Source organism: Ranitomeya variabilis, chromosome 4 (genome assembly GCF_051348905.1).
Source record: "Ranitomeya variabilis isolate aRanVar5 chromosome 4, aRanVar5.hap1, whole genome shotgun sequence".
In the NCBI taxonomy this organism is placed as follows: domain Eukaryota; kingdom Metazoa; phylum Chordata; class Amphibia; order Anura; family Dendrobatidae; genus Ranitomeya; species Ranitomeya variabilis.
This window is the reverse complement of record NC_135235.1, coordinates 733,576,588-733,648,676: the sequence shown is the minus strand read 5'-3', so window position 1 is coordinate 733,648,676 and position 72,089 is coordinate 733,576,588. Positions and strand designations below refer to the sequence as shown.

At 43.6% G+C, this 72,089-nt stretch overlaps 1 protein-coding gene across 1 annotated transcript; it reads right to left on the bottom strand.

The window, feature by feature from the left end:
* Positions 1–30,646: 30,646 nt before the first annotated feature.
* LOC143767952 (uncharacterized) lies at positions 30,647–70,367 on the bottom strand. The gene is made up of 7 exons (XM_077256513.1): positions 70,288–70,367; positions 68,955–69,103; positions 68,649–68,825; positions 68,442–68,565; positions 68,261–68,358; positions 67,971–68,061; positions 30,647–32,933 (listed from the first exon to the last, which is right to left on the bottom strand). The coding sequence occupies exons 2-7, from the start codon at positions 69,024–69,026 to the stop codon at positions 31,414–31,416; spliced, it is 2,082 nt and encodes a 693-aa protein (XP_077112628.1). The 5' UTR covers positions 69,027–69,103; positions 70,288–70,367; the 3' UTR covers positions 30,647–31,413.
* Between the last annotated feature and the right edge of the window lie 1,722 nt (positions 70,368–72,089).

Genomic DNA, 72,089 nt, shown 5'->3' with positions numbered 1-72,089 from the left:
TATACACAGGAGAGCTCAGCGGTGTTAATTACCATAAATCAAATACCACAAAATCACAGTTTTATAGGACACCGCATCCACATCACCTGATAAAGCTGGTAGATACCGCAGGGACACCCGTCACCCCGACGCGCGTTTCGGTGTGATACCTTCCTCAGGGGGCGCTTGAGAGCACATGGGCCATGGCAGATTATATAGGAGTCCGTGAGTGATGGAATTTAATGCCGCAGTATTGTACTTCCGCCTGGTCTCACCGCGCCGAGCAGTCAGCGACCGGAAACACATGGGGCCCCACGTGATCCGGAGGTGCATGCCGGACCGCGAGAACACAGGCAGAGAGCAGAAAAAAACAGGGCATACGCACATTAACTGGAGTGTGCCGCCGCCATATTGGCTATGGGCAGACCGCCACTATACCGCGAACGGTAAGACCAATAGCTACATACATAACCAGAAGTTCTATATGGGCCGGACGGTAAAAGAATTTGACCATAAGGGTCGGGACTGGCCTAGATTTAGCTCAAAAAATATATACATAGCTACATACAATATAACAACGATGACATATTGCCCCACACCCAATGGTGAGTACCTATATATAGCAAGAATATGAAGGACATAAACCATAAATAGCACAATAAGCCTATAAAATAATATCTCAAAGCAACAGTGCACAAGGCTATAAGACTTAATCAACATTATATGCATATACTGAATTTTAATATATAGTCCTATACAGGGACAGCTAGCAAGAATGTCCAACAATGTAGTACATCTAAACCCTCCCCCACCCAATGAATAGAATAACTGGCATGTACAACATATATCCCACATAGATGGCGGCAGTCTTTTGTTACTTCCAGTGATCTTCCAAGGTTTCAGAGCAAAGACCAGCACTCACTATACTCTATTCACACAAATATCCTAGGTAAAAAGAAACAAGAATTAAAACCATAAAAACATATATGATATCGATGTACACTAAACACAGCAATATGGTGACTAGAGAAATGGCGCATAGCTGATATTCTCATTTAATCCCCTTGGGTGGACCGTGTCAAGGGACCATATCCACCGTGTCTCCAACTGTCCCAACCGTTTAAACAGGTTACCCCCCCCCCGAATGCTAATATTGAGCGTATCGATGCCCCGTACTCTAAAGAGCTAACTATCACTATGATGGAAAGACTTAAAATGTCTCGGAATGGTTTAAGTAGGGTTACATCTGTTTGAGTAGCTGCCGCCTCAATGCCTAGAACATGTTCCCTAATCCTCACCTTAAATTGCCTAGTCGTCATCCCAATATAAATTAATCCGCAAGGACAGGTAGCGTAGTAGATGATATAACGGGATGTACATGTAATTCGTCTCTTAATAGTATAATTTTTGGTACCATCTGAGTTGGTAAATGTACCACATCTGTCCACATTTGGGCACGCAACACAGCGTCCACATGGGGTACACCCATTAATGCGTGGGATGTCATCAAGAAACGACCTAGGTCCCTGACCCGCATAATGACTCCTTACCAGGACGTCTCTCAGATATTTTGCTCGTCTGAAGGTCAGCAATGGTTTCTTAGGAAGGAATTTATTGATAGTGGGGTCAACCTGTAGGATAGGCCAAGCCCTAGAGAGTGCTGCTCTAACTCTATCTGCCTGTGGGTGATAGGTAGTGATGAACCTAAGTTGGTTCCCTGCCGACATGGCCTTATCCTCCCTAGGTTTATATAATAGATGGTTACGGGAAGAATATTTGGCCCTATGATATGCCTTTTTGACAACCCGTCTGCTATAGCCCCGTTCAATTAATCTTGCTGTCAATTCAACAGCCCTCTTCTCAAAGTCGACATCCGTGGAGCAGATCCTCCGTAAACGGAGGAACTGCCCCACAGGTATCGACGAAACCATATGGCGGGGGTGGCACGAAGAGGCATGCAATACCATGTTGGTTGATGTTGCTTTGCGGAAAATGTCCGTATGGACATTCCCCGCTTCATCCTTACCAACCAGCACGTCCAGGAAGCTGATCCTTGCACCATCCCACTCACAGGTAAGTCTGATATTAAGGTCATTGCTGTTGAGACATACGATGAGCTGCTCCAGGTCGGTGGCCTCACCCTGCCAGACAAAAAGGATGTCATCGATGTAACGCATCCAAAAAGGGATGCGCTCCATCGATGACAGCCTGTCCGACAGGAAGAGGTCCCTCTCCCACAGCCCCAGGAACAGATTGGCATAGGCCGGCGCAAAGGCTGCGCCCATGGCTGTTCCCTGGAGCTGCAGGTAGAAGGACCCCTTAAAAATAAAAAAGTTATGTGTGAGGGTGAACTCTAATAGTTCCAGCAGGAGTCCTTGAAGACCCGCGGACAATATAGATGTATCAAGAAAAAATTTGACCGCGGCAATCCCATCTTTGTGTCTAATACTCGTATATAAGTACTCTACATCTGCTGAAACTAGAAGAGATTCACCCTCAAAATTAAGGCCATCGATCCTACGGAGCAGCTCACAAGTGTCTTTGAGATATGAAGGAAGAGCGGCCACAAGGGGCTGGAGGTGGAAGTCTATCCAGCAATTAACATGTTCCAAAAAGTTTCCCCTCCCTGACACAATAGGTCAGCCGGGCGGCGACTCCAGGTCTTTGTGTATCTTGGGGAGGAGGTAGAACGTGGATATCGTGGGATCATCCACAAGGAGGGCCGAAGCCAACTCCTTAGTGATGATATCACTAGATAATGCTCTTTTTATAATAGTCACTAACTGGCCAGCATAGGCACTCAAAGGATTGTATGTCAGCTTCTTATAACAAACCGAATTATTAAGCTGCCGGAAGGCCTCTCCGATTGGATGGCGTCACCGAAGAGGAGTGACCGGAATGATGCTGGATGGACTTATGGAGACCGGACGGACCCACACCACGCGAACGTTCAGCATTCCCAGTGAAGCAGGAGGCTCAGGATGAAAACCTGTTGGTGAGACCAAGATGAATAATGCTGCATAGAGCCATCTGGTAGCGATCAGTCAGGTAAAGTGATAGTGAGGGGTGGCAGGAGACACAACAATGCATGTGAAAAGTGCCAGATGTGAGACCACCAAGTGACCAGTGACAGTGCAACGGGTGAGAAATGCAGAATAAAGTGATATGCTAAAGTTATAAAGATAAAAGAAGCTTAAAAGACACTGATTGATAATAAAATATATGGAAAAGTGTTTGTGGCCCGGGGAAGTGTATACACTCATAACAATGTTTTCTGTAAAATATAGAAATATAAATCAGTATTAGGATGTGTAAAAAAGAGAAATATGTTATTTGATTAAGAAAATGTAATAACAATAAATTTAGTGAATAATCGTGAATGAAATTGTTATTAAAAATATACTGAAATCACAGACCCTGATCTCCTTCCCGGTATATATGGGTTATATTAGAATCCCTTATAACTAACTGGAAAGATAAAAACAAAGGAAAAAGGGCAGAACAAAAAAACAAGCACCAACAACTAACAACCCACAATGTAAAGTCAGAAAAAATACTGAAAAATCTAAGTTTATATTCACACTGCAATATTAGTCACATGTGATCTGTGTCTGTCCCAGAAAAAGTCATCATAGTGTCATTCCCTGTAATCAGTGTATAGAGGAGGAGATGATTGCGGAGAGACCGTCCATTGTTAGAATAGTGGGTAGACCCAGATGGCATCCAATGTTCCCGACTATACGGATGTCTGAGGATCTTCACCATAGGAGAGTAAAGTGCAGGTAGGCTATCTTCTGACCATTGGAAACCTCTTGCAGTTTAGGCTTCACAGAGTTTCCACGCTGATTTCTCTCCATTCTATTTTCAAGTGTGGAGATAGGCCGTCCTTCCTGCAGGAATCATTATTGGATCTATTCTTCTTTCGTGAAGGAATGTCTTCATTTCTTTAGCGCGGGGTGTGACGGCTGCATCCCAGACTAGCAGACTCTTTGGCTAGACCCACTTCCTTATAACTGCTTGTGTGGCCCAGGCTTTATCAGTTTCAAGAATAAAAATGCCTGAAACACGTTCAATCTTTTCTTTCTTGCCCTTAGAAATTGTTAAAGGTGGGACTTTAGGGCCATCGAGAGGAATTGCCAGAATCCAGGTAACACGCGCACTTCCATAACCAGTGGAGGGAACGTACACCGAGGAGGCACCCGCTGCTCAATTGTTGGTTGAGACGCTTGGCCCATAAACACTGCAGCTTCATCCATAGCAATCATATTGGAAAGATTGTATTTAGAGGAGTCAGCGTCATCAATAAAGGACTTGAATGCAAATGCACGTTTCAGAATTCCAACATCTTCCAGTCTAAACAGTGTTGTGGATCTTCTTAAAGACAGTTCACTTCCTGAAGGAAACGGTCCGGCCAGGGTTGTGATGCTTTGAATTCGAACTGTGGTGCCATTGCAAGGGCAAATTCTAGAACCTGAGCCCTATTCACAACCAAAGCCTTTGATCTCCTGCCAACAACCCATTCACAGATCATGTCTTCCAGCTCCGAGGAGTAGTAAGGGGGGTGGATGTCTCCTCAAAAAGAAATCTGACAGGTGCCTCGCCCACTATCAAATTGATATCAAAGTGATATCTAATTGTATCAAACTGAACTTATAGGGAATTAAATAGATATCGTACGGCTATCGTAGTGTATTAAAGGGAATAAAATAGATTTTATATGGCGATCGTAGTGTATGAAAGTGTATTAAATTGATTACTGGCACTATTCCTACAAATTGATAACAAAGTGCCCTGTTTTATAAGCCGATTGATACGTTAATCACAATTGTTTCCTTGTGCCTATTATTTTATAGGGCCAATAATTATTCCAAAGTGAAACAAAGTGCGATTGATCCGATAATCATAATTTGATTGTGCCTATTATTTTATAGGGACAATAATTATATAGGTTTTTGCTGCAGCTATTATTTATATAGGTTCTATTATGTATAGCGTCAATATTATGCTTGTATTGTCAATTTGATACGCTAAAAAGGAGTAAAATAAAGAACGAGAGACGCGATTTTCAGATAAGTTATGTTTATTGAACAAAATCAACGACATTTTATAAAGACGTATGAATAAATTTCATTGTTCAATTAGAATCAGTTACAACACGTTTCTTGAAATCCACAATACAGAGCAATTAAACAAATCTTTTTTCAGATAAAAGTTATTTTTATTTTAACCAAATCAATTATCACTCAACACTCGCTATTACAATCGTATAGATTAAAACCTAATATTTCTTACATAATAATTTATAGCAATACAATTGATAAATGCTACATAGTGAGCCACGTGGATTTGTCATTCCACGATGTAATATTTTGGTTCTGTAACAGTCTGCTTAGTAAAAATTCTGTATTCTTTTTATATCGAGGATTTACAAGACTTACAATTTCAAAAACATCTGTATTTTTATCAGCTTCAGAATTCAACAATTGTTGGTGATCAGATTCAGGAGTGCTCATGAGCTTTAAAGTTGATAGTTCCTCTGCATCATGTTTAACATGAGTCAAGTATCTCTGTAGTACATCACTATATTTTTTAATTTTCACATCGTATATCACGCCGTTGTAAAATCTCAGCAATTTCTCCATCAAAACGTTGGATAACACTCTGGCTTATGTTGGTTGTAATAGGGGGTCTTAGTTTAATTAGTTCCTGCTTGGGAACAAGACACATTTTCTCGGCGTGTTCCATTAATTACCACTGAGTAGACTTGTTAATATCGGAATCGCAAAACCTAAAAGAGGCCCTATAAATCCTCTCGTCTGCTTTAGTAGACACTTCTTTTTCTTTATGCTGTTTGATTTATTACTCATGGTTCTTATAGCTTTACTCCACATTTTTAGTATTTTTTTTGTCGCTCTTTCGGAGGAATTTGACCTTTTAAGATATTTAAAGCGATTTCCCCTATCGCTGTAATTAAATCATGACTGGCATTGCACAAAATAGATTTTCTGACAGAAGGAGATGCCTTCACCAGCGTTTTCAAGTGATCCCAGTTACGACTAGTGTTGAGCATTCCGATACCGCAAGTATCGGCTGCGACGTCATCGAAGGCCCTTCACGCGCTCATTCTTAGGAACGGAGGCTCCCGGTTACATCGGTAAGGTCCAGGGGCCGCCGGAGAGGTGAGTATATCCATATTTTTTATTTTAATTCTTTATTTTTTACATGAATATGGATCCCAGGGCCTGAAGGAGAGTTTCCTCTCCTTCAGACCCTGGGAACCATCCTGGATACCTTCCGATACTTGTGTCCCATTGACTTGTATTGGTATCGGGTATCGGTATCGGCGATATCCGATACTTTTCGGGTATCGGCCAATACTATCCGATACCGATACTTTCAAGTATCGGATGGTATCGCTCAACACTAGTTATGACGTATTCTCTCAGACATCTTTGCAACACTATGGCTACAGTGTAGAATGTCTGATTTTGTGTAAATTCACTTTTTAGAGGGATTTTTCTTTTGAGCATACACACCTGGAAAAGCTGGAGGAAACAGACCCGTCCTCAAGCGAAGTTCCTCAGGGGTATCGGCTCTTAAGTCAAGCATCAAATACCCATAAGGTTCACGTGTGGCATCCTCAAAAGCTTCTAAGAAAAAGCGAGTTTTTCCCAAGTACATTTGTCGCGCTAGTGTTACAATTTGTAATTTATCTCAGGGGTTATTAAAAAGGACCATGCATTTTGTGTTTAAATTTATCGTGCGACTTTGCTTTCCTTGACAAAATGTGTTTTGCACCAGGTAGAAAATGCTGAGATTTCTGTTTGCACATACTTGGTAAAGGCTTTTTCTATTTCACTATTATCACTAGCACTCTCCATGAGATCATCAACAATAGCCAAATTCACCTTTTCAGGAGGGAATAATTCATCATCTACAAAAGTATGAGGCAGACAATCCACAAATCTGGTGCTGGGAAAAGAAAGTAATTTCGTCATATAGCTTTTGCCAACATGAATAAAACCAAACAATATTATTGGGTTTGTGAGAAAAATGAGTATCAATACTATATAACAGTTGTTTCACAAAATAACTTTTTCCAGAATTAGACGGACCTGCTAGAATGCATGAGAATGGGTGTTGTAGATGGGGATCCATCACGACGCGTATCTAATAACCAAAAGGGACGGTGGTAAAATCGTCTATCAGTATTCGTTTAGTGTAAACACACTTTTTTGTTTTGCGTAATGCTCTTGTTTCAATGTCCCAATATTTTTTGTTTCATAATGTCGGGCTGTTCCACGATAATACACTTTTGTGTTTCAGAATCGGAATTACGCAGATAGTCCAGAACTAGATCTTTGTCGAAATTAATAAATCGCATGTCACCAACAGATAACAATGTTATCTCCTTCACTTTTACCAGTGTTGAGTTTGTAGCTGTAAGTTTTTGGCAATGCAGATACAAATTCAGTGATGTAAGTATCTTCAGGTATCTCACTGGTTAATTCCCCCAGGTAATCACCTAAAGGAGGACTCGACTCACCTTCTCTATGCACAAAAATAACGGAATCTGTGTCGTGATAAAGACACCTTTCCTGCAGCTTGTCCAGTAGAGAGTAAAGCTCTAGTCTGGCATACACTGTTGTAAAGCAGGCTATAAAAATGTTTGTGTTTCTGTTGACGGTGTCCTTCTGTATATTTCCAATCAATTGTTGCAGTTTCATCATCAATAAAATGCAACATTGAAATGTCATAGTATGGTAAAAAAACATGTTGAAAAAGCTCATCGGGATTGCTAATAATGCTGGTACATGATAAATTAGATCTCTGGGCAAACTTTCCCCATAAAGAATTTAAGAAAAGTTTAGAGATCTGCCTCTTTGCAGGATTCAATCCTGTATTTTCAGGTCGTAATTGTACACCTTCTTTTTCAAGAAAGGCGTCAATGTACTGTTGTTTCTTGTTGTCATCAGTGCACCAGCTAGAATAACCCGAGGCCACCTGCTTATCCCTAAGATGTAATTTAATGTACGGCGCAAACAGATTATCACTGGTACTAGGAAAATTCCATATTTCATAGATGTTTGCTATCCTGTACCCTTTTTCTACAGCCATCTCAAGCTCTATAGTACACCATGTTCCTGTCAGAGATCGCTCTTCATCACTATGACTGCATTCCTCTGTCTGTGAATTTACAGTGCATGTATAGCAATGGGGGAACATTAATTTTTTGTTGAGCTTTATCGGAAGAACTGGAAAAAATAAATCCCTCGGTGGGTAGACCTTGACTTCGGCAATGCCAAAATAATTTTTAATGAAATCAAATCCCTCATAGATAATATGAGGATGACCTATAGGATATGTTTTAGTTTTGTTTACAAAGGGATACAGACTGATGAAATCGTAGTAATCTAGGGTCTCTCCAGATTTCAGGCTGTGATAGAGTTTAATGGCATTAGTACGACCTCCGTAAAGTGCATCGCAGGGGTCTAACGGCTTGGGGAATTCCATTTGGAGGAGAAATGTTTGAAGATTAGAGTCTTTTTCAACCATTTCATTCCACTCATGTTCCCACATAACTCTCACTGTGTAACCGCACCACTGCAAGTAACGCTTTTTAGCTAAAAAGAGGTAATATACAGTAACTGTCCGTAAGTAGTGCTTGTGACCTTATTTGCGTCATTCTCATTATAACATGCAGGGCATCCATGGTAAAAAAAAATCCCTGAAATTCAAAGGCAATGTGTCTGTTGTTAACATAGGCATAACATCTAAAAAATATTTCCCGACTTGTTTTTCACCACCTCTCAAAGCGTGTTGAATGACTATGTTCTCTGTGTGGGCTACATACATGAGCCACTGTATAGAGGGTGATGAGAAGCGTTTTTTTGTCTTGTGATAATTCTCACCCGATAAAAAAGTGATGGTCATTTTTGGCAGAAATTTAAACCTATACATCGTCATGCAAACAGATGCCAGGGTAACGGGTTGAAAAGGATCAATGCATCTGGACACTTTAATTTTTTTCTTTTCTCGCTTACAGTATATTTTAACATTTTTCCGCGTCATCTCCATTACACACTCCCTTTAGAGTACACATGAGCATCTCAGAATCTCAACATCTTGTTTACAATAAGCTTTTAGTTCAGACTTAAAGTCAAAAGTTGTACTTACCTGGGTCTCCTACCACTCCATGAATTCTCCTTGCTCACTAGGCGACTTGTACTCCACCCCATAATATTTTACAGCTGGTAGAGGACCCACATAGTTTTGATTTTCTTCAGTGTTAAAAAAGTGTGGAAAATGCCCTTTTGAATCTGAAAAGCTCATAGCCTGCGGCAATTTACTAAGTTTCATGGGTATGAAATTTAGCGAGTCTATAAATCTTATTTCCAAATCAGGCAATGTCACACACAACAGACGCCCACCTCGGGAAACCAATTTGACGCTGAGTTTTTCAGAAATCAGCTCCTTAACAATAAAGTATGAGTCGTATCTTCCACCATTGTGGGCAATAAATGTATGACCTGAAAAGTTACCGCTTGTAAAGAACTGTACAAAGTCATGTGTACATGATTCACCTTCAAATTCCCAGGAAGGCATACCATACAGTGTTGTAGCATAAATGTAATTTGGGATGTGCGTACCTGTCTCCTGCATATATTCAAGGTCGTAAAATATATATTGATCAGTTTCCTCCTTTGGTACATACCGCTGCATGTAACAAAGATGCCCATCAAATTAATTTAGGTGCATGTGACAAACAGGACAACACATCCCTTTACATTTATGTTCTGTTTCACCGTCTACGGTCACAAAATGATGACATTTATCACAAAACATTTTATGTCTGCAGAATGATGGATTATCTGCAGCTAAATGTGTGTGGTGAACTAAGCACTCGCTCGAACGGCAAAACATCCTGCAAATAGGACAGCGAGGTATTTGCTGTACGTCAGTGCTCTCCACACAACTCTCTCTTTTACAAGCTTTACAAAAATATTGACAGGAATGATTAAATTTGTGATGGAGCGTGGAATTGCACCTTTCACAAAAGTAATCAGCCCCGATAAATCCATTCATATTTTTGATACCGTAGTAGTGACTAGTGTTGAGCATTCCGATGCTGCAAGTATCGGGTATCGGCCGATACTTGCTGTATCGGAATTTCCGATACCGAGATCCGATATTTTTGTGATATCGGGTATCGGTATCGAAACAACATTAATGTAAAAATGTGTAAAAGAAAGAATTAAAATAAAAAATATCGCTATACTCACCTGTCCGACGCAGCCGGGACTTCAGCGAGGGAACCGGCAGCGTTGTTTGTTTAAAATTCGCGCTTTTACTTGGTTACGTGAATTCCCGGCTTGTGATTGGTCAGGGCGGCCATGTTGCCGGGACGCGGACCAATCACAGCAAGCCGTGACGAAATTACGTCACGGCTTACTGTGATTGGTCCGCGTCCCGGCAACATGGCCGCCATTAACCAATCACAAGCCGTGACGTCACGGGAGGCTGGACTTGCGCACTTTTTTAAAAAGCGCGCGTGTCCAGCCTCCAGTGACGTCCCGGCTTATGATTGGTCACGGCGCCATGTTGCCGGGACGCGGACCAATCACAGTAAGCCGTGACGAAATTACGTCACGGCTTGCTGTGATTGGTCCGCGTCCCGGCAACATGGCCGCCCTGACCAATCACAAGCCGGGAATTCACGTAACCAAGTAAAAGCGCGAATTTTAAACAAACAACGCTGCCGGTTCCCTCGCTGAAGTCCCGGCTGCGTCGGACAGGTGAGTATAGCGATATTTTTTATTTTAATTCTTTCTTTTACACATTTATATGGTTCCCAGGGCCTGAAGGAGAGTTTCCTCTCCTTCAGACCCTGGGAACCATCAGGGATACCGTCCGATTCATGAGTCCCATTGACTTGTATTGGTATCGGGTATCGGTATCGGATTGGATCCGATATTTTGCCGGTATCGGCCGATACTTTCCGATACCGATACTTTCAAGTATCGGACGGTATCGCTCAACACTAGTAGTGACAATCATGATGCAAAATGAAAATGGTTTTAGAGCCCGCTGTATTACCTGTTTGAAAGTATCGCCAGTCACCCTGACTGTAGTACAGCACTTTAATGTTGACATCAAGATGTTTCTCAAAAGCCTCAACATCACTAAAGCTTATTAGCTGATCCTCAGGGATGCCCAGGGATGTGTGTATGACTTTAGCATGACTCAGTAAAACTGTATCACCGACATCAGTATCGGTCATCAGGGCGCACACACTAGCTGCAAAGCACAAATTTGTACCGTAATTGTTATAGTCATACAACCACTTTCTCTTTCGTTTAATGATCTGACTACTCGCTATAGATTTCAAGCGTCTTTTCAAACCTCTGCGTCTATTTTCAATAATTGTTACTACTAGTTTCATAGGAATTGCTTGCTATGCATTCAGCATTACTTTGAAGTGTATGAGCAGCAGCGTTTAAAAATGATTCAGAACTAAAATCAGACCTTGTTTGTTTCGTAGTGAAAATGGGATCTAATGTACCCCCCGCCTTCAAGCCTTAACTGAACAAAGTCACCAGGTTCAATGTCTCTGATGATTCTGTCCAGTAAGGATTGAATGGAGTCATGTACCACATTTAAAGCTTCTACAAATGAATGTATCCTTTCTAAATTCACAAATCTGTAATGATCAGTGTACATGCGGGCATTGAAATTGCGTACATCTCTTTGATGATGATAAAAATGTTGTAAAAAGTCTGAATGATCTACGAGCATTTCATTATCACAAACACACTAGTAAAAGGAGAAAAAACAGAAAGAGCAGGTGGTGGGATGATTTGTATGAACGTTTTGAGTGCTGCATGGAGGTATTGGATGGTTTGGAGTGGGTAAGAAATGTCAGTAGAGCCTCAAGAGTTATACATGGGAGACGGGAGAAGGGAGGGGTGGATATAGAGAGAGTGCCCAGAATGTGTTAAAGGGCGGGCGAGTTGTGACAGAGAAGAAGTAAAAACAAATAAGAACCAGACAGATATGATAAATGCATAATGTAGTATGACTGACCAAGAAGCATGATTGTTTCAAAAACTTATGTACCTTACCTGTCTCCTGTCCTGTCCAACTGCCATTTTCTAACTGCCAAGCACTTTATACTGTTGCACGCGTGACCCTGCGCGCGTGCTATCCCAGCCACCCTATATATATATATATATGAAATGAAATGCTTGCATCAGGCACCAAATGGCTACAATCGGCAATTAACCAATTAGCATAAAGCCAGGGCAGGCATTACTATGCAGGGTAAACAACCAATGCTGAATAAGACCATAAAACAGTGGGAAAAAATAGCTTTGAACACTTTAAAGCAAAAACCAAAAAGAGAAAAGAGAAAAAAAAACACCACAGGAGTGATGGATTAAATACCATGAAAAAAGCTTGCTAGATATGGTTCTGTTCACACTTGTCAGGACAGAGCACACAGATGGATGATGTATTAAATACCATGAAAAATGCTTGCTAGATATGGTTCTGTTCACACTTGTCAGACAGAGCACACAAACAGATGATGGATTAAATACCTGTGTGAAGAAGAGAAGAGAGGAACATCCGCTTCACTGCCATTGTCTAACTGCCAAGCACTTTATACTGTTGCACTTAATATTATTATTATTATTTATTGTTATAGCGCCATTTATTCGTTGGCGCTTTACATGTGAGGAGGGGTATACATAATAAAGACAAGTACAATAATCTTAAACAATACAAGTCATAACTGGTACAGGAGGAGAGAGGACCCTGCCTGCGAAGGCTCACAATCTACAAGGGATTGGTGAGGATACAGTAGGTGAGGATAGAGCTGGTCATGCAGCGGTTTGGTCGATCGGTGGTTACTGCAGGTTAGGCTATCTGTTGCACACGTGACCCCGCGCGCATGCTATCCCAGCCAGACTGGGATACACATGTTTTATTTAGTAGATGGTTATGATCTAGATTAAAAATATCTGTTTTCTACTGTAGAAACTTTCAAAGGTCATTCAAGGCATATTAAATTGGACCAAGTAATTTTTTTTTATTCATTTGATGAAGGGGTGAAGAAACAAGCCACCAGGACTGTGAATATATTATGGACTGAGTTATCATGGACCAAGTTAATACATCTTGGATTGTTGCTTTGGACTGAGTTTATATCTGCCAGGATTTTGGAACTTTTTTCAAGTGTGGCTTTGAATTTAATTTCCCCACAGTGCAGGCTGTATCTGTGCATATGATGCAAATGTCCAATTGAGCGCTGAGACCGAGCCCAGATGCTGCTAAACCGTCACCAGGGTGAACCTCAGAACTACCAGCTGATGACAAGCGAGGGGAGAACTAACCCTAGAAGCTTCTGCCTGAATCTAAATGGCGTATAAAGTGAGGCCCTGACCTGCTGCCGCAATAGAAGATGAAGGGACTCTTATGTTCAGCCATGGACACCTGCACCCTCCCACCCATTGCTATTAACGAGGGGTTAATTTCATTAGGGCAGACACAGATGACATTTATGAGTCTGTTCTTTTGCTAACCAGGGAGAGTAGTGATGTCATCTTGGCAATTAAGATGATGAGGGCATAATAATCCTCTTGCTTTACCTGCACAAGAGACCAATTTAGATTTGTGGTCTAAGAAGATACGAAGAAAAGAAGACTTTCTACAAAGACATTTCATATTCCAGTACCTTTTGGTCCATTGTTTGGGTTTTTGATTTTTGGATTTACATGTCAAATATTTTTGTACTAAAGTGGTTTTCTATTGGTAGTAAACAAATAAATATATAGGGAACAATGTAAAAATGGTTTATAAAAGAATTTGCATAGTTTATTGGTAGGATAATTAATTAAAGTTATTGAAATCAGGAGTGGAATGTGTAGTATGTTACATTTTTTATATGATTTCAACATTCCAATTAATTAATACGATATAGATATAGATATGATTGAGATATTGATATGGTTTCAATCAGATATATATATATATATATAATATCCCCCACATGTGTTCAGAGGCCCCTCCTCCAGCTGCTGAATTTCTGCCATGTGTCCCACATGAGGCCCCCTCCTCCAGCTGCTGTATGCTGGTAAATCAGGCTTCATTGAGGATTGAGGGGATTTACCTTTGCCAGTGGACCATAGACTTGTGACATAATTCCCCACACGTGGGGCTGGACACACCTTTTTTTAAGCTGGAGAGATAAGAGACAAGACATGTGCTTGAGGGTCTCTTGCTTCCTGGACAATCTGTGAGGGACTACTACCTTGAGAGTGTAATGTATGAATAATGCTTTGTATTTATTTTAATGTTATCATTTATTAAGTAAATTCATTTTTGTTTATTCAATTTTCGCGTGAGCATTTATTTTATTCATCACAATTCCTTTGAACTTTAAAACATGTACTTCCCCAGGGTTTCCACAGCAGTCCTACATATTTTCACCAGGCATTGGCAGTTGTACTGAGCATGTTTTCTCGGCCAGAATGTCTCCTGCAATGCATAGATGACTTACTCCAGGGCCGGCGTCAGCACCCGGCGCACCCGGGCAAGTGCTGGGGCCCTGACAAGACAGGGGGGCCCACTCACGCAGTCATACATCCATCTGGCCGCTTTAACCCTTTCTACCCTTTCAATTTGCCCTGCCTGGCACAAGCATCTTCTCAGTCAGTGCAGGGCCAGGCACATAGGGGTTAAGGACACAGCCAGCGTGACATTGTGGGCGGAGAGTTCTCCTGCTCTGCTCTCCTGGCTGTGTGCACTGTGCAGTGCTGAACTAATCAGGCACAGGCAGATTCCGGACTGGAGGAGCTGCTACCGGCACCTGAGTGAGTGCCATGCTATATCGCTGTATATTCTGACAGTCTGGGAGACCTGGGGGGCGGACATGGGCTGGGCGGCTGCAGCTGACATTATATATACTACAGCAGCCGCCCAGGCCCCCAGCACAGCCTGTATAGATACAGTGTATATAATATATATATACAGGACAGGTGCTGGGGGCCTGGGCTGGGCGGCTGTTGAAGTATATACACTGCACAGTACCTCTCCCCTGTATATATACACCGCACAGTACCTCTCCCCTGTATATATACACCGCACAGTACCTCTCCCCTGTATATATACTCCGCACAGTACCTCTCCCCTGTATATATACACTGCACAGTACCTCTCCCCTGTATATATACACTGCACAGTACCACTCCTCCTGTCCTGTATATATACACTGCACAGTACCTCTCCCCTGTATATATACACCGCACAGTACCTCTCCCCTGTATATATACATTGCACAGTATCACTCCCCTCTATATATACTCCGCACAGTACCTCTCCCCTGTATATATACACCGCACAGTACCACTCCTCCTGTCCTGTATATATACACTGCAGAATTTACAATAGCTATCACTCATGTAAGAAGTGAAATCTGGCATTGTACTATACCTATATTTCTCTGCTCTATTTCTCTGCTCTATCTGGGCATCATGAATCGTGGTATGTGTTAAAGGGGGGGCCCACTGAGACTCTTTCGCCCGGGGCCCTCAAAAACCTGGAGTCGGCCCTGACTTACTCCTTCACACAGAAACCATGGAAGAACACTTGGTTCTGTTAAGGGAGCTGTTGGAACTCCTAGCCAAATCTGGACTCAAACTGAGTCCTCACAAAGCAAATTTGGCCAGGGCAGAGGTAATTTTCCTTGGGGTCCAGATTTCATTTGGAACAAAAGGAATTGTAGCGGCCCGAGTGGAAGCCATGGTCAAGTTACCTCAGCCTGGCTCTCTGCAGGACTTGCAAAAGTTCCTGGGAGTGGCCAATTTCATTAATTAATACGAATTATTGAGATATTGATATGGTTTCAATTATATACTGTATATATATTTATATATATATATATATATATATATATATATATATAAAATCCCCCACATGTGCTCAGGGGCCCCTCCTCCAGCTGCTGAATTTCTGCCATGTGTCCCACATGAGGCCCCCTCCTCCAGCTGCTGTATGCTGGTAAATCAGGCTTCATTGAGGATTGAGGGGATTTACCTTTGCCAGTGGACCATAGACTTGTGACATCATTCCCCACACGTGGGGCTAGACATACCTTTTTTTTAGCTGGAGAGATAAGAGACAAGACATACATGTGCTTGAGGGTCTCTTGCTTCCTGGACAATCTGTAAGGGACTACTACCTTGAGAGTGTAATGTATGAATAATTCTTTGTATTTATTTTAATCTTATCATTTATTAAGTAAATTCATTTTTGTTTATTCAATTTTCGCGTGAGCATTTATTTTATTCATCACAATTCCTTTGAACTTTAAAACATGTACTTCCCCAGGGTTTCCACAGCAGTCCTACATATTTTCACCAGGCATTGGCAGTTGTACTGAGCATGTTTTCTCAGCCAGAATGTCTCCTGCAATGCATAGATGACTTACTCCTTCACACAGAAACCATCGAAGAACACTTGGTTCTGTTAAGGGAGCTGTTGGAACTCCTAGCCAAATCTGGACTCAAACTGAGTCTTCACAAAGCAAATTTGGCCAGGACAGAGGTAATTTCCCTTGGGGTCCAGATTTCATTTGGAACAAAAGGAATTGTAGCGGCCCGAGTGGAAGCCATGATCAAGTTACCTCAGCCTGGCTCTCTGCAGGACTTGCAAAAGTTCCTGGGAGTGGCCAATTTCATGAGGGAGTTTGTAGAGGATTTTGCTGCCAAAGTGAAACACCTTTATGAACTCCTCAGAGAAGAACCCTCACTTAAGGACTGGTCGAAACCACAGGAAGAGGTCCTTTCAACTCTGAATAGAGACTTCTCTTCTGCTCCTGTATTGGCAACCCTCAACTCAGATGGGGAAATGGCCATTTCAGGTGCATTCTGGGAATGTGTCTATTTCAGTTGTCATTCTACAGAGGATAGGACACGATAATAGACCACTGGGATACTTTTCCCGGCTCCTCTCACCTGTCGAACGAGGGTTCGACGAATGTGTCAAACAACTGGTTGCCATACATTATGCTGTTAAGACCACTGAGCATATTTTAAGCTTCAACCCCCTGACTTTACAGACTCTGCATTCCCCTTTGGTCCTTCTGCTCAGAGATACACTTCCTGGAGTCTCCCAACAGAGATTTGGAAAGTGGATCATGGACCTCAGTGGCCAGAATCTGAAAGTGGACCACAAGGTGAAGCATGTTCTGCCCCAGTTGTTGAACATAACAGGGACTGAACATGACTGTGGAGAATTACCACAGATCGCCCAAACACAAATATTCAGGACTGACAGCCATCCGGAAGACAGTATCATCTTTGCTGATGGCTCTCGATTTTGTCTGGATGGCATCTGCAGTACAGACCAAAAGTTTGGACACACCTTCTCATTTAAAGATTTTTCTGTATTTTCATGACTATGAAAATTGTAAATTCACACTGAAGGCATCAAAACCATGAATTAATACATGTGGAATTATATACTTAGCAAAAAAGTGTGAAACAACTGAAAATATGTCTTATATTCTAGGTTCTTCAAAGTAGCCACCTTTTGCTTTGATGACTGCATTGCACACTCTTGGCATTCTCTTGATGAGCTTCAAGAGGTAGTCACCGGAAATGGTCTTCTAACAATCTTGAAGGAGTTCCCAGAGATGCCTAGCACTTGTTGGCCCTTTTGACTTCACTCTGCGGTCCAGCTCACCCCAAACCATCTCGATTGGGTTCAGGTCTGGTGACTATGTAGGCCAGGTCATCTGGCGTAGCATCCCATCACTCTCGTTCTTGGTCAAATAGCCCTTACACAGCCTGGAGGTGTGTTTGGGGTCATTGTCCTGTTGAAAAATAAATGGTGGTCCAACTAAACGCCAACCGGATTGAATAGCATGCCACTGCAAGATGCTGTGGTAGCCATGCTGGTTCTGTATGCCTTCAATTTCGAATAAATCCCCAACAGTGTCACCAGCAAAGCACCCCCACACCATCACACCATCTCCTCCATGCTTCACGGTGGGAAGCAGGCATGTAGAGTCCATCCGTTCATCTTTTCTGCGTCGCACAAAGACACGGTGGTTGGAACCAAAGATCTAAAATTTGGACTTATGAGACCAAAGCACAGATTTCCACTGGTCTAATGTCCATTCCTTGTGTTGTTTAGCCTAAACAAGTCTCTTCTGCTTGTTGCCTGTCCTTAGCAGTGGTTTCCTAGCAGCTATTTTACCATGAAGGCCTGATGCACAAAGTCTCCTCTTAACAGTTGTTGTAGAGATGTGTCTGCTGCTAGAACTCTGTGTGGCATTGACCTGGTCTATAATCTGAGCTGCTGTTAACCTGCAATTTCTGAGGCTGGTGACTCGGATAAACTTATCCTCAGAAGCAGAGTTGACTCTTGGTCTTCCTTTCCTGGGGCGGTCGTCATGTGAGCCAGTTTCTTTGTAGCGCTTGATGGTTTTTGCAACTGCACTTGGGGATACTTTCAAAATTTTCCCAGTTTTTCGGACTGACTGACCTTCATTTCTTAAAGTAATGATGGCCACTCATTTTTCTTTACTTAGCTGCTTTTTTCTTGCCATAATACAAATTCAAACAGTCTATTCAGTAGGACTATCAGCTGTGTATCCACCAGACTTCTGCACAACACAACTGATGGTCCCAAGTCCATTTATAAGACAAGAAATCCCACTTACTAAACCTGACAGGGCACACCTGTGAAGTGAAAACCATTTCCGGTGACTACCTCTTGAAGCTCATCAAGAGAATACCAAGAGTGTGCAAAGCAGTCATGAAAGCAAAAGGTGGCTACTTTGAAGAACCTAGAATATAAGACATATTTTCAGTTGTTTCACTTTTTTGTTAAGTATATAATTCTACATGTGTTAATTCATAGTTTTGATGCCTTCAGTGTGAATTTACAATTTCATAGTCATGAAAATACAGAAAAATCTTTAAATGAGAAGGTGTGTCCAAACTTTTGGTCTGTACTGTATGTGATGGGTTTGCTGTGCTGGATGAGATCTCAGGTACCCAGAGTCTCATTAGGTTGCCAGGTCACATGTCAGCACAACGGGCTGAACAGGAGCCTGTCTCCTCATTCATCCTTCAGGGAATCGAACTATATATAGCGACGTATACTTCATACGCAGTTCGATCCCTCACCTTGTACCTGGACACATGAAAGAGACAATGATTCGTGGACAGCCAGAAAAAAACTCTGGCCCATGTAACTGTCCTGAAGGAATTGGGAATGGGGCATGGCACATCCGGCAGAGGCTGCAATTATTAAAGTCCCAGCACATTAGTGAGAGCAGTCTTTGACCTTGGGGAATAACAAGGCTGATGAATTGGCCAAATTTGCAGCAGTAAACCAGGTACTGAACAGATTCCTGCATTCCAGATTGCAGTGAGACAGGTCAGACTCAAGGATGGACCTGTATCATTTGAGGAGGAACAGGCTAAAGCTCCTCTTTTAACGACACACATCACAGATGCAAAGCATGCCTGAACAATAAGTCAGGGGATCCTGTGTTATGATACCGGTACACAACAACTTCCTCTACCAGTAGTCCCTCAGCATCTACAGATAGAGCTGATCAGACTAAACCAATTGTTTGTACACCTTGGCAGGGAAAAGCTACTGTCCCTCCTGAGGGACAAATTATACTGGTCTGGTATGTCCAAAACGATAGAGGAAGTCACCCAATAATGCCTGGTATGTGCTCAGGTTAACCTAAAGGCATCGGCTCTGAAGCCAGAGCTGCACCGAGTACCGCCAGCATAGGGTCCATGGTCCACAATACAAATTGATTACATTGGACCATTACCAGCAAGAATTTGTAACTGCCGCTGGTAGTGGTGGATGCCTTCTCCAAATGGGTAGAAGCCATCCCCACTGTTAATGATTCAGCTACCACCACTGCCCGGGTTCTCTGGGAACAGGTTCTATCATGATAAGGTATCCCCAGAGTGATAGAATCAGACAGAGGGACACATTTCACGGGTAAGGTCATGAAACCTCTTTGTGGACTTCTGGACATAAAGCAGAGGTTTCATGTCCCTTACTACCCTCAGTCAGCAGGCATTGTGGAAAGAATGAACCGTACCCTCAAAACACGGCTTTCTAAAGCACTTTTGGAGAGGGGGTCCTCATTGGTAACTTTGCTTCTGGCAGTGCTAATGGGCATCCGTGCAACAGAGGCAACCAGTACTGGTGTCACTCCATTCAAGCTGATGACTGGACGTAAAATGTTACTGTGTCTACCCAACGAGCCCCCAGTGTCTGAGCCCATGAAATGTACCATTGCCAGAGACACGTTCTTTCAACTCCTCCAAAAGGTTCAACGGAACCTGAAGGAGTAGCTGCCCCATGCTGCGTTACGGTTGCACAAACCGTACCTACAGGGGGAGACACCAATGCCCTCTGTAATGGTGAAAATTTTTCGCCTATCTGGGCCATGGGATGCAAACTGGGAAGGACCTTACCAGGTCCTTGAAGTAATGGGCGACACCATGATACGGGTACAGAGGCCAATGACAACAAAAAAGAAATCCCATAGATGACAGGAAACCTTTAGGATCCACATCGACCAAGCAAAGGCCACCGGAGCCTCCCCAACTCAATAATATCTTTACAAAGAGAGTTGGGTGAGGGGAGGGAGTTGGTAGGTCGAAGGTGGATCACCAAGTCATCATACAAGAAGATTCCTCTTGGTATTGGTCGCGAGCTCAAGCGTCTCTTGTTAGATTTCAGTCAAGATGATGATATGCTCAGAAATCTTTAAGAGGCTGAGGATCAAGCCACCATACAGCTTGAACATGATAGGAAAAAGATCATAAGGATTGCCAATGCTTAAGGCTGGTTTCACACTTGCGTTTTGATCTGCAGCGTTTGTGAAGAAAAAACGCATGCGTTTTTCCCCCTATGTTTAACATTAAAAACGCATGCGGTTTTTTTTGCATGCATTTTGCCGCGTTTGTCGACGCATGCGTTTTTTCTCTGCTTGCGTTTGATTGCAGAAATGCAACATGTAGTAATTTCTAGAGGCTTTTTTTGCCGCAAAACAACGCATGCTTTTTTTGCGGCAAAAAAACGTATTGCTGTCTATGTAAATGCATGCGTTTTTAAGCACATGCGTTTGTTTGCATTAAAAACGCATGCGTTTTTATAGAAAAAAACAAGAATACACACTGCTAAACCACCCCCCACCATAAAGGTGATAAAGGGATCCTAACTCTACCCCTAACCCTAGGGATCCTAACCCTACCCCTAACCCACTATAAATAGAAATAGCTAGAGTTAGGCGTAGGGTTAGGATCCCTAGGGTCAGGGTTAGGATCCCTAGGGTTAGGGGTAGGGTTAGGATCCCTAGGGTTAGGGGTAGGGTTAGGATCCCTAGGGGTAGGGTTAGGATCCCTAGGGTTAGGGGTAGAGTTAGGATCCCTAGGGTTAGGGGTAGGGTTAGGGTTAGGCCCTAACCCTAGCTATTTCTATTTATAGTGGGTTTTCTTGTTGATTTTGATGATTGGCAGCTGTCACACACTTCTCAGCATGCTTTTCAAAAACGCAAACGCAGGAAAAAATGCATGTAAGAGCGGCAAAACACCGCGTTTTTTTACAGCATGCAAAAACGCATGCATCTAAAAAACGCAGCGTTTGCACGCGTTTTTTCACCACCTGCGTTTGCGTTTAAAACGCTGCGTTTTTAAACGCAAGTGTGAAACCAGCCTTAGCTAAACACTCAAAAGTTTCCTGGTGGGAGAGTTTATTTGGCTACAGCCCGACAGCCACCTCATTTTTCAACTTACTTATCCATCCAGTGATTGTCCTTCTGATCCTGGTTATTGTGATGTACCTTAGACTGTGCTTAGTTTACTGGAGGGTAAAGAAACTTGCCGACCAGATACAAGAAAACCAGACAGGAGTGCATGAATGCAACCGATAAAGAAGGTTCGAGACCTAACATCAAAAGTCTTGAAACCTTATGAATTGTATATTATTTATGTTTTTATGAGTGTTCAGGACATGACCTCAACTCTGTCCTCAACACCCAGAGCATTGTAACTATTGCTTACTGTAAATGTGTTGGGTCGGGAGGTATGAAGATTTATTTTGGGGTTTTCTTGTGTGAATGGAGGAAAAAAAGAGTAAGGTTCTTTAGGGACAAGTCCGCTCACCTTCTAAGGCCGGTTTCACACGTCAGTGGCTCTGGTACGTGAGGTGACAGTTTCCTCACGTACCGGAGCCACTGACACACGTAGACACATTAAAATCAATGCATCTGTGCAGATGTCATTGATTTTTTGCGGACCGTGTCTCCATGTGCCAAACACGGAGACATGTCAGTGTTCGTGGGAGCGCATGTATTACACGGACCCATTAAAGTCAATGGGTCCGTGTAAAACACGTACCGCACGCGGACGTTCTCCGTGTGCCGTGCAGGAGACAGCGCTCCAGTAAGCGCTGTCCCCCCCACATGGTGCTGAAGCCGCAATTCATATCTTCTGTGCAGCAGCGTTTGCTGTAAAGAAGATATGAATAATCCATTTTTTTAGTGGTATTTCGTGTTTAAAATAAAGCTCCATGTCACCACCCCCTGTGCGCCCCCCCGCTGTTCTAAAAATACTCACCCGGCTCCCTTGTTGGCTGTCGCTGCTTCCTGTCCTGGCCGCACCTTCTACTGTATGCGGTCACGTGGGGCCGCCGATTAACCCCTTCATGACCCAGCCTATTTTAACCTTAATGACCTGGCCGTTTTTTGCAATTCTGACCAGTGTCCCTTTATGAGGTAATAACTCTGGAACGCTTCAACGGATCCTAGCGGTTCTGAGATTGTTTTTTCGTGACATATTGGGCTTCATGTTAGTGGTAAATTTAGGTCGATAATTTCTGCGTTTATTTGTGAAAAAAACTGAAATTTGGCGAAAATTTTGAAAATTTTCCAATTTTCACATTTTGAATTTTTATTCTGTTAAGCCAGAGAGTTATGTAACACAAAATAGTTAATAAATAACATTTTCCACATGTCTACTTTACATCAGCACAATTTTGGAAACAACATTTTTTTTTGCTAGGAAGTTATAAGGGTTAAAATTTGACCAGTGATTTCTCATTTTTACAACACAATTTACAAAACCATTTTTTTTCGGGACCGCCTCACATTTGAAGTCAGTTTGAGGGTTCTATATGGCTGAAAATACCCAAAAGTGACACCATTCTAAAAACTGCACCCCTCAAGGTGCTCAAAACCACATTCAAGAAGTTTATTGACCCTTCAGGTGTTTCACAGCAGCAGAAGCAACATGGAAGGAAAAAGTGAACATTTAACTTTTTAGTCACAAAAATGATCTTTTAGCAACAATTTTTTTATTTTCCCAAGAGTAAAAGGAGAAACTGGACCACAAAAGTTGTTGTCCAATTTGTCCTGAATACGCTGATACATCATATGTGGGGATAAACCACTGTTTGGGGGCACGGCAGGGCTCGGAAGCGAAGGAGCGCCATTTGACTTTTTGAATGAAAAATTGGCTCCAATCTTTAGCGGACACCATGTTGCGTTTGGAGAGCCCCCGTGTGCCTAAACATTGGAGCTCCCCCACAAGTGACCCCATTTTGGAAACTAGACACCCCAAGGAACTTATCTAGATGCATAGTGAGCACTTTAAACCCCCAGGTGCTTCACAAATTGATCCGTAAAAATGAAAAAGTACTTTTTTTTCACAAAAAAATTCTTTTAGCCTCAATTTTTTCATTTTCACATGGGCAACAGGATAAAATAGATCCTAAAATTTGTTGGGCAATTTCTCCTGAGTACATCGATACCTCATATGTGGGGGTAAACCACTTTTTGGGTGCACGGCGAGGCTCGGAAGGGAAGGCGCGCCATTTGACTTTTTGAATGGAAAATTAGCTCCAATCGTTAGCGGACACCATGTCGCGTTTGGAGAGCCCCTGTGTGCCTAAACATTGGAGCTCCCCCACAAGTGTCCCCATTTTGGAAACTAGACCCCCCAAGGAACTTATCTAGATGCACAGTGAGCACTTTAAACCCCCAGCTGCTTCACAGAAGTTTATAACGCAGAGCCGTGAAAATAAAAAATAATTTTTCTTTCCTCAAAAATGATTTTTTAGCCGGGAATTTTTTATTTTCCCAAGGGTAACAGGAGAAATTGGAACCCAAATGTTATTGTCCAGTTTCTCCTGTGTACGCTGATACCCCATATGTGGGGGTAAACCACTGTTCGGGCACACGTCGGGGTTCGGGAGGGAAGTAGTGACATTTTGAAATGCAGACTTTGATGGAATGCTCTGCGGGCGTCACGTTGCGTTTGCAGAGCCCCTGATGTGCCTAAACAGTAGAAACTCCCCACAAGTGACCGCATTTTGGAAACTAGACCCCCAAAGGAACTAATCTAGATGTGTGGTGAGCACTTTGAACCCCCAAGTGCTTCATAGAAGTTTATAACGCAGAGCCATGAAAATAAAAAATAATTTTTCTTTTCTCAAAAATGATTTTTTTAGCCCGCAATTTTTTATATTCCCAAGGGTAACAGGAGAAATTTGACCCCAAAAGTTGTTGTCCAGTTTCTCCTGAGTACGCTGATACCCCATATGTGGGGGTAAACCACTGTTTGGGCACACGTCGGGGTTCGGAAGGGAAGTAGTGACTTTTTGAAATGCAGACTTTGATGGAATGCTCTGCGGGGGTCACGTTGCGTTTGCAGAGCCCCTGATGTGCCTAAACAGTAGAACCCCCCCACAAGTGACCCTATTTTGGAAACTAGACCCCCAAAGGAACTTATCTAGATGTGTAGTGAGCACTTAGAACCCCCAAGTGCTTCACAGAAGTTTATAACGCAGAGCCGTGAAAATAAAAAATAATTTTTCTTTCCTCAAAAATAATTTTTTAGCCTGCAATTTTTTATTTTCCCAAGGGTTACAGGAGAAATTCGACCCCAAAAGTTGTTGTCCAGTTTCTCCTGAGTACGCTGGTACCCCATATGTGGGGGTAAACCACTGTTTGGGCACACGTCGGGGCTCGGAAGGGAGAGAGCACCATTTGACTTTTTCAACGCAAGATTGGCTGGAATCAATGGTGGCGCCATGTCGCGTTTGGAGACCCCCTGATGTGCCTAAACAGTGGAAACCCCTCAATTCTAACTCCAACACTAACCCCAACACACCCCTAACCCTATTCCCAACCCTAACCCCAACACACCCCTAACCCTAGTCTTAACCCTAATTCCAACCCTAACTCTAATTCCAACCCTAACCCTAAGGCTATGTGCCCACGTTGCGGATTTGTGTGCGGATTTTTCCGCACTGTTTTTGAAAAATCTGCAGGTAAAACGCACTGCGCTTTACCTGCGGATTTACCGTGGATTTCCAGTGTTTTTTGTGTGGATTTCACCTGCGGATTCCTATTATGGAGCAGGTGTAAAACGCTGCGGAAATCCGCACAAAGAATTGACATGCTGCGGAAATTACAATGCAGCGTTTCCACGCTGTATTTTCCGCACCATGGGCACAGCGGATTTGGTTTTCCATAGGTTTACGTGGTACTGTAAACGTGATGGAAAACTGCTACGAATCCGCAGCGACCAATCCGCTGCGGATCCGCAGCCAAATCTGCACCATGTGCACATAGCCTAATTCTAACCCTAATTCCAACCCTAGCCCTAATTCTAACCCTAACTCTAACCCTAATTGTAACCCTAACCCTAATTCTAACCCTAATTTTAACCCTATCCCTAAGTGCAACCCTATCCCTAAGTGCAACCCTAAGTGCAACCCTAACCCTAAGTGCAGCCCTATCCCTAAGTGCAACCCTATCCCTAAGTGCAACCCTATCCCTAAGTGCAACCCTATCCCTAAGTGCAACCCTAAGTGCAACCCTATCCCTAAGTGCAACCCTACCCCTTACCCTACCCCTAATCCTAACAGAAAAACAAAAATAAATATATTTTCAGTATTTTATTATTGTTTCTACCTATGGGGGTGATAAAGGGGGGGGTTTATTTACTATTTTTTTTATTTTGATCGCTGTGATAGAACCTATCGCAGCGATCAAAATGTGCAAGGAACGAATCTGCCGGCCGGCAGATTCGGCCGGCGCACTGCGCATGCGCCCGCCATTTTCCAAGATGGCGGCGCCCATGCGAGAAGACCGAGGACACCAGGACTAGGTAAGTATGGGGGGTGCGATCGGACAGCGGGAGGGGCAGAGGGGAGGACGGGGGAGGGTCAGATGGGAGAGGAAGGCTCTTAGGACAGGACGGAGGGGTACGGAACACTGACGGCGGCTGCAGATCGCCGCCGTCAGTCGGTGGGGGGGGCAGATCGGGGTCTCCAGCCATGGCAGATGCTATTGCAGCATCGGCCATGGCTGGATTGTAATATTTCACCAATTTTCATAGGTGAAATATTACAGATTGCTCTGATTGGCTGTTTCACTTTCAACAGCCAATCAGAGCGATCGTAGCCATGGGGGGGGGCGAAGCCACCCCCCCCCCTGGGCTGAAGTACCACTCCCCCTGTCCCTGCATGTCGGGTGAAATTGGAGTTAACCCTTTCACCCGGCCTGCAGGGACGCGATCATTCTGTGACACAGCATATGCGTCACAGGTCGGATTGGCACCGACTTTCATGACGCATACGCTGTGTCACAGGTCGGGAAGGGGGTTAAAGTCATGAATATGCGGCTCCACCTCCCATAGAGGTGGAGCCGCATATTCATTACTGTAAATGAGCGGCCCTACGTGACCGCATACAGTAGAAGGTGCGGCCAGGACAGGAAGCAGCGACAGCCAACGAGGGAGCCGGGTGAGTATTTTCAGAACAGCGGGGGGGCGCGCAGGGGGTGGGGACATGGAGCTTTATTTTAAACACGAAATACCACTAAAAAAATGGATTATTCATATCTTCTTTACAGCAAACGCTGCTGCACAGAAGATATGAATCGCGGCTTCAGCACGATGCAGGGGACAGCGCTAAACTTTAGCGCTGTCTCCTGCACGGTGCGTGTGGTACCCAGTGGGCCCACGGGAGGCACACGTGTGCCACACTGATGTGCCACAGAAACAGATAATTCCGGTACCGTTTTTTTCCGGTACCGGAATTATCTGGACGTGTGAAACCGGCCTAAGGTATTTGCCACTTTAACCCTAGCAATGGTGAAGTTCGAAAGAGATGGATTGAATGTCGGTTAGAATTAGACGGCGTTCTTTCCCTCGGTCAACTTAGGTATTGTGATATCCCTACTTAAGAAATTCTGACCTGCCTAGTAAAGATCTGTGTATCTATCCATGGAGGAACCTCATCAATGATCTTCAATCAAGACTACAGAAGTGCCTGGTGATGCATGTCTGATGAAAGTCGTTTCCAGTGCCTGAGTCAGTGAGGACACCCCCCCAAAAAAAAAAAAAAACCTGTGACATCCAGCAGTCTCATCATGCCAGAAATACTCAAAATCCTGCTGAATCAAGCTATAGGAGAGTAACGTGAAGTCTGGCAGGGTGGCGGGTGCACACAGAATGATGTTGACTGACCTATGGACAGTGAAGGTGAAGCCGTTCCAGAGTCTGACCAGTCACAAATGGAGAAAGATGGCTTTGGGATAGGCAGATACCAGAAGATTGACAATGACATGAACGCAGAAAAGACTGGAACAAAGAGACTGAAGACTGCAAGAAAGAAGTGTACTCTGTGGATGGAAATGTCGGGTTACGGTGAACGGCAGGGAAGAGCTGATGGCCTCGTGGATAATGTCTAGGTACCTAAGTGCAGAATTCATTCCATCCTGAACTGTCACTAGTTATAATTGGGGTTAAGTAGGCAAATAAATCCCAGCACAACACTTCCCTCAAATATCATTGTCGAGTCCTTGACAAAGGGTGGATTGTAGAAGGGAAGTGCCACAGGTTGTATATTTATGTATTTGCATGCTAGCCACACATGCAAATTTATATATATATAATATATTTCCCCATATTAAAATTTTTCCCCTTATAATGTCCCCATATGTGGCAATGTATCCCCCTTAGGCAATACATAGCGGAGGTTGGCATCCTAACGGCCAGCGGATATGGTGCCCCGCTCCACAGCGTCTATCCCTAGGAAGCCCTAATAGACCACTAACCCCAGGGATTGCAAAAGATATACCATATATTATCTGGACACAGAGGGTTTGTGGGTGCCAACACAATTTATATGATCAAATGCCAATCCACAAATGCAATATCAAACAATTCTTTACTGATTTAGATATCTATAGATATAACCAAAGGCTCAATCCTCAAATAGGATATTAGATAGTAACCAAAACCAATGTCCATATATATGAACCGCCCTTGAATACGTCAGTTAGATATAGAATAAGGCAGAGTCAGAGGGGTACTTAAGTAGATGTCATGTGACCTCTACACCTTTCACCAGTTTATTTTCTGTTAGTATTTGGCTTATTCTATAAAACGCCCATATAATAGTCCATCCTTGAACGCACACCGCGCGCATCATGTTTTTGTACAATCTGTCAATAACATATAGTTTCTTGCCGTCAGTTATTTTTGATGGTCAACAAAATACGATTTTCCTGTAATTCATTTCTCACACATTAGATATGATAATGACTTTTCTCTGTGTGGGATTTTTGATGTTTAAGAAAGTTGTCCACTAGTTGGACAACCCCTTCTCATTCCTCATGTTTGGTCCTGTTAAAATAAAAACACATATAAACCCTCCATTCTGGCACCGTTTCAGCGGTGTCGGCACTTGAATCTTGGGTTTCTTTTGAGGTTTTCACATTATGTGAGCCGTGCGCCCATTCAGTGGTGGCGTCACTCTCCCCACCTTCAGACAAGTCGAGTATCATGAGGCAGTCAAAGAACAGCCACAGCCCTGGCTTCCTGTTGATGTTCAATACTTCCGAAGGCGGGAACGGTGAAACTGCCACTGATTGGGTGCAGGGCTCGTGTGATGTAACAAACTCACATAAACACCTGGACAGTGAGTCTCGACATCGCTGAAGAGGAACCAGCACACGAAGTATGAATGTTTATATTTTATTAAGGCCAAACATGAGGAATGAGTTCACTGAGAAAAAAATTATAATAATATATAATTATATATAAAATTATGCCTTGATTAGAAGATTCACTGACAAAGGATAGAACTAAACTTTATTAATTCCAAATGTAAAACTATACTCATAACTCACCCCCCAAAGGTTAGCCAGGTGAGTAATAGAAAAAAACATATACCTCACGTCTCAGTATATAGGGTGAGGTGACATATACACACTCACTCTCCAAGCCTCTCATTTCTACGGGTTTCATCATCCTCACCAAAGGCGACTCATCAGGAGACTATTTAATATTGACCTATATTCAAGTGAGACTAGACGAAGAAAACCCTAAAATCATGTATCATGTTATTCCAAACCGTCAGAAAAATAGCCATATATAATATAGTTTTTAAGGTTGAAGGAAGACTTTAAGGTCATCTAGTTCAACCCATATAGGCAGACCCCAGACTTCAAACTACAGTATATACTGTACTTCATAAGTTTATAAGCCACTCCAGTGTCAGGAATAGACAGTATGTGAAAATACAGTATATACCGCTCATGGAGCACTTAAGTGCTCCAGCGAAAATTTCCATATTCATACTAAATAATTGCACAGATCTTCCAGACATTACTGTTGCACATATCCCTTGTCTTTATATTGATATTGAACTTATTCCCTGAGTGACTGTAGCATGGCCATTAGTTAGAAGCTGGTGATGATCTTTGGAGCAGGTAAGTGTTCCCTGAGTGGTATATATTGGACCGTCTGAAAACAGAGTTTAAGATACACTAATCTGAGTACTGGAGATCAATGCCAAAATTAAATTTTAATATTTGATAGAATTACCATACAATGTACCAACGTTTCGACCATAATGCCTTTGTCAAGGTAGTTATCTGTATAATGGTGTAGAGGATTAAACTGATAGTATAGCCGTGTGGATACCGGAGTAAACCGCTATGGTGATGAGGTATAGCGGCTTACTCCGGTATCCACACAGCTATACTATCAGTTTAATCCTCTACACCGTCATACAGATAACTACCTTGACAAAGGCCTTATAGTCGAAAAGTTGGTACATTGTATGACTGGCTATTATATCAAATATTAAAATTTAATTTTAGCATTGATCTCCAGTAGTCCTCAGATTAGTCTATCTTATTGCATTATTTTTCTGGTGGACCTTTTTCTATGGACTGCGATCCCCTTGATCTATTTTTGTGAAAACGGAGTTTAGTCTGGGACAATTTGTCTGCACTACTAATTGACAGATGTTACAATACCAAACTAGGGCAGTACCTATAAGAGAAAAAAACACAATAATTATACTGTACCTTCACATACTTTCTATTCTTGACTGACCGCCACTGGAGTGGCTTATAAACTTACAAAGTATATAGTTTGAAGTCTGGGATCTGCCTATATGTGGCTAGTTTTCTGTTTCAGATAACATGATACATGATTTTAGTTTTTTTTTGTCTAGTCTCGCTTGAATATAGGTCAACATTAAATAAAGTCTCCTGATGAGTCGCCTTTGGTGAGGACGATGAAACTAGTAGAAATGAGAGGCTTGGAGACTGAGTGTGTATATGTCACCTCACTTTATATACTGAAATGTGGTATTAGGAGGCTGGTGGCCGTGTAGTAGATGGGAGGTATGTGTCACAGAGATGGCTGCTCTCTGTGATGTAACCCAGAGTATTTTTTTTAGTGCATGTAAGCACTAGGAGGATCGTTTGATGCACCTGGGTCCGGGTTGCGGGTATCTATGAGAGATAGGTGGATCTGGCTACCCACATACCTCACCTCTGGGTGTGGTTACAGCCTATATAATGGAGGCTATTTGGCACATGGTCTGTGTGTTGGAAGGGAGAAGGCCTCCTGTGTGTGTGGCAACAGCCCAAGCCTGAGTATTTTACATTACCCCAGCCTGTGGTCCATAGGCCTGTTGGAGCAGGGCCCTGCTAAGGACATTTTGTGTTTTGTTTTGCCTGATCTCAATGCTGTTTACTTTCTGTTTTTGCTTCTGGGATAATGGAGCAATAAACCCACATGAACTTTTAAAGGAACGTGCCTGTTTTCCTCCTGTCAAATCTGAGTGAGTACCCCTACAGTGGGGTACATGTTTTAACTATTAATCACCTTCTGACTAACCTTCAGGGGGTGAATTATGGGTATAGTTTTAAATTTGGAAATAATAAAGAGACAACCCCTTTAAGAGGATCCAATTTTGGTTAAAATGATTCCAACATTCTGAACATAAAAAAGGCTTCTCCCCTATGTGATGTCTCTGATGTTTATTAACAGTTGATTTCCAAGTAAAATATTTCCCACATTAAGAAAATGAAAAAGGCTTTTCCTCGGTGTGACTGCTCTGATGTCTAACAAGATGAGCTTTCCGGTTAAAACATTTCCCACATTCTGAACAGGAAAAAGGCTTCTCCCCTGTGTGAGTTCTCTGATGGCGATCAAGATTTAGTTTCCATTTGAAACATTTCCCACATTCTGAACATGAAAAAGGCTTCTCCCCTGTGTGGATTCTCTGGTGCTTAACACAATCTGATTTATTGTTAAAACATTTCACACATTCTGAACAGGAAAAAGGCTTGTCCCCTGTGTGAGTTCTCTGATGGCGATCAAGATTTATTTTCCATTTAAAACATTTCGCACATTCTGAACATGAAAAAGGCTTCTCCCCTGTGTGGATTCTCTGATGGTGATCAAGATTTATTTTCCATTTAAAACATTGCCCACATTTTGAACAGGAAAAAGGCCTCTCCCCTGTGTGAGCTCTCTGGTGGCGATCAAGAACCGATTTCTGGTTAAAACATTTCCCACATTCCGAACAGGAAAAAGGCTTCTCTCCTGTGTGAGTTCTCTGATGGCGATCAAGATTTATTTTCCATTTAAAACATTTCCCACATTCTGAACATGAAAAAGGCTTCTCCCCTGTGTGGATTCTCTGGTGCTTAACACAATCTGATTTAGTGTTAAAACATTTCCCACATTCTGAACAGGAAAAAGGCTTGTCCCCTGTGTGAGTTCTCTGATGGCGATCAAGATTTATTTTCCATTTAAAACATATCCCACATTCTGAACATGAAAAAGGCTTCTCCCCTGTGTGGATTCTCTGGTGCTTAACACAATCTGATTTATTGTTAAAACATTTCCCACATTCTGAACAGGAAAAAGGCTTCTCCCCTGTGTGAGTTCTTTGATGGCGATCAAGATGTATTTTCCATTTAAAACATTTCGCACATTCTGAACAGGAAAAAGGCTTCTCCCCTGTGTGAGCTCTCTGGTGGCCATCAAGAACCGATTTCTGGTTAAAACATTTCCCACATTCCGAACAGGAAAAAGGCTTCTCCCCTGTGTGAGTTCTCTGGTGGGTAACAAAATGTGATTTCTGTGCAAAATATTTCCCACATTCTGAACAGGAAAAAGGCTTCTCCCCTGTGTGAGTTCTCTGATGTTTTATAAGATTTGATTTATCTGTAAAACGTTTCCCACATTCTGTGCATGAAAAAGGTTTAGCTCCTGTGTGAATTCTCTGGTGAGTAACTAAATGTGATTTGCAATTAAAATATTTTCCACATTCTGAACATGAAAATGACTTCTTTGCTTTAGGAGTAGTTTGTTTTTTATTGTCTCTTTTGTGACTTTGATTTTCCTTAGTAGTTGGTAATGAATCAGAAGATGGGACCTGTTTCATAGGATCAGCTGACATATCTTTGCTGTGAGGGAATGATGGTGTATCTGGAGTAATAACATTCACTTCAGAAGTATCTTGTAGGATCTCAAGATCATCTGATTTAGATGTTAGCTGTCCCTCTGATCTCCTGGTACAGTCACCTGCTAAGAAAAAACAATTATTATTTTATAATAAAATATCTTTGAGTTTTATATTTTTGAACATTTCTACTTAAATTGTCCATACAAATGGCAAGCTATGTACAAAAAACAAGTCCCCACTCAGGTCATCATCTGTCAATGGAAAAACAGAGGTTCCCACACTATTAGTGGCTCAAAGGCTGTTGAAAAGCAACGGGGTTTCTATAAACCAATCCAGCAAAATCCTCTCTCACTTCTGAGTCTTGCAGTGTGCTCAAACAGCATTTAGGATCCCTTTGTTTAGCAATATTTTAGTGAGAAGAATACACTTAATTTACGGTCTGTGTCTCCTGGAGCACAATCTGGGCGCTATGTGTTGGGTAATAAAATAGCAAATGTGTAATTTTCACTCTCCAACATCCACTGCGTGTTAATTTCTGGAAAGTGGCTGTGGAGTCAAAATATTCACTCCTCCTATAGATTATAACTAGTGATGGGCGAGCACTAAAATGCTTGGGAGCTCGTTGCTCGGGTCAAGCAAATTGGAATACTCGGGTACTTGACCCGAGCGACAAGCCCAATGTAAGTCTATGGGAAACTAGAGTATGTTTACTGCGATCCCCCTGGGGGTCCTTTTAAAATCTAAAAGTGTATGAAAATGATGGAAACACTGCAGAAATGACACGGGAACATCATGGGGATTACCCCTGAAACCATTTCTGACTCCTAGGTCACAGCTGTAAGCAATGTTGTCAGAATTTCACTCCATTTTTACAGGTGCACCAAAAAACATACAAAAACGAAACCAAAGTGGATTTTGCTGGGAAATAGGTTACGGTACATCCTTTCCAGGGTAATGACTTGTATAAGGCAAAATAATTAACCCCAGACCAAAATGTTCATCCACCAATTGGGCTATGTTCACAAGCAGGGTTTTTGATGCTTTTTTCAACTTTTACATTGCTTCCAACCAATACAAATGCATTCACTGGGAAAATATCATTGTAACATTAAACAACCCTAGCTGGCCATGTGGTGTGTGACAAATAAGGAGACATCTTTTTTTATTTATGAAGGAGGGACTCAAAGTCACAGCCTATTTTTAGAGGGGCATCAGGTGGCATTAATATTCTTAAAGGGCCATTATTAAACAGTGCGTCTCCTATACTGTTATTGCCTATGAAGTGAGTGGCTGGGCTGCCAAAAATTATGACGCACCACAATACCCATTTCACGAGAGGTACAGGAGGTCTTCCTGAAAAAATGTTGCATTGAATGCAAGGCCTGCCTTGCTATCAAGTTATATGCATCCCAAGAATCCTTTGAACCCAGGTACTGGATGGCCACAGGAAAACCCACTTCACATTCTTCAGTTGGTCCTGCCATACTGTTTCTTTATGCATTGAATGCAAGGGCTGCCTTGACCCAAACTTGTACGCACTTCAATCCCTCCTTTGAAGAAACATGGAGAAGGGCCTCCTAAAAAACTGTCCCATTACAAAGGAGCGGGTCTCCTAGACTCGTAATGCCCATACACTAAGTGCATGGGCTGACAAACATTTCCCTATGGGGGTACATTTTTAAAAAATATTTTATGGGGATCATAGACACCCTTGCCCAAAAATTTACTGGCTGTAGCAGCATAGAACATGTTTACCCTGTTGTTCTAGTGGCAGAGAATGAGACGTGGAGGAAGGCCTCATTAAAAACTAGGCCCAATTTAAAGGAGCGGGTCTCCTAGACTTGTAATGCCCATACACTAAGTGCAAGGGCTGACAAACATTTCCCCATGGGGGGTACATTTTAGAAAAAACATTTTATGGGGATCATAGACACCCTTGCCCAAAAGTTGACTGGCTGTATCTGCACGGAACACGTTAACCCTGGTGATATAGTGGCGGTGGATGATGAGACGTGGAGGAAGGCCTCAATAAAAACTAGGCCCAATTTAAAGGAGCAGTTCTCCTAGACGAGTAATGCCCATACACTAAGTGCATGGGCTGCAAACATTTCCCCCTCGGGGAGTAAATTTTTTTTGCTTCAAATTAGTAACAGGCATCACAAAAACACCCTTGCACAAAAATTTAGTGACTTTTGCATCACGGAATACGTTCACCCTGGTGTTCTAGTGGTTGTGGATGATGAGGATTAGGCCGGGGTCAGACCTAACATATAAAAATAAGGTCCGTTTTTTACAGGCCTAATATGCAGAAATGTTTCTTGAACAGTGATCTGCATGTCATCCGTTGGCAAGGTGTGGCTGTGTATTTTGCGCATGTATTCCTCCGTATGTCATCCGTATAGCGTTTTTTTCTCGGAACCTTCCAAAATAGACATTTAACGGCTTTGAGGCCTGAAATTAATTTAAATCATCATCAGCAACCCTATTTATTGCCTCTACAACAGGTGGCAGCCTCCAATCTGGCCATTTTGTTGCTGTGCTTGTGTTGGTGGTTTGTTGGCAACATGTCAGACCTACTTCATTTCACCCCAACTGAGAGTGTCTTATACAACTGGGTTTTGTCACGCCGCTTTAGCCAGCCATACCCAGTGACAGTGGATCTGAGGAGGAGGAGACTAATGTGGGTTCATCCGCTTTTGAGGCAAAGCCTCACTAAAGGCCATTTCCACCGTTTATATGCATCTCTGCGGACACATCCCGACAAGTTTTTCCAATATTCTCTCATGAGTCTTGCCACCTTTGATATTTTGTTGGAGACAGTGTGCCCTGGGATAACCTTTCAGAACACCAGGATGCGGAAATGTATATCTGCAGAGGAGCGTCTTCTCCTTACTTTACAGTATGTATTCCTCCTCCTAACATACTCTATGTTGATGATGTGTCTCTAATAAATGTGTTATTTAGTTATGCTTAGCACCTGATGTAAATTTTTAATATATGTAAAAACTCTACTAAATTAGTAGTAAGAATATGTTGTTAATGTTAAATTCACAAAGCCAGTGTTAATTTTTGAAGGTACTGCTAGCCTGGCTTGTTAGTTTCACACAGTACTTGTGCTCTATAGGAATGTTCTAAATCATTCAAACATTGTAATTTTTATTTTTGTCTGCTTTCAGCTTCCTGACAACAGGCCTTTCGTATGCTGCCCTACATCTTGAATTTTTGATTGGGAGGTCTACTATCTCCAGCATAGTCCTGTCTACCTGTGCGGAAATCTGGTCCACACTTCATCAACTGTGCCCAAGATGAAAGACTGTATGCAGATTGCCTATGGGTTTCAGGAGCATTGTCAATTTCCAAATTGTATTGGAGCCCTTGATGGCAAACACATCCGTGTGCGTAAGCTGCCGAACTCAGGGTCCCAATTCTATAATTATAAACAATATTTTTCAGTATTGTTGCTGGCTGTAGTTGACAGTCACTACAGGTTTATAATTGTAGATATTGGGGCCTATGGGAGAACTGGAGACTCTAGAGTCTTCAATTCTTCCATTATGGGTCGGAGGCTGCGCAATAACCAGTTGGACCTACCACCATGTCAACTTCCAGGCTCCAATCAAGAATCTGTGCTATATATCCTTGTGGCAAATTAGGCCTTCCAGTTAACCAGGCATGTAATGAGGCCATATTAACGTCAAAACCTGGACCACCGGCGTAGGATATTTAACTCGCGTCTATCACGCGCATGGCAACTAGTGGAGTGCGCCTTTGGCATTCTTTGTACCAAATGGCGGGTCCTCCAGTCAGCCATTCAGCTGAGTGAAGGCAACATAAATGAGGTCATCAAAGCTTGTGTGGGCCTATATAATTTCACCCGACTTCATGAATGCTCCTCATCTGATGGTGCTGAAGGTGTGTTGGTCAATGTGGGTAGGTCTACACCACATGTCATCCCTCAGTGTCGTCCACTTTCAGGACTGAAAGTCTGTGATATCTTTACTAATTATTTTTGTTACACCTCAGAGTACTACTTCCTGGCAAGAGCATGCTGTCTCTTGAAGTTAAAAAATGTTGTCTATATATTGCTGTCTCTTGAAGTTAAAAAATGTTGTCTATATAAATATCATGTTTTCATTTAAGTTACTGTGTGCGTTGATTTTATTTAAGTGATTTTTTTATATAATTTGGTATGTTGTATTAATTATTGTAAGAAGATTCATAAATTGGCTTTTAAAACTTTTTTTATGATGCCAAAAAAACTTTTTTTTAGTAAGCCAAACCATATTAAAGTCATATGGCTTTTGTCGCCATAGAAATTTGGCTATAGACATTTGTAACACGTACTTAAACATTACAAGTAGTGATGAGCGAGTATACTCGTTACTCAAGAGTTCCCAAGCACGCTCGGGTGTCCTCCGAGTATTTGTAAATGCTCGGAGATTTAGTTTTCATCGCCGCAGCTGAATGATTTACATCTGTTAGCCAGCTTGATTACATGTGGGGATTCCCTAGCAACCAGGCAACCCCCACATGTACTTAAGCTTGCTAGTAGTTGTAAATCATTCAGTTGCAGCAATGAAAACTAAATCTTCGAGCACTTACAAATACTCGGAGGACACCCGAGCGTGCTTGGGAAATCTTGAGTAACGAGTATACTCGCTCATCACTAATTACAAGCATAAACCAAACTTATTTTGCAAAAGCAAAAGACATTAGAAAACCACAATTAAAGATTTTGAAAAGTTGGTGGAGGTGATGGCGGCAGTCCAGTCTCTCTCTGTTGCTGGCTTTGTTGGCCAAATTGTTCTTCGGCCATGCTGTATGTTTTTTGTAAAATCCGAAAATAGAAGCCTACATATCCTACGCCATGCCACCTCTTTTCTGGCCCCGGATGGAGTAGTGTGCATCCCTCTGGTCCCATAATTCTGGTCTTTCTTGGACCAGAACAAGAAGCATCTCCACGTTTATGAAGGAGGACATGCTGCAGGACTCCATGGAGGCATTCTTCCAGGATGTGTGAAGTGGTTTTTGAGCTAATTAGTATGTCTAAGCTTCCTGATAATGGCTTGGCCCATTTCCTGTCACCTGGAAAAGTCTCGCGTATTTCTCGCAAGTAACATGCATAGTCCCTGTGTAATCCGTATTTTTCTTGCCCCTGTAGACTTGCATTGGCGTATTTTTGGAGGAATACGCTGACTATCGTGGCCGAAAAATATACGGCTGATGGAAGTTGCCCCATAGAGAAACATTGGTCTGTGTGCAATGAGTTGTTTTTGCGCCTCTCCCTCGTCCGTATTTCTCTCTAGTGTGACGCCAGCCTAAGGAGGAGGATAACACCAAACAGACCAAATCAGGAAGCATATACCCATGTGTGGTTGTGAAGACATGCATGAGAATACACCTCCCCAAAAAAGACAATGTATTTGAGGTTATGTTTCACTGTTTTCATTCGGTGGTGTTCAGAAGTCTGGCCCAACCAGCCCTTGATCATTTATGTAAGAGTCAGCCTGTGAGCATTTTCAGTTGACAGGCGGATGCGCTTATCTGTTATAATTCCACCAGCGGCACTAAATACCTGCTCTGACCGAATGCTAGCAGCAGGGCAGGCCAGGACCTCCAAGGCGTAGAGAGCTAGTTCATGCCACGTGTCCAGCTTGGATACCCAATAATTAAAAGGCACAGAGGAATCACGGAGGACTTTTGTATGATCAGCAAAGTACTCCCTCAGCACTTCTTGTGACAGCACCCCTTGCCTCTGTGACGGCACGATGGGAGGGGCTGAGAAAACTGTCCCAGAACTTTGCCATTGTTCCCCTGCCTGTGCTGGATTGTACTTCTCTCTCTCTTGCTTGGATTCCTTGGTTGTACAACAAACTCTGACATCTGCTGCCAGCGTTCTCAGATGGGAATTTTTTTAGTAATTCCGATACAAGGGCCCTCTGGTACTGCACCCTTTTAGTACACCCGTCTGCCTCTGGAAGAAGATATGGAAAGTTATCCTTGTAGCGTGGGTCTAGAAGTGTCACCAACCAGTAATGAGTGACACTAAAAATTTTAATAATGTGAGGGTCACAGGAAGCGCAACATAAAGTCAGCCATGCGTGCCAGACAGCTAACAGGCAAGACTTCCGTGTCCTCACCAACAGGACGACTGACCATTCTGTTCTCCTCCTCCTCCCTGTCCTCAGGCCCTCCTTGCTGAACAGATGGTATGACAGCTGTGCTTGTAGTAACGTCTACAGCGCTTGAAAGTAGCTCCTGTTCTTCCTCCTCCTACTCTTCGTCTACCAATCCATGTTGGGAAGACATGAGGCTGAGCTGATTGTAATCACCCTGTATGGTCCTTGCTCCATGTCTTCATGCTCTGCCTGCAATGCATCCTTTTTAATTGTGAGCAGAGAAGTTTTCAGAATGTAGAGAAGCGGGATGGTGACGCTAATTATAGCCGCAGTTCCAGGTAGCTTTTGAGAAAACATTGAATGACGAGGTTAAGCACATGGGCCAGGCAAGGTACGTGTGTGAGCCTCAGAGCCGCCACCAAGTTCCGTCCATTGTCACACACAACCATGCCTGGCTATAGGTTCAGCGGTGTCATCCAAAAATCTGACTGCTCTTTCAGCGCTGTCCACAACTCTTCAGCATTGTGTGGTTTGTCATCTAAGCAGATTAGCTTTAGCACAGCCTGTTGCTGCTTGGCTGAGGCAGTGCTTCCAGCTTCTGACTGATGTGCTCATTTCACAGATGAGGCTGAAGAGGAGGAGGAGGTACAGGAACTGTAGACTGTGGGGGCAACCCGGATTGACGTAGGGCCCCTAGTCCTCAGCATCAGGAGGATGTGTTCTATCCCAAGGTCCGACTGGTTCCCGGCTTCCACTATGGTAACCCAGTGTGCCGTCAGTGAGATGTACCGTCCTTGCCTACAAGTACTTGTCCACGTGTCTGTAGTTAGGTGGACTTTCCCAGTAACAGCTTTGTTGAGGGCACGGGTAATGTTGTGGGACACGTGCTGGTGTAATGCCGGTATGGCACACCGGGAGAAATAGTGGTTAGTGGGAACAGAGCACCTTGGGATGGCCGCCGGCATCAGGTTGCGGTAAGCTTTCATCTCAACGTGCCCAAAAGGCAACATTTCAAGCACAAGCAGATGAGAAATGTGAGAATTTAGTACTGAGGCCTGTGGGGCATTGGCTGTGTATTTCCTCTAGCGTTCCAATGACTGGGGTATAGAAATCTGAAGGCTGTGCTGGTACAAGGACGTGGACGGGTTTGATGATGGTGCTGGTTGACTGTGGGCAACAACGGGTGCAGGGCACGAGGCATCTTAGCATTCACCGTGGACTGGCTCCTATGCAAAACAGTGGAAGAAGCAGTGATGTCATCTGCAGACAGTGTTCCTGGAGCCTGGGGTTCGGCCCACAAAGTCGGGTGCTTTGCTGCCATGTGCCTGATCATGCTGGTGGTGGTCAGGCTGGTAGTTTTGCTACCCCTTCTGATGTGGGCATGGCAGGTGCTGCAAATGGCCTGTTTGGGGTTAACAGCAGAGTCTTTAAAAAATAACCAGACTCGGGAAGATCTAACAGTTGGAATGGCAACTTCCGTCATGTTGGTGTTATGGGGAATGGATGCACGCCTTCTGTCTGCGGCCACCACACTGCTTCTTTCTGCCTGTTGGGGTGCTATGACTCCTTCCCCATGTGTGCTGCTGCCTTCGCTCTGCATGTCCTCCTGCCAGGTTGGGTCAGTTACTATGTCATCCACCACTTCGTCTTCCACCCTGCTCCTCCTCCTGACTGTCTGGCAATTGTGTCTCATCATTGTCCACCTCTTGTGACACTTTCCCACCATCACCTTTGTGTGACCGTTGCTGCTCAAATCTTTGGGCATCGCTACATGCGATCTCATCTTGCCCCACTTTAAGTTGACCGGCCGAGAGTCCGGAATCTTTAAAGGGAAAAGTGAACAGCTCTTTGGAGTGTCCAAGTGTGGGATCAATTGACTCAGGGCACTCGGCATGGTGGGAGGAAGGAGGGTCAGGGTGAGTAATATGTGGTCCACACTTACGGCTACTCTGCTTCACCATGTGGAGGTGGTGGCCAAGTGACTGGAAGCATTATCCGCTATCCAACCAACAACTGTTTCACACTGCTCTAGCTTCAGTAGTGGTGTGCTGCGGTCCCCTAGAAACTGGGACAGGAATGTCGAGCAAGAAGATGTGGGTCTTTGTTGTGGCCAAACCAGATCTCCACTTTGCACTGAGGAGGGGAAGTACCCCAAAACACAGTGTCTGCAAATTGAGATTCTGGTTTGGCTTTTATCCTAAGTCATGTGACAAGGCTCGTTAAAGGGTCGACAATGACTGTTAGGATTGCTACTTCCAATAGGTGGCACTAGAGTTCTAGTCCTCCTCCTCTCTGAAGAGACAATTTGTAAATGGACTACTGAAATATTTTAATAGTTCAATTCAAATGGATTAATTTTGAGGAAACGTATATATGACCAGTATGCCTGAGACCACAGTCTGACTGAGATAACAGATTGTTTCAATATGTGGCCTGGAGTTTTTTTAAAAACTTTTAACCACAAAATACTGTATAGACCAAGGGTAGCAAACAAAAAACTGGAATGTATGCCTGAAAAGCAAGGATTTGGGAACCACAGATAGAGCAGGCATCGGACGGAGATAACAGACTGATCAAAATGTGGCTTTGATTTTTTTTTGGCCCACCACAGTTGTGTCAATAAGTAGGATATGACACTGAAAAAAAAAATTGGAGTACTAAAATTGTAAAATATTTAGCGCAATGATATGCGATGCGTGTTGTGTACAAATCACAGTGATAAATATAAGAACTGGAGCTACATATTTTTGGGCCAGCTACAGATTTTTTGGTCAGCAAAATGGTGTTCAAAAATGTTGTAAGACACTCCCAAAAATACTATAGTGCCAAAAAAAAAAAAAAAGGCCAGAATTTTCTGCGTACTCACATCTGATGCTTGGGACAAAAACAACACATTTTAAATTGTTAGATTTTCACGCTTTTGTATTGAAATGACCTGGTTGTACTCTGCAGTGTGACCAAGCAAATAAATGTAGAAAAAAGGGGCTCTGGATTACTTTTCAATAAAATAAGCAGGTATAAGGTGCAAAAAAAAATCCTAGCCACGGATTCCTGCAGCTGTGTATATATAAAATGCGCAGCAGCGGACAGTAATGGAGCCTTTTGATGTATGCAGTGAGATCTATATACTCACATACAGTGCATGCAGGCCTTGTACTGATGTGGATATGTGCACATAGATTCCCCTGCCTACCTAGCGCTGCAATCTATATACCTCCGAATTAGCCCTAAAAAGTACTGTTGGTTTATCAGGATTTGTGGATTGAATGAACACTAGTAGACCCACACTAATAAAAGAACGAATCTGACCCTATCTCAGCAGCAGCTCTCCCTACACTAGCTTAGTCCGGAGCAGAATGTGGCGAGGAGGGTGGTGCCAGGTCTCTGTGCCAGACCTGATGACGCTGTGCGGCCAGCCAATCACTGTAATACCACAACAAAGATGGCTGCGGTATTACAGTACATGGCAGACAATCCCTGCATGTTGACTGGCACTCTAAAAAGTGCCAAAATTAAAAGAGAACCGATCTCCCACTGAATAATCCCGGAAATGCTCAGTGCTCGCCGAGTACACCAAGCACAGTGATACTCGGGCGAGTACCAAGTATTGGCGAGCTCTTTCGCTTATCGCTAATTATAACCCTCAGTGAATTAATTTATAAAATGGAATCACTTTATGGGGATTTCGACTAATCTGGTTTTGTGACATTTAGTTATATTAGGGCTTCTGCATATGGTGTATCTAATCTCATGGGATCTGTTCCTGCTGTCCAGCTGGAGTAATCTGCTCCCTACTTCAGCCAAAAGGAAAATACCACACCCTATTAAAGGTCAAAGCACATCGCCGGAATCTGCCAGATCTAGCGTTGTTCTCCTCTGGTTCAGTCCTCTGTGCTCAGCTTGCGGCTTGTGTATTTGTTTCCTGTTGTTATCATGGCCCATTTACTGACTACTCGTGTCTTCTAATTCCGTATTCTGTCCTTATGGTTCTGACTCAGCTACCTGACTATCCTTCTTGCCATCTAACACCACAGAATAGCAGGTAACACCATGGTCCAAGCCTAGGGGTCCTAGTATAAGTCCAGATCCCTTTAAGGGTGTTAAAGGGAGATGAGCAAGGCAATTCTTGGGATATGGAAAGCAGAGAAGATATTGCCAAGCATGATCATGGTGGACTTGTTTTGAGCTGCCAGGTGACCCAATACATTGTGTCTGCAAACTATTCCAGCTAGATCTGCATTCAAACAGCTAAAAGGCGCTCCTTCCCTTCTGAACACTGCCATGTGCCCAGACAGTAGTGTATAATTGTATGTAGGGTATTGTGCGAAGTTGGAAAAGATTTTGTAAGATCCATTTGTTTTCTATTATCCTTTGTGAATAATTCCAAAGTTATCACCACATAAAGTGACACACATTAGATTTTAAAAAATGGGGCCTGATTAGGAACACAAAACTGGCTACAGGAAGAGGTTAAATCAGAGTATTTTGGACATTACTGTAGTCGAAAACTGTGACTATAGACAATAACATCTACTGAAATGCTCAAACTGAACAGTCTCCATCAGTAATAAATGAGTAACTAGTGGTGAAACCTCTCTGGGGTAATTAGATATGGGGCTTGGTGACTTCACAATCTAAACTATCGTGAGGGCCAATATTTACTGTCAGATGAGTTTCAAGAAGAAATATTAGGCACTTAAAGAGAAATGTGTATAATAGTGCAGAGCTGAGATATCTTAAAGGGAACCTGTCAGCTGGATTGTGCGCAGTAACCTACACACACTGTCAGGTCAGCGCCATTATACTGATTACAATGATACCTGGTGATGAAATCCATCTTGTGGTTGTTGTTTAATCTGTATTTGTAGTTTTCAGTTAATGAGATTCTCGTGCTCAGGAGTCGAGGCTGTGGGCGGGGCTTTTTGGTGCTCTGATTACTTATGCATCTGTATTGGCTTATGACGCTCAGTGACCTGCCCCCCATTTTTACCTAATGCATATAATAGTGTTGATATTATTGCTGATAATGCCTGTAATATTGTGGCTATTCTGAGGCTTAGAAAAAAAATTACATCAAGCAAAATGTCACCGGCAATGGCGGCAATAGTAGCATCTATAAGTAAGAGATAGATGCAACTGGCAGGCGCCGCCGGTGACATTTTGCTGGAAGTAATTTTTGTTTCTAAGCCTCACAATAGACACAATATTATAGGTATTATCAACAATAATATCAACACTATTATATGCATTATGTAAAATAGGGGGGCAGGTCACTGAGGGATCAGTTCATGTAGAAAAGCCGCAGAGACACCATCACTTGTTTCTCATCGCAAGCAATGAATAGCCAGGTCTTTCACCGGGAAGGAACAACCACGGGAAGGGCAGCATCCAATAAAGGAAAACCACCTATGCCAAAACATGGTATCCATCCACAGACAGCTGTTTCGGGGTATTTGCCCCTCATCAGTGTGGAGTAGGAAACTGGCTATTAGGAGCAGTGCCTAGTGAAAAGACTATAAACATAAGGATGAATGACATCGGGGAGATCAAAACATCCAACACTGCGGAGACACCATCACGTGTTTCTCAACGCAGTGATCCAGAACACTGCCCCCATCCCTAAAGGGAAATATGCAAATGCATGTAGAAAAGCCACGGAGACACCATCAAGTGTTTCTCAACGCAAGCAATGAATAGCCAGGATCACTGCTTTGAGAAACACGTGATGGTGTCTCCGCAGTGTTGGATGTTTTGATCTCCCCGAGGTCATTCATCCTTATGTTTATATACTGAGGGATCAGTGACCTGCCATAAGCCAATACAGTTGCATATGTAATCAGAGCACAACATAAAGCCCCGCCCGCAGCCCCACCTGCATTCCCCCCCACAGCCCCGTCCTAGAGCACGAGAATCTCAATAATCTCTTCGCGACCGTTAACAGTAGATAAACGTCGGCCCTAGCAGGGCTTTGTGCAGCGCCACTGATTCTCTACGGGTGGTGGTGTCACAGTGCTCAGGATAGATATATATATATTATATATATATATATATATATATATATATATATATATATATATATATATATATATATATATATATATATATATATATACACACACACACACACACACACACACACACACATCTATATATATAATTGTCTAAGGGTTTTTCCGTCTGTCTGTCTGTCCTGGAAATCCCGCGTCTCTGATTGGTTGAGGCCGCCAGGCCTCGACCAATCAGCGACGGGCACAGCATGGCGACGATGATGTCATAAAGGTTGCCTCGACCAATCAGCGACGGGCACAGTCTGCCGCGAATTCGCCTCGACCAATCAGCGACGGGCACAGTATCGACGTAGATGTCATAATGGTTGCCATGGCGACGATGATGTCCTAAAGGTTGCCTCGACCAATCAGCGACGGGCACAGTCTGCCGCGAATTCTGGAATCATCATTGTCCATATACTACGGGGACATGCATATTCTAGAATACCCGATGCGTTAGAATCGGGCCACAACCTAGTAAATATATATATATATATTATATATATATATACACACACACATACATATATACATATATACATACATACATACATACATACATATATATATATTATATATATTTGTTTAATGTTATTTCTATATTTATATATATATATATATAGACAGGGGCTGTCTGGCACTTTTCAGCCTGGGGGGCAATCACAAGGCAGTAGCCCTCAAGTTGTGGTGGCCCTCCTTTTCCCTGCTTACCTCTGGCCATTGCACTGAAGCAGTATAGATATCAGGCTTTAAAAACAGGCTGGTACATAGATATGGGAACAGAACAGAGCTTGCTGCATAGATAAGGGAGCAGAATTGAGCTTACTCCAGAGATATGGGAGCAGAACCAAGCTTGCTCCAGAGATATGGGAGTAGAACCGAGCTTACTCCAGAGATATTGGAGCAGAACCGAGCTTACTCCAGAGACTTGGGAGCAGAACCGAGCTTACTCCGGAGATATGGGAGCAGAACTGAGCTTACTCCAGAGATATTGGAGCAGAACCGAGCTTACTCCAGAGATATTGGAGCAGAACCGAGCTTACACCAGAGATATGGGAGCAGAACCGAGATTAATCCGGAGATATGGGAGCAGAACAGAGCTTACTAAAGAGATGTGGGAGCAGAACAGAGCTTACTACAGAGATATGGGAGCAGAACCAAGCTTACTACAGAGAGGTGGGAGCAGAACAGAGCTTACTACAGAGATATGGGAGCAGAACCGAGCTTACTACAGAGATGTGGGAGCAGAAAAGAGCTTACTACAGAGACAATGGAGCAGAACAGAGTTTACTACTGAGATATGGGAGCAGAATCGAGTTTACTCCAGAGATATTGGAGCAGAACCGAGCTTACTCCGGAGATATGGGAGCAGAACCGAGCTTACTCCGGAGATATGGGAGCAGAACGGAGCTTACTACAGAGCAGTGGCATAACTACAAAGTTATGGCCCCAGTGCGAACTTTCAAATGGGCCCCCCCATGCCAAAATATATAGGTGAATTAGAAATGGCGACACGCGCAAACAACATCTGCACTAGTAATAGATGCACCATTACAGAATTAGTTGTAAGCTCGGTTCACAAGTGTGAAGTTTACGGTCTGTATACAGACCACAACCTCCAGCCTCGCGGAGGGAATCCTGATCCGAACTCACACCCTTGTGTGCCTATGGCAATACGCTCTTGTAAACCCAGCCTGACAGGAACGACGCATTATAAATGGAAGTGTGCTCCTCTAAACCCTGCAATCACCTGCGGGGAAAGTCACATCCTGACAAGTAAAACTGCCAATCCTCCAACCATAAGTTGGGCATTTCCAGAGCTGGGAAATAGGAGTTCAATACTAGAACACGTCAACTATGGTTTCCGTCCCGCCTCAAGGAAGTATGGCAGACAGGTGTGATAAGACTATTAGAAAAACTACTGCCACACACACGGCTGTACATACTGATGGAAGTGTGAGGGCATTACTGCACGTGTACGGACATGTCAGAGGCTAGAGAGAAGAAAGCTTGGTCCCACGTAGCTTCTGGCAATGTTTTACCTCAGCTCACATTTGGGCCATACCATTGTAAACCAGGTAGACACATTTACCCTCTGACCTTAATGTTCATAAGGAACTGCTGTCTACACCTTAGTTGCCCACTGTATATCGTCAGTGTGGGGATGTGGGCTACAGATCAACACAGCTACCTGAACCCTTCAGCTGCCCTACAATATGCAGGGAGTAAAACGAGTACAAAGTATGGCAGCCTCCCTGCAGAGCTGTCCAGGGCCGGACTGGGACAAAAAAGCAGCCCTGCCACACAAACCCCACCAGCCGACATAATATAACATTCCCCCCGCCTATTCTCGAGATCATGGGGGTCCCAGCGGTCGGACGCCAGCAACTGCAAAGTTCTCGGGAAAGGGGATTACTTGGCATAATCCATTTAAATGGGTTTTCCAATATATTTTTTATTTTCCCATAGTATTCCTGAAAATAATAAACCAATATTAACCCTCCCAAAGACCAATATTACCCCTCCGAGAACAGGACGAGTGGTACTGTGCAGTGTATATATACAGGACAGGAGAAGTGGTACTGTGCAGTGTATATATACAGGACAGGAGAAGTGGTACTGTGCAGTGTATATATACAGGACAGGAGAAGTGGTACTGTGCAGTGTGTATACAAATAAAAATATATATATATATATATATATATATATATATATATATATATATATATATATATATATATATATATATATATATATATATATACACACACACACACACACATACACACACACACACACACACATATACACACACACACACTTACACACACATAAATAGATGCACATACATACAGTACAGACCAAAAGTTTGGACACACCTTCTAATTTAAAGATTTTTCTGCATTTTCTTGACTATGAAAATTGTACATTCACACTGAAGGCATCAAGACTATGACTATGACTATGTTATATACTTAACAAAAAAGTGTGAAACAACTGGAATTATGTCTTATATTCTAGGTTCTTCAAAGTAACCACCTTTTGCTTTGATGACTGCTTTGCACAGTCTTGGCATTCTCTTGATGAGCTTCAAGAAAAATAAATAAAAATTAAATTACTTAAATTGTATTGGATACTTTAACAAATGTTTAATAGGTTAGAGTAGGGTAGGGCCCGACCTTGTCGTGGTGGCGGCTTTAAAAATCTTTTGACTGTGGACAGTTCAAGGGGTGGAGGCGGGGCTGGGGTGGAGCCTGGGCGGAGTCTCCAGGGGGCCCCGAAAATTTTGCCAGTATGGGGCCCCGAAATTCCTAGTGGCTGCCCTGATTACGCCCCTGATAGTGGTATACTATGGACACAGATATACAATGTTATATACACTGGAGAAATCCTGCACCTGGCCCAGGACATACATGCACTGTATATATACAGGGCCATGTATACAGCATGTGATGTCCAGTCACCAGGTTCAGGCTTGATCACTCCAGTGCTGGATTCTGTACAGAGTCTCTGGTCACTCTCAGTATAGGGAGATTTATTGCAGCAGACAGAACTTTCCTGCAGTCTGGTGACCCTGGAGTTGATGACCTGGAACTGACTGGGTGACCCTGAAAGTTCAGACTCCTGCAATAAATCTGTGAGCATCAGCAGAAAGGCCGCTGGTACTATACTGGGACAGGGCCCTGGACTTATCGGGAGGTGAGCAGCAGCGTTGACCTCCTCAACGTACAGAGAGCTGGAGCCCTACTCACTGATGTCTCTGATCTGTCCCATCCACCAGTTCCTCTCCAGCAGTTAGATGCAGCCATGTTCCCACTTCCTAAGCAGAAAGTCACACACAGGGAGCAGGGGACGTGTCTGCTCCACTGTGATGCAGCTGGCCAGGACACATAGAACAGCGTCAGCCGCCAGCAGCCCGAATCAGCTGCTTAGTGACCAGCCTGGGGGGCATATGCCCCTCGGCCACCCAGCCCAGCCCACCCCTGTATATAGATGAGTCACCCACCAGGTCCATGGGGTACCTGGTACCGGGTCGGAGGTTCACAGGGGATGTCACGGTAGCGACCCGGTCCGTGGCCTCCATGTAAAGGGGGACATTGAATAAAGTTTATGTTTGTGACGCAACCTGTGGTATTCAGTCAGGGTGACCGATGCTGCTTTAAGGGGTCCTCTGGGGTGATGTTATAGCAGCTAGATGGTATAAATTCCCACAGGTGAAGTATATCCCCAGGGCTCCCGTTGTATGGATGGAAGATGGTGAATGGTGCAGTATAGAATGAGGACACAGGTTTGCACTCTCTTTACCTGGTTTACTGAAGACTTCAGCAGCCACAGTCCCAGGGCACCAGATCACAGAGCAGGCAGGGTCCGGCTGGCTTGGAAGCGAATCCAGAGTTCCCCTTTTCCAAGTGGAGGTGAAAGCCTTCCTCTAGCGCGGTGGTGTTGTAGTCCCTTACTGCCTATGGCTTCAGATAAGGTCCTCATAGTTCTTCTCTGTCCCCCATATAGGATAGGACAATACCTGCATGACAGGTAACTCGAGCCTTTTTACAGGGACTCTAGCATGCCCCGGGCTTTATGTTTTAACGTGTCTCAGGTGTGTGTGGCGGACAGGTAACTTGTAGTTCAGCTGTCCTGCCAGTCTCTGCTGTAAGTCTTAGAGTCCCTTACAACCTCGGTGGTCTGGCTACCGGTTATCTGCGCTTCAGAAGGAGGTGGCTTGTTCGCAGCTGGTCTCCTCTGATATATCCTCTCCTGTGCTTCGCTCTCCTTCACGCTCACTGAACGATATTCAGACCTTCTGTATTATCTTCTTCTTTAGGAGCTGTAGCCACTCTGGCTACATGGCTCCCTCAATCCTTCTGACACTCTATGTCTGACTGCTTCCTCCTCTGTCCTCTGGCAGAATCTGCCTGACTTTCCCTCCAAAGCACAATATATCTGCATATGCAGAGGAGTCACCTAGGAATAGGATCAAAAGCTCCTCCTTGTGGTCTGGTGTGGGAACATGTTGTGTGCATTGTGATTACCTCATGAGAGTTATCTTTCATCGCTACCAAGCGTAACATCACTCCCCCTCACACTTGTTCACTCATTCAGTGCATACCGTAAAAAAAAAAAAAGAGCAAAAACTTTTGCTTTCTCATCATGCCACCAAACAAAAAGTAGAATAAAACGAGATCAAAAAGTCATATCAAAATAAAAATGTACCACTGAAAAACATCATCTTGTCCCGTACAAAACAAGCCGCCATAGAGCTCCAACAGCGGAAAAACAAAAAAAGTTATAGCTTTCACAATAAAGCGATGCAAAAACAATTATTTTTTTTCTATAAGGCTATGTGCACTCGTTGCTGATGTACTGTACAGTACAATGTAAATCAATGGAAAAAAAAATGCTCTGCCAATGGTGTGGAAAATTCAGCACGGAAAACGCTGCGGATTAAAAGAAGGAGTATGTCATTTATTTGTGCGGATCTGCAGCGTTTTTGTACCCATTCCATTATAGAAATCCGCGGTTGTAAAAATGCAGTAAATCCGCACAAAATCTGCATAAAAAAACCGCATCAAATCCGCACCTGCGTTTTCTGCCAAGAGATGCAGAATCCGCACAGAAAATTCCAGAGGCAAATCCGCAACATGTGCACATACCCTAAAATAGTTTTTATTGTGAAAAAGTGGCAAAACTTAAAAAAAAAAAAAAAAAAAAAGTGGTATCACTAATCGTACTGACCCGAAGAATAAAGTTGCCTTATTAATTTTACTACACACGGAATGTCATTAAAATTCCTGAATTCCTGGTGTTTGATCATTCTGTCTCCTAAAAATCAGAATAGACAGCGATCAAAAATGTCATGTGCACGAAAATGGTACCAATACAAACGTCAGCTCGATCAACAAAAAACAAGCTGTCACATGACTCTGTTGGCCAAAACATGGAAAAATTATAGCTATCAAAATATGGTGATGCAAAAACTTGTTTTTGCAATAAAAAAAAGTGTCTTTTAGTGTGTGACAGCTGCCAAACATAAAAACCCGATATACATCTGATATCGCTGTAATCGCACCGACACGAAGAAGAAAGTCGGCTAATCACTTATACAGCAGGAAGAACGGCATAAAAAAATAAATAAAACCAATTCTTCACATGCTGTTGATTTTTTCGTTCTGCCTCCCAAAGATCGTAGTAAGGCTCGGCGCACATTTATCCTGCGCTCTGCACTGAGTGCTTACACCAGGGGTTTCCGTGTAAATCTCTGAAATAGGCGATTCAGATGGAACCTCTGGCTGAAGATTCCTTATAATGAGGCAGATGGAGACATGTGGACGCCATAAGACCTGTGATCCGGCGGTGTCCATCTTTTTAGTCATACAAAGAGTGCAGTCAGCCAGTTTTGTGCACCTCTGAAAATAGAAATCGTTTTACCGGTAATTCTGTTTCTAGGAACCTTCCATGACAGCATCATTGGAGGATGTCTCCCCGCCCTAATGGAGGACAGGAAACAGAAGAGGTTAAATACCCCTCCCTTTCCTACAACCTTCAGTGTTTTTATGGGTACCTTAGCATGTATATTTACCACCAATGTGCAGGAATCATCCAATAGGTACATCAGATAGGGAGGGAAATTAGTGCGGTCATGGAAGGTTCCTAGAAACCGAATTACCAGTAAGATTAATTCTATTTTTTCCAGTCAACTTCCATGACAGCATACCAACAACTAATTTCTTTAGGGAGGGATCACAGCCTGCAGAACTCATCTGCCAAATGTTAAATCCCTATTGAAATTTAATGGACAGAGGACCAGGTAGCGGCTCTGCATATCTGCACAGAAGATGCGTTCCCTCTCTCTGCCCAAAATGTAGATACTGCATGCGTAGAATGAGCCTTTTGTGAAGCATGAGGAGAAAGGTTCTGTAATGAATACACCAGACAGATAGCTTGCTTGATCCAGTTAGCAATCGTATTCTTTGCCGCCTTCTTGCCCTTGTTCCGTCCCGCAAACTGAATGAATAGGTTTTGGTAAATCCTCCAATTTTCTGTTTGTTGGAGGTAATATAGGACCACCCTGCGGACATCAAAGGTGTGAAGGATTTCTTCCTTTGTGTTGGAAGGATTTGGGCAGAATGAGGGTAGCACAATATCCTGACCTCTGAGAAAGCCTGAGATTAACTTAGGCATAAAGGAGGAATCTAACCTAAGGATAATACTGTCTGTAGTGATAGTTAGATAAGGTTCCTGTATCGACAGGGTTTATGCCTCTTCTATGCGCCTAGCGGTAGTAATCGCAACTAAGAAGATGGCTTTGAGGGTCAGGTTCTTAAAGGTCATGGATGATGAGGTTCAAATGGATCTCGGGTTAGACTATTCAGGACTATATTCAAATCACAAGGGGGATCTGACTACAGAGCCTAGGACGAATTCTAGTTACAGAGGTCATGAAGCGTTTAATCCAGCGGTGGCCAGCTAGGCCTGATCAAGGAAATAGTTAAGAGCTGATACACCCAGTACACTGAAAGAGCAGGTAAGTCCTAGCTCCAACCCTTTTTGCAGAAAGTCTAAAATCTGCGCTATATTGGGATGGAAGGGATCAGGAGTGTTTGGGAAACACCAGGATGAGAATCGTTTCCAGACCTTGCCATAGATGGCATTAGTTACTGGCTTTCTACTTTTCTGGAGAGTTTGGATTACTTTATCCGAGAGTCCTTTAGCCTTTAAGATTTTGGCTTCAGTAGCCAGGCCGCAAGGTTCAATTTGCCTAGATCCGGATATAGAAGGGGACCCTGGTGAAGGAGGTCGATCTTCTGAGGCAGGAGCAAAGGACCCTCCTGAGCCATGTCCAGCAAGGCACCGTACCAGCTTCTCCCTGGCCACATGGGAGCGACTAAGATTGTAGTGACTTGATCTACTCGAATCTTCTTTAGTGTTCTCGCCAGCATCGGTATTGGCAGGAAGGCATACGCCAGGCTGAAGCTCCAAGGATGGGAGAAGGCATCTATTTCCTGAGCTACGTTTGCGGGACAGAGGGAAAAGAATGTGTTCACTTTTGCATTTTGGCCATTGGCAAACAGGTCTACGTCGGGACTCCCCCATCTTGAAGTCAGGGACAAGAAGACCGCTTAGTCCAGGCACCACTCACCCGGATGCACGTCTTTCCTGCTGAGGTAGGCTGCCTGAATATTGCCTGATCCTTTTAGATGTACTGCTGATATGGACAATAGATGTTTCTCTGCCGAAGAAAAAAAATCATTGCAGCAATTGATTTTAGACTGGCATATTTTGTACACCCATGGTGTCAGAGGTAGGCCACTGTGGTCATGTTGTCTGAATAGACACGCACGTGGTGATCTTGAATCAGGGCAGATGAGGCTTTTAATGCTTCCTCCACTGCTTTCATCTCTCTCAAATTTGAGGAGCTGGAGCTGATATTTAGGGGCCACAACCCCTAGAAGTAAGATCCTTCTACTACTGCACCCCATCCTCTCTCACTGGCGTCTGAAAGGAGTATCTTCAGGGGAAGCTGATCCCTCACTGAAGGTTTCGGTAGTCCAGTCATCACAAAAGGGCCGATTTCACATGACCGGTAAGTGGAATTCTCTTGATCAGTGGACCCTGATGTCGTCTTGAATATGGAAGTACGTGAGATTGTAGGACTCATGTACGAGCTTGAGCCCAGAATACTGCCTGGATACATGCAGTCAGGGATCCCAGGACGGACAAGGTAGGTGACCTCTGGTCTAAGGAATCTGGAAATTTTTTGGACGAGGTCGAGTTGATGATCCCTGGGTAAGAAAGATGTCCTCATCTCTGAATCTAGAAGGATTCCTAGAAACTTCTTCCCTGTGGAAGAATAAAGATCCGATTTTTCTAAATTTCGGATCCAGCCCAGGGATTTCACGATTTCCAGGGTCTTTGCCACATCTAGGTTTAGACGAGGAATAGATGATGTGACTATAAGAAAGTCGTCTAGACACAGGATAATGCACACTCCCTAGCGTCGGATGAAGATCACTGCTTCCGCCATGATTTTGGTAAACACCCATGGTGCTGATGAGATGCCGAAGGGTAGGACGTTGAACTGGAAATGGCTGACCCGATGACCGTAGGAAACTGCAAATCTGAGGAAATTTCTGTGGTCCGGATGGATCGGCACATGATAGTATGCATCCCAAAGATCTAGTGTAGCCATTACCCAATTCTGTCCGATGAGTGGGATTGCTGACCTGATTGATTCAATTTTGAATCGTCTGTATCTGACCACTTGATTCAAGGGTTTCATATATATGTGAACTCGATGTTTCCCCAAGGGTTTCCTTATGAAAAACAGAAGAGAATAATGGCCTCTGCCTATCTCCTGCTGTGGAACTTGAGAGATCACCTCCATCTGAAGGAGATCCTGCAAATCTAACAGCAGGGATTCTTAGAGATGTGGAGACTGCAGGGAGGTAATCCTTAGGCATTGAGGGGGAGGACTCTCGAATTCTTACCTCAGTCCGTCTCGTATGGTACGGAGAACCCATTGGTTTGTGGAGATGATTGCCACTGGGTGAGGAAACGCGAGAGTCTACCCCCGACCGTAGAGCAGTCATTGTTTGTCCGGGGTTTGTTGGTGGTGGGGCACCAGAATGTTCTTGCCCTTGCCACCCTTAGGGTAACTCCATCGCCCTGTTTTGCCCCTCCCCCTGAACTCCTTCTGTGAGTGTTGGTCTCAGGGGGAAGGTTGGGGGGGCGAAAAAAAAGCCTCCTATAACTCTTCTGCTCGGGAAGGGATTTCTTTTTGTCCGTAGCCTTATCTAGGAAATCTTCCAGGACTAGGCCGAACACATAGTGGCCTTGAAAGGTAATAGTGCACAGTTTAGATTTGGAAGTAAAGTCACCCCCCCCCCCAAAGACATTAGCCATAGTGCTCTCCTGTGGATGAATTGAAGAGGACAGCAGATCTCGCCACCACTGGACGGACTCAGCAGAAGAGTCAGCCAGGAACCCAATTGCATTCTGTAGAAGTACCTTGAGTAGTGTTGAGCATTCCGATACTGCAAATATCGGGTATCGGCCGATATTCGCTGAATCGGAATTCCGATACCGAGTTCCGATATTTTTGTGATATCGGAAATCGGAAGTTCCTATAAGTTCCCAGGCGTGTGCGGTGCGTATGGTTCCCAGGGTCTGGAGGAGAGGAGACTCTCCTTCAGGCCCTGGGATCCATATTCATGTAAAAAATAAAGAATAAAAAATATGGATATACTCACCCCTCCGACAGACCCTGGACCTCCGCGGTGCAACCGGCAGCCTCCGTTCCTAAGAATGCAATGAGTGTAAGACCTGCAATGACGTCGCGGCTTGTGATTGGTCGCGTGAGCGGTCACATGAGCGGTCACGCGACCAATCACAAGCCGCGACGTCATCGAAGGTCCTTCACTCTGCATTCTTAGGAACGGAGGCAGACGCTTGCAGCGGTGACAGCCAGGGCTCGTCCGAGGGTGAGTATATCGATATTTTTTATTTTTAATCTTTATTTTTTACATGAATATGGATCCCAGGGCCTGAAGGAGAGTTTCCTCTCCTTCAGACCCTGGGAACCATCCAGGATCACATCCGATATTTGTGTCCCATTGACTTGTATTGGTATCGGGTATCAGTATCTGCATTTCAAATATCGGAAGGTATCGCTCAACACTAACCTTGAGTAAGGTTAACGTCCCATGTGCGTATCCATAGCAATAGAGATCTGGCGATGCATGTTGAGGCCACGTTCCTTTTAAGCAGATTGCTGGAGGTGTCCCAGGATTTCCTTAACAAGGTCTCGATTTTCCGGTCCATAGGATCTTTGAGTTGGGAAGAATCCTCAAAGGGAAGAGCCGTCTTTTTGGCTACCCTAGATACCTGCACATCCACCTTAGGAATTTCCTATGAGGAACCATCCCCATCCAGGGGGAAATGATTTTTTAGCTCCGAAAGGACACCAAGACCTTTTTCAGGGAGGCCCCACTCCTGAAGGATAAGGTTCTGCACATTCTCATGTATAGGAAACCCCTTCTGATCTCTGGGTTTCAGCCACCCCAAACATCTCGTCTAGTAACGAGTGTCTTACTTCCTCCTCCTCAACCCCCATGGTGCCTCTCACCATACTAATTAGTTCATCCATATCTTTGGAAGAAAAGTAATATTTCTTATTTTCTGACTTAGGGGTGGAAGTGGAGCCCTCATTCTCCCTAAAATCCTCCAAATCCAGGCCCGCGTTTGAGTCAGATTCCACAAGTACCATCTTCCTTATCTTAGGAGGAGGGGTTTGTGGTACTGGTGTCTGGGAAAAGTAGCCATAGAGGATTGGACCTCCTGTTTTATGAGGGTCTTGATGCTATCCAGGTGGGAGGGCTGCTCCGTACACAACACCTCATCCGTGCACGGCTGGCAAAGCTTTTTCTTATGTGTGGAAGGGAGCCTGGAGGCGCATATACCACACTTGCGGCTTGAGACCTTTTGTCCCTAACAAGAGAGAGCGAAGGTATACTAAGTAACCCATGGGTTACAAGTATCTGGTTAGCAGGGAACCATCACCTACTACTTACAGTAGGAGGAGGAACGCTGGGTTCTTCAGTCGCAGATAGGGAGAGTTTGTCGCTGTTCATGTCAGTGTGTCCACAGTCACAGGGGAACATAGACAATGAGTCTTACCTGGTCGCAACCTTGACCAGGATTTTAAGCAAAACTGGCCAAAAATTGTTAAAAACGGAACAAGTCTCCATCAATGCACATCATGATTCTATGTGTGGCTACCACAGATAACATCTGACCTATATATTATAAATGGTCATATGCACATATACCAGTTTTGAAAGATAAAAATATATTTATATCTTTAATAGAAATGTAAGGGATCAATGTCCACAATGATAATGGATTCAAGTACTCATCTGAAGTCACAGCCACCCACCCGCCTGACATTGCCTCAGCGCGTTTCGCCTCTGTGGCTCATCAGGAGGCCTCCTGCCATATAGTGCGTCTTGATAGAAGGTGATGTGCACCGAATGATATAAACCTCTGCTTAAATAGCCCGTTATTACCTCTGCCGGATATCACCCTACGCCATGATCTCTCCATCAAAGCATGCCTCGCGTGCATTTCAATCTGGAGCTAACGGAAGTAAGTAATGTCTTCCGATGAGCAATCTGCACATGCCTCACGTGGAATGCATGGAAGCTTGTAAAATATCCTCCTGTTCAAAGTGTCCCGGGTCATATCCTCCGGCGCATGAGCAAAAGACTGTAACTCACACTGCGCATACCAGGCGAGAGCAATAGACAAACCGATTGGGCCCTATTTTTGGGGAGCAAAGAATCATATATTGCACTACCACATAATAAAATAAAACACCACAAAAAAAAAACAAGCAAAAGTGCTTACCTGTTTATGCCTCAAGTCAAATGCACTATCATGGTGCAGCGGGTCCAAGTAAAGATGGCGACTACACAGGTGCGGTAATAACAAATGAGACAGGAAGCCTACAATCAGGGATTGGCCGCTTGGCACACCAGTGCAAATAAATCTGCAGCAGTGTTCACACAGAGTATGCACAGCAACTGGGTCATAGCTTGTTAGTAACACCCTGTGGTGGGCTGCCCAGTACTAACTGTAATGCGTCCTGTGTGAACAGAGGCCACAACATACAAAGCCATCAGGGCCCAACTGCACCTAATAAAAGAATCAATAACCCGGGTCACCAGCAATGTATTTTTTCCTTTATGAAATGGTATATCAATAGCCAGGTATTACATTAGTGTCTTGCTGTTTCATTAATATAGGTATAATTTATTCAATATTATGAATTAAACTGGTCATTTAAATGACCTCCCAACATTCATATAAATATATTATTAAATCCTTATGAGGCAAGGCAGACCATTTACAGAAATGGATCAATGGTATTAATACATAGAAATCTATGCATTCTTAATAGGAGAAAAATAGTAATTGGCTAGTCAATTAATTTCTCAGTATCTAAAAAACAATACGGTAGTCTAGCCAAAACAGGCAAATGACATCTGCTCATTTATTCCTTTAAGTTGCAGGGAGTCAAGTCTAAATATCCATTCACACTCCCTTCTAAGAATGGTCCCATCATGGTCACCTCCTTTGGGGCCTAGTTTTACTACCTCAATAATCTCCTTGATGGACTAACCTCATATGTCGGGCCAAGGGGGTATCTGTCATGGTTCTCAATGACAAGAGAACTACAGAAACGCATAAATCAGGACTAGCTCTTGGATGATGGAAGCTAGAGCTGACCGTGAGCTAAACCTACCGCACAACTAACAGTGGCCGGGTAGCGTGCCTACGTAGTCCCTAGACGCCCAGCGCCAGCCGGAGGACTAACTAACCCTGGCAGAGGAAAAACAGGCCTGGCTTACCTCAAGTGGAAATTCCCCAAAAAGGTGACAGAAGCCCCCCACATGTATTGACGGTGAGTTCAGAGGGAAAAGACATACGTAGTATGAAGGCAGGTTCAGCAAAGCGAGGTCCACTTACTAGATAGTAGGAAAATAGGAAAGGGAACTTCACGGTCAGCTGAAAACCCTATTTACAAAACCATCCTGAAATTACTTTAAACTCAAGTCTCAACTCATGAGACTGGAGTGGTAATTTCAGCTCACAAGAGCTTCCAGCTACAGCAATATACAATAACTGTGAACTGGAACAAAAATGCAAAATAATACTCAGGACAAAAGTCCAACTTAGCTGATCAGAAGACTAGGAGCAGGAACATGCAACAGAAAGCTCTGGTTACATTGATGACCGGCAAGGCAATGACTGAGCAGCGAGGTTAAATAGGAAACTCCCATATCCTGGAGGAAACAGGTGAACAGAGAAAGTGAAGACAAGTCCAGTACCACCAGTGACCACCGGGGGAGCCCAAAACCAAATTCACAACAGTACCCCCCCCTTAAGGAGGGGGCACCGAACCCTCACAAGAACCCCGAGGGCGATCAGGATGAGCCCTATGAAAGGCACGGACCAAATCAGAGGCATGAACATCAGAGGCTGTCACCCAAGAATTATCCTCCTGACCGTAACCCTTCCACTTGACCAAATACTGAAGTTTCCGTCTGGAAACACGGGAGTCCAAGATCTTCTCCACGACGTACTCCAACTCACCCTCAACCAACACCGGAGCAGGTGGCTCAACGGAAGGCACAACAGGTACCTCATACCTGCACAATAATGACCGATGGAAGACATTATGAATAGAAAAAGATGCAGGGAGTTCTAATCGAAAGGACACAGGGTTAAGAATCTCCAAAATCTTATACGGGCCGATGAACCGAGGCTTAAACTTAGGGGAAGAAACCCTCATAGGGACAAAACGGGAAGACAACCACACCAAGTCCCCAACACGAAGATGAGGACCAACACGACGACGACGGTTGGCAAAACGCTGAGTCTTCTCCTGAGACAACTCCAAATTGTCCATTACCTGCCCCCAAATCCGATGCAACCTATCCACCACAGCATCCACTCCAGGACAGTCCGAAGACTCCACCTGACCAGAAGAAAAACGAGGATGAAACCCCGAATTGCAAAAAAATGGAGAAACCAAAGTGGCAGAACTGGCCCGATTATTGAGGGCAAACTCCGCCAACGGCAAAAAGGCAACCCAGTCATCCTGATCCGCAGACACAAAACACCTCAAATAAGTCTCCAATGTCTGATTAGTTCGTTCGGTCTGGCCATTAGTCTGGGGATGGAACGCAGACGAAAACGACAAATCAATGCCCATCCTAGCACAGAACGCCCGCCAAAATCTAGACACGAACTGGGTCCCCCTGTCAGAAACGATATTCTCCGGAATGCCATGCAAGCGAACCACATTCTGAAAAAATAGAGGAACCAACTCGGATGAGGAAGGCAATTTAGGCAAGGGAACCAAATGAACCATCTTAGAGAAACGGTCACACACCACCCAGATGACCGACATTTTCTGAGAAACAGGGAGATCAGAAATAAAATCCATAGAGATGTGGGTCCAAGGCCTCTTCGGAATAGGCAAGGATAACAACAATCCACTGGCCCGAGAACAACAAGGCTTGGCCCGAGCACAAACATCACAAGACTGCACAAAACCTCGTACATCTCGAGACAGGGAAGGCCACCAGAAGGACCTAGCCACCAAATCCCTGGTACCAAAGATTCCAGGATGACCTGCCAACGCCGAAGAATGAACCTCCGAGATGACTCTATTGGTCCAATCATCGGGAACAAACAGTCTACCAGGCGGGCATCGATCAGGTTTATCCGCCTGAAACTCCTGCAAGGCCCGTCGCAGGTCTGGGGAGACAGCAGACAATATTACACCATCCTTAAGAATACCGGTAGGTTCAGAATCACCAGGGGAATCAGGCTCGAAACTCCTAGAAAGGGCATCCGCCTTCACATTTTTAGTACCCGGTAGATATGAAACCACAAAATTAAACCGAGAGAAAAACAACGACCAGCGCGCCTGTCTAGGATTCAGGCGCCTGGCAGACTCAAGATAAATCAAATTCTTGTGATCGGTTAATACCACCACCTGATGTCTGGCCCCTTCGAGCCAATGACGCCACTCCTCAAAAGCCCACTTCATAGCCAAAAGCTCCCGATTACCAACATCATAATTTCGTTCAGCAGGCGAAAACTTTCGAGAAAAAAAAGCACAAGGTCTCATCACGGAGCAGTCGGAACTTTTCTGCGACAAAACTGCCCCCGCTCCGATCTCGGAAGCGTCGACCTCAACCTGAAAAGGAAGAGTAACATCAGGCTGACGCAACACGGGGCAGAGGAAAAGCGGCGCTTAAGCTCCCGAAAGGCCTCCACAGCGGCAGGGGACCAATCAGCAACATCAGCACCCTTCTTGGTCAGATCAGTCAATGGTTTAGCAACATCAGAAAAACCAGTAATAAATCGACGATAAAAATTAGCAAAGCCTAAAAATTTCTGAAGGCTTTTAAGAGAAGAAGGCTGCGTCCAATCACAAATAGCCCGAACCTTGACAGGGTCCATCTCAATGGACGAGGGGGAAAAAATGTACCCCAAAAAAGAAATTTTTTGAACCCCAAAAACACACTTAGAACCCTTCACACACAAAGAGTTAGACCGCAAAACCTGAAAAACCCTCCTGACCTGTTGGACATGAGAGTCCCAGTCATCCGAAAAAATCAAAATATCATCAAGATACACAATCATAAATTTATCCAGGTATTCACGGAAAATGTCATGCATAAAGGACTGAAAAACTGAAGGGGCATTTGAAAGACCAAAAGGCATTACTAGATACTCAAAGTGGCCCTCGGGCGTATTAAATGCGGTTTTCCACTCATCCCCCTGCTTAATTCGCACCAAATTATACGCCCCACGGAGATCAATCTTAGAGAACCACTTAGCCCCCTTTATTCGAGCAAACAGATCAGTCAGCAGTGGCAGAGGATACTGATATTTGACTGTGATTTTATTCAAGAGTCGATAATCAATACACGGCCTCAAAGAGCCATCTTTCTTAGATACAAAGAAAAAACCGGCTCCTAAGGGAGAGGAAGATGGACGAATATGTCCCTTTTCCAGGGACTCCTTAATATATTCTCGCATAGCAGCATGTTCAGGCACAGATAGATTAAATAAACGACCCTTTGGAAATTTACTGCCCGGAATCAGATCTATGGTACAATCGCAATCTCTGTGAGGAGGTAGTGAACCAAGCCTAGGCTCCTCAAAAACATCACGATAATCAGATAAAAATTCCGGAATCTCGGAGGGAATAGATGATGAAATGGAAACTAAAGGTACGTCCCCATGAGCCCCCTGACATCCCCAGCTTAACACAGACATTGCTTTCCAGTCAAGGACTGGATTATGGGCCTGCAGCCATGGCAATCCAAGTACCAGAACATCATGTAGATTGTACAACACAAGAAAGCGAATCATCTCCTGATGGTCCGGATTCATACGCATAGTCACTTGTGTCCAGTATTGTGGTTTATTACTAGCCAATGGCGTAGAGTCAATACCCTTCAGAGGTATAGGAACTTCCAGAGGCTCTAAATTAAACCCACAGCGCCTGGCAAAGGACCAATCCATAAGACTCAAAGCGGCGCCAGAGTCGACATAGGCGTCCGCGGTAATTGACGACAAAGAACAAATCAAGGTCACAGATAAAATAAACTTAGACTGCAAAGTGCCAATTGAAATAGACTTATCAACTTTTCTTGTACGTTTAGAGCATGCTGATATAACATGAGTTGAATCACCACAATAGAAGCACAACCCATTTTTTCGCCTAAAATTCTGCCGTTCGTTTCTGGACAGAATTCTATCACATTGCATATTCTCTGGCGCCTTCTCAGGAGACACCGCCAAATGGTGCACAGGTTTGCGCTCCCGCAAACGCCGATCAATCTGAATAGCCATTGTCATGGACTCATTCAGACCTGTAGGCACAGGGAACCCCACCATAACATCTTTAATGGCATCAGAGAGACCCTCTCTGAAATTCGCCGCCAAGGCACACTCATTCCACTGAGTAAGCACAGACCATTTGCGAAATTTTTGGCAGTATATTTCAGCTTCCTCTTGCCCTTGAGACAGGGCCATCAAGGCTTTTTCAGCCTGAATCTCTGAACTAGGTTCCTCATAAAGCAACCCCAAAGCCAGAAAAAACGCATCCACATTGAGCAACGCAGGATCCCCTGGTGCCAATGCAAATGCCCAATCCTGAGGGTCACCCCGGAGTAAGGAAATTACAATCCTGACCTGCTGTGCGGGGTCTCCAGCGGAGCGAGATCTCAAAGACAGAAATAACTTACAATTATTTTTGAAATTCTGAAAACGAGATCTATCCCCGGAGAAAAATTCTGGTAAAGGAATTCTAGGTTCAGATACAGGAGCATGAATAACAAAATCCTGTAAATTTTGAACCTTCATAGTAAGATTATTCAAACCTGTAGCTAAACTCTGAGGATCCATTTTAACCAGGTGAGATCAGAGTCATTCAAGGATTAGAAGGAGAGAGAAACAAAAGCTGCAAATTAAGCAGAAATGCTAAAGAGCCAACTATTGAGCAAGCTCAGAAAAAAAAAAAAAAAAATTTGCAGACTTCTTTTCACTCCTTTCTTCTGCCAATAGTTTTAACACATGGCCGGTCATACTGTCATGGTTCTCAATGACAAGAGAACTACAGAAACGCATAAATCAGGACTAGCTCTTGGATGATGGAAGCTAGAGCTGACCGTGAGCTAAACCTACCGCACATCTAACAGTGGCCGGGTAGCGTGCCTACGTAGTCCCTAGACACCCAGCGCCAGCCGGAGGACTAACTAACCCTGGCAGAGGAAAAACAGGCCTGGCTTACCTCAAGTGGAAATTCCCCAAAAAGGTGACAGAAGCCCCCCACATGTATTGACGGTGAGTTCAGAGGGAAAAGACATACGTAGTATGAAGGCAGGTTCAGCAAAGCGAGGTCCACTTACTAGATAGTAGGAAAATAGGAAAGGGAACTTCACGGTCAGCTGAAAACCCTATTTACAAAACCATCCTGAAATTACTTTAAACTCAAGTCTCAACTCATGAGACTGGAGTGGTAATTTCAGCTCACAAGAGCTTCCAGCTACAGCAATATACAATAACTGTGAACTGGAACAAAAATGCAAAATAATACTCAGGACAAAAGTCCAACTTAGCTGATCAGAAGACTAGGAGCAGGAACATGCAACAGAAAGCTCTGGTTACATTGATGACCGGCAAGGCAATGACTGAGCAGCGAGGTTAAATAGGAAACTCCCATATCCTGGAGGAAACAGGTGAACAGAGAAAGTGAAGACAAGTCCAGTACCACCAGTGACCACCGGGGGAGCCCAAAACCAAATTCACAACAGGTATCCCTATCATTTCTAATATCTCCTAGATGTTCACTCACTCTTATTCTAAATTCCCTTTTAGTTTTTCCTACATAGTCTCTTAGGCAGGAGCACGTGGCCTTATAGACAGCCCCTGAGGGTTTACAATTTGAAAAGTCTCTCTGATAAAATCACTTTCCTGTGGAGGAACTCTCGATCTCTGATTGAGCCACCAGGCCAGCATATAATAGTTTTTAATATTTCTGGGCTGCAGGGTCCCTTTACTGACAGGTGTGAGTTGGGGGCATTATCAGACATAGGGTGCATCTAGGGAATAACAGGGACAGCCGTTGATGAGCGGAGGCGCCACAACAAAAATCCCACAAGGGTGCCAACCCCTGCTGTAAGGCAGGTATCAACACAGTTCAATATTAGGGAACTGCAGCAAAAACAACCATAAAGGGTTTTTTGGTTCTTGTTTTTGGGTATACACAGTGTGTTTTTTTATTTTTGGTGAGCACATACCACCTCGTGGGTGGTTTTTTAACTTTAATTAAATAAAGGTTATCTTTTTAATAGGGATTTTTCATGATTTCGTGTCAATAAAAGCCTCCAATCATTCCACAACAAAAAAAAAAGCAAGTCCTCACTCAGGTCCATCATCTGTTAACGGAAATATGGGGGCTTCCTCGTTACTGCTAGTACAAAGGCTCTGGAAAAGCGTTATGGCTACTCACCCACCTAAAAGAAATTCTGCGCTCCCAAATTCAAATGCCCACCTCCCTTCTTAGCCCCACACTGTACCTAAGCCACATATATCATCCACATGTTTGGTATTTCTGTAGTGATTAGAGGCATAAGGTACTGATGACTGCAACGTACTGGTCACTACAGCGTACTGGTCACTACAACGGCAGTTTGCATTTTTCACTCAGCAACATCCACTGCTGCCTGTTTCTGGGAAACACCCATGGAGTCAAAATCATCACTACACTTGTAGATAAAATCCTAAAGGAGTATAATTTCCAAACTGGGGTCACTTGAGGGGGATTCTGCTTTTCTGGCATTTAGGGGCTCTTTATATAGAGTCTGGAAACTATTCTATAATAATTTGTTCTCCAAGAGTCAAATAGCGCTCCGGTCCTTTAGAGTCTTGCTGTGTGGCTAAGCAGTACTCTACTGCCACATATGGGGTTTTGCCAAGTTCAGATGAAATTGTGTAACACATTTTGGCACCATTTTTACCCATTTCCCGGTTTTAAAATGTAAAATCTGGGGCTAAAACAATTTTTTTGTGTTAAAAATGTAATTATTTTTTCTTCACTGCCCAATGGTATCAAATTCTGTGACACACTTGTGGTGTCAATATGATCACTGCACTCCTAGATGAACTCATTCAGAGGTAGTAGTTTGTAAAATGGGGTCACTTATGGGGGTTTCTGCTGTTCTGGCACCTCAGGGGCTCTGCCAATGTAATATGGCCCCCTCAAACCAATGCAGCAAAACCTGCACTGTAATATGGCGCGCCTTCACTTTTGTGCCCTGCCGTGCTCCCAGACAGTAGTTTTATGCCACATACCGGGTATTGGCATACTCAAGAGGAATTGCACAACAAACTTTGGGGTCCATTTTTTCCTGCTACCCTTGTGAAAATTAAAAAATTGGGAGCTAAAATAGCATTTTTGTGGTAAAAATGTTTTGCTTTTTTTATTTTGACAGCTCAATATTATAAAATTATCTGAAGCCCCTGGAGGTTCAAGGTGCTCACCAGACATCTAGATAAATTCCTTGAGGGGTCTAGTTTCCAAAATGGGGTCACTTGTTGGGGGTTTCCACTGTTTAAGCACATCAGGGGCTCTCCAAACACAACATGTCGTCCGCTATTGATTCCAGCCAATTATGCATTCCAAAAGTCAAATGGCGCTCCTTCCCTTCCGAGCACTGCCATGCGCCCAAGCAGTAGTATCCCCCCACATATGGGGTATCGGCATGCTCAGGAGAAATTGCACAACAAATATTATGGAACAATTTCACCTTTTACCCTTAAAAAATGCAAAATATGGAGCTAAAATAGATTAATTTGGGAAAAATGTGATTTGTTTTTATTTCCACAGCTCTACGCTATAAACGTCTGTGAAGCACCTGTGGTCTCAATGTGCTTAATACACATCTAGATAAGTTCCAAAATGGTGTCACTTGTGGCGGGTTTCCACTGTTTAGGCACATCAGGGGCTCTCCTAGCGCATCATTGCAACCGCTAATTATTACAGCATATTTTACATTCAAAAAAATCAAATGGCGCTCCTACCATTCCGAGCCCTGCAGTGCACCCAAACACTAAATTTTCCCCACATATGGGATATCGGCATGCTCAGGAGAAATTGCAAAACAAAATACATAGTCTACTTTCTCCTGTTACCCTTGCAAAAGTAAAAAAATTAGGTCTAAAGGAAAATGTTTGTGAAAAAAAAGTAAATGTTTATTTTTTCCTTCCACATCCCATTCATTCCCGTGAAATACCTGAAGGGTTAATAAACTTCTTGAATGTGGTTTTGAGCACCTTGAGGGGTGCAGTTTTTACAATGGCATCACTTTTGGGTATTTTCTTTCATATAGACCCCTCAAAGTGACTTCAAATGTGCGGTGGTCCCTAAAAAAATGGTTTTGTAAAATTTGTTGGGAAAAAAAAAATAAATAAAAAAAAAAAACAATTTTTGAAATTTTCAACATTTTTGCCAAATTTCCTTTCTTTCACAAATAAACGCAAGTCATATCAAAGACATTTTACCACGATCATGAAGTACAATATGTCAAGAGAAAACAATGTCAGAATCACCGGGATCCATGCAAGCGTTCCAGAGTTATAACCTCATAAAGTGACAGAATTGTAAAAATTGGCCAGGTCACAAAGGCAAAAATAGGCCCGGGCACGAAAGGGTTAACTGAAAACTACAAATAAAGATTAAACAACAACAACCACAAGACGGATTTCATCACCAGGTATCAATGTAATATGTATAAGTCAGTATAACGGTGCTGACCTGACACTGTCTGTAGGTTACTGTGCACAATCCTGCTGACAGGTTCCCTTTAGACTAAGATCTTAGGCATTTGGAAGAGGCGATGGAGAGCTTTTTTTAAGACTATCAGGGAGTTACAGACTCACATAAGTCAGGCAGATCAATCCCACCACAATCAAACTATCATACAGAATGAACAGGAAAAAAAGGCATAGCATAAAAAAAGTTACATTCCCAACAACGTATGTACGAGGGGAGAACTCCGACAGTAAACCAGAGTGGACCATTGGTGCTACTATGAGTCCTGACCAGAAGAGTAGAGAAAGTATTAGCACCCCCATTTCAGGAGAGATTGTGCAGTAATCTGAATTCCTTATGATCAAAAACAATGTAGTTTATGACGTGAAGTGAACCCATGAAACCAGGGCTCAAGCCAACACATCTCCTGCAGGCGGGAATAAATGTATATTACAGTCATCAGCCGCGCTCAGCTTAGAGATATATCATGGCACAGGTGTAATGTTTGTTATGTAGTTTACCACAATCCTCCCAAAAATTAGTTTTAATACAAATTGAAAAGTCAGAATAAAGGGAAACTCTTAATATTGTACAGAAATTCACAATGTTGTCGATACTAAAAGTGAAGTTTGACCAGAAAGACTTGACCTGGTCTTGTAGGGACCATATGAGCACATTCAGCAGCACAGGAGGGAGAGAAGGGAGATTCATCCAATAAGATATCAGGGATCTAGGAAGCCAACAGCATCATTACCCTCCGCTTTCTATTACAGGCCCATCATAATATTTTTCGTCAAGTGATTTTCTAACTTGTCAGCACATTCTATGTACACTGTTATTTGGCTTTATAGTTTACAGACCTGGGCAGGTAACAGTCAGTGTCTCCTAATCCCAGGGGGTAGGTGGATCTTCCAGGTTGTAAGATCTATAGAAAAGGGCTTTCAAAGCCCAAAGTCATTTGGATGGAGGAGAATGTTGTGGTCTAGAGGCAAAATGGTGATCATGGTAATATGGCCGGACTACACCACTGATAAAGCAGCCACAGCCGGTGACTGAGAAGAATCTGTGATTTCTCTGCATTTAGTGGTTACTACTCACCTGGGTTGTCATATGTAGGAATCTCCTCTTTACACCGCTCATCATCCCTCACATATGTCTCTGTAGTATTAATATGGGTCAGATCTTCACCCTGAAACAAATATTGAGAAAAATCACCGACAGATGGAGAAGTCCCATCTATGATCAGCTCTAATCCTGCCATCTCCACCGTTCTCATTACACAAGTATAAAACATATAATACTGGTGGATAAAACATGACTGAGCACAAGACCTTCACAGCCGTCTACACATCATAGGGGAGATCTCATGACACCTTCTCTCCATCTACCTGATGATCCTGAGAGACATTGGGATCTTCTTGTTTACAATCCTGTAGAAGAAGAGGACGGGGACATCTCTCTGGTGTTGTCCTCTTACTGGATAGTTCTGGAGTAAACACATACAGGGACTGAATTCATTCTTTACATACAGATAATTATAGGCCGTGTGTATTTAGTCCTGTCTATTACCTGGTGATGTGAGGGGCTGGGGAACCTCCATCATGACGTCCTTGTACAGATCTTTGTGTTCTTCTAAATACTCCCACTCCTCCATGGAGAAATAGACGGAGACATCCTGACACCTTATAGGAACCTGACACATACAATGATATCGTCATCCCCCCGATCCCTTCATAGTGTTACTGTATAATGTCCCAGCATTCCCAGCAGTGTCACCTCTCCAGTCAGCAGCTCAGTCATCTTGTAGGTGAGTTCTAGGATCTTCTGGTCATTGATGTCCTCATGTATCAGGTGAGGTGGAGGCCCCGTGATTGGGCTCAGGGGTCTTCCCCATCCCTCAGACACAGGGTCCTGACAGCGCTCACTAGAGATCTTCTTCACTACTGTGTAATCCTGGTTATGGAGAGACACATTAATAAATCTCACTACAGACATTTCCAGAGTCCTCACCTCTCCAGTTCTGTCCATCTGTTATTCCCATAGATAAGAATGATGTAATGTGACGTCATCAGAATCTCTCACCTCCCCAGTAAGCCGGAAGAGGATCTCTAGAGTGAGGTGTAATATCCTCTCCGCCATCTTGTCTCTGTCCATATCAATCCTTGATGGGTAAATCAGGAAATTCTCTTATATAGAAGATCTTCACTGAGAGGATCCGATATTGTAGAGACCTGAATGAGAAGAAGATGAGCCGATGTAACATCATAAAAATCCTGTGTAATAATACAATTACTGGAGATAATAAGGGAAACATATGAGGAGATTTATTATTTTACAGTATTTAGTTTTCTTCTTTCCATCTACTAATAAAACCTATATATTTAGGCCACAGACAACAAGCAGTTTCTCCCTCGGAGTCGGCAGCTGAATACGTTCCTCATAGACTCATCTTCCATAACGCTAATTCTCGTCTCATTTACCGACACTGGAATTGGCATTAGTAATACTGCAGGAGATATTCATTACACGGGACAGGAGAAATAACTACTTCATGAGGACGACATCTTCATCTTCTACTGCGGCTCTAGAAACAGATCTGTCCAGAGTCGGTCACTGACTCCATCCCCACCGGCCTCTATATGGAGGTTTCCCGTCTTCCCCGCACTGGAATCTTCTATCACGTTAGATCTCAGCTCGGAGTCACACACAGAAGTTGAGGCTTTTATAAAAGATTTTTTTGTAAGAACAACAAGTTTATAAATATAATGGAGGGTTTTTGGTATTTTTCCGTAGTCTTTCACATATTACATGAAAAACACCCAAACAAAAGAGGTGTTAAAATGTTAAAAAAATAAAATTAGGAATGGAGGCTCTGGGAAAACATTATATTGTATGTGGGGGGTGTTGATACTGTGGGAAAATTACACTGTGGGCAGGAACCAAGAAAAGGCGCTGTAAGGTATCAACAATGGGGGTAAGGGAGGATTTATTATCTAGTGGTTTAGGTGGTAGAATATTGTGTGGGGGAATGGAGGAACTGTGGAACATTACACTGTGTGGAGGCCCCGTACTATGAGAGTAATACAGGTTTCCTCGGTTCCAGTCTTTCATAGTTGGGTCGTTTGTATCTATCAGCAGAAAAGGAACAAAACCATTGTGATTCTTATAAGGAGACAACACAAAACCCCTAAATATAACATTTTATAACAACCCCACAATCTGTGACTCTTCAGGGTAACTCGCTCTCTCACCATTGGATTAGAGCTGATACTATGGAGCTAAAGGGACTAAACAGACTTTCTGTCACCTCCATAAAGGGGCACTTTTCCGTGTTTGTCAGAACTGTCCGAGGATTATTAGAGGCGATAGTTTCCCCCCAATTAGAAGGGACACCTGTGGATATTGGGGTCTTTACCTGCTACAGTTCTGGTGTGTGGAGCCTCTACCTGCAGAGCCGCACAGGACCTGTGATGAGGTCACAGGAGGGGAGGAGTCAGGGGTCACATGATCAGGGGCCTCCTTGTATGCAGGACTCTGCTGTGCTGGTTGTCATGGTGCTGGATGAGGGGAAGTTTCTGTGTGGGGTCAGGAGGGGTTTACAGTGTGGATGTAGCAGAGCCGTGTGTGCGAGGTGTACGGAGCGGAGCCGTGTGTGTACGAGGTGTACGGAGCGGAGCCGTGTGTGCGAGGTGTACGGAGTGGAGCTTTGTGCACGAGGTGTATGTAGTGGAGCTGCATGTGTACGGAGCAGAGCTGTGTGTGTGCGGGGTGTACGGAGTGGAGCCGTGTGTGTACGAGGTGTACACACGCCTCCGCTTCGTACACCTCGTACACGACACCTCTCCATTATTAATCTGGCTTAATGTCACCTTACAATAGCAAGGTGGCATTAACCCTTCATTACCCCATATCCCACCGCTACACGGGAGTGGGAAGAGAGTGGCCAAGTGCCAGAATAGGCGCATCTTCCAGATGTGCCTTTTCTGGGGTGGGGTGGGGGGCAGATGTTTGTAGCCAGGGGGAGGGCCAATAACCATGGACCCTCTCCAGGCTATTAATATCTGCCCTCAGTCACTGGCTTTACCGCTCTGGCGGAGAAAATTGCGCAGGAGCCCACGCCAATTTTTTCCGCGATTTAACCCTTTCATTTCATAGCTAGAGCCCCCAAATTTGACACACAGACACTTCTTACATTCGTGAAGAGGAATATGTGATAAAAGAAGGTATATGAGATGGTTTACTATATGTAAACCATGTCTCATATCCTGTCGGGTTTATGAAAGAGAAAGAAAAAGCCGGCAATTGAATTAGCGGCTTTTATGCTATCTAGCGCTGCATTAAATATAAATATACATATATAGGTGTCTCACTGACATATATATATAGTGCCTACAAGTAGTATTCAACCCCCTGCAGATTTAGCAGGTTTACACATTTGGAATTAACTTGGCATTGTGACATTTGGACTGTAGATCAGCCTGGATGTGTGAAATGCACTGCAGCAAAAAAGAATGTTATTTCTTTGTTTATTTTTTTTTTAAATTGTGAAAAGTTTTTTCAGAGGGTCATTTATTATTCAACCCCTCAACCCACCAGAATTCTGTTTGGTTCCCCTAAAGTATTAAGAAGTAGTTCAGGCACAAAGAACAATGAGCTTCACATGTTTGGATTAATTATCTCTTTTTCCAGCCTTTTCTAACTATTTAAGACCCTCCCCAAACTTGTGAACAGCACTCATACATGGTCAACATGGGAAAGACAAAGGAGCATTCCAAGGCCATCAGAGACAAGATCATGGAGGGTCACAAGGCTGGCAAGGGGTACAAAACCCTTTCCAAGGAGTTGGGCCTACCTGTCTCCACTGTTGGGAGCATCATCCGGAAGTGGAAGGCTTATGGAACTACTGTTAGCCTTCCACGGCCTGGACAGCCTTTGAAAGTTTCCTCCCGTGCCGAGGCCAGGCTTGTCCGAAGAGTCAAGGCTAACCCAAGGACAACAAGGAAGGAGCTCCGGGAAGATCTCATGGCAGTGGGGACATTGGTTTCAGTCAATACCATAAGTAATGTACTCCGCCGCAATGGTCTCTGTTCCAGACGAGCCCGTAAGGTACCTTTACTTTCAAAGCGTCATGTCAAGGCTCGTCTACAGTTTGCTCATGATCACTTGGAGGACTCTGAGACTGACTGGTTCAAGGTTCTCTGGTCTGATGAGACCAAG

Coding starts and splice junctions, on each gene's coding strand:
- LOC143767952 (XM_077256513.1), bottom strand. CDS start 69,026: ATGGACAGAGACAAGATGGCGGAGAGGATATTACACCTCACTCTAGAG. Junction 68,826..68,954: donor TCTTCCGGCTTACTGGGGAG/GTGAGAGATTCT, acceptor CTCCATAACCAG/GATTACACAGTAGTGAAGAA. Junction 68,062..68,260: donor ATGTCTCTCAGGATCATCAG/GTAGATGGAGAG, acceptor TATTTGTTTCAG/GGTGAAGATCTGACCCATAT.